This window comes from Phoenix dactylifera, chromosome 8 (assembly GCF_009389715.1).
Source record: "Phoenix dactylifera cultivar Barhee BC4 chromosome 8, palm_55x_up_171113_PBpolish2nd_filt_p, whole genome shotgun sequence".
Classification (NCBI taxonomy): domain Eukaryota; kingdom Viridiplantae; phylum Streptophyta; class Magnoliopsida; order Arecales; family Arecaceae; genus Phoenix; species Phoenix dactylifera.
In genome coordinates, this window is record NC_052399.1 from 22,730,488 (window position 1) to 22,800,448 (window position 69,961).

General features: G+C 39.8%; 6 protein-coding genes and 1 long non-coding RNA gene across 13 annotated transcripts in view; 4 read left to right on the top strand and 3 right to left on the bottom strand.

The window, feature by feature from the left end:
* The first annotated feature begins 7,096 nt into the window (after nt 1–7,096).
* Nucleotides 7,097–10,544, top strand: LOC103702071 (probable mitochondrial adenine nucleotide transporter BTL3). Its single transcript, XM_008784358.4, has 4 exons — nt 7,097–7,716; nt 8,628–8,931; nt 9,349–9,771; nt 10,254–10,544. The coding sequence occupies exons 1-4, from the start codon at nt 7,283–7,285 to the stop codon at nt 10,320–10,322; spliced, it is 1,230 nt and encodes a 409-aa protein (XP_008782580.4). The 5' UTR covers nt 7,097–7,282; the 3' UTR covers nt 10,323–10,544.
* Nucleotides 10,545–10,584: 40 nt separating this feature from the next.
* Nucleotides 10,585–13,478, bottom strand: LOC103702031 (zinc transporter 10-like). The gene is made up of 3 exons (XM_008784312.4): nt 12,890–13,478; nt 11,291–11,440; nt 10,585–11,197 (listed from the first exon to the last, which is right to left on the bottom strand). Exons 1-3 carry the CDS (start codon nt 13,442–13,444, stop codon nt 10,892–10,894), a joined length of 1,011 nt encoding a protein of 336 aa, XP_008782534.2. The 5' UTR covers nt 13,445–13,478; the 3' UTR covers nt 10,585–10,891.
* Nucleotides 13,479–14,175: 697 nt separating this feature from the next.
* On the top strand, nt 14,176–15,967 carry LOC120111790. The gene is made up of 3 exons (XR_005513190.1): nt 14,176–14,500; nt 15,051–15,103; nt 15,785–15,967. It is a non-coding gene; the product is annotated as an uncharacterized LOC120111790 (long non-coding RNA).
* A 4,126-nt stretch (nt 15,968–20,093) lies between these two features.
* LOC103702030 (zinc transporter 7-like) lies at nt 20,094–22,210 on the bottom strand. Its single transcript, XM_008784311.4, has 5 exons — nt 22,039–22,210; nt 21,872–21,929; nt 21,065–21,768; nt 20,820–20,969; nt 20,094–20,741 (listed from the first exon to the last, which is right to left on the bottom strand). The coding sequence occupies exons 1-5, from the start codon at nt 22,051–22,053 to the stop codon at nt 20,436–20,438; spliced, it is 1,233 nt and encodes a 410-aa protein (XP_008782533.2). The 5' UTR covers nt 22,054–22,210; the 3' UTR covers nt 20,094–20,435.
* A 12,150-nt stretch (nt 22,211–34,360) lies between these two features.
* Nucleotides 34,361–43,146, top strand: LOC103702029 (receptor-like serine/threonine-protein kinase ALE2). 3 transcript variants are annotated; one of them, XM_008784308.4, is made up of 15 exons: nt 34,361–35,010; nt 37,269–37,397; nt 37,491–37,628; nt 37,745–37,846; nt 37,920–38,054; nt 38,174–38,302; nt 38,378–38,599; nt 38,711–38,794; nt 38,875–38,946; nt 39,034–39,129; nt 39,280–39,651; nt 40,104–40,388; nt 41,092–41,478; nt 41,700–41,943; nt 42,026–43,146. In XM_008784308.4, the coding sequence occupies exons 1-15, from the start codon at nt 34,932–34,934 to the stop codon at nt 42,666–42,668; spliced, it is 3,117 nt and encodes a 1,038-aa protein (XP_008782530.2). In that variant the 5' UTR covers nt 34,361–34,931; the 3' UTR covers nt 42,669–43,146. The 3 variants fall into 3 exon arrangements, with proteins under 3 accessions (XP_008782530.2, XP_008782532.2, XP_026658399.2); XM_008784310.4 differs by having other exon boundaries at nt 38,378–38,530; XM_026802598.2 differs by lacking the exons at nt 34,361–35,010; nt 37,269–37,397 and having other exon boundaries at nt 37,508–37,628; nt 37,717–37,846.
* A 2,622-nt stretch (nt 43,147–45,768) lies between these two features.
* Nucleotides 45,769–56,173, bottom strand: LOC103702027 (heterogeneous nuclear ribonucleoprotein 1-like). 4 transcript variants are annotated; one of them, XM_008784306.3, is made up of 7 exons: nt 56,003–56,173; nt 55,585–55,879; nt 55,361–55,401; nt 48,542–48,705; nt 48,350–48,452; nt 48,110–48,279; nt 45,769–46,315 (listed from the first exon to the last, which is right to left on the bottom strand). In XM_008784306.3, the coding sequence occupies exons 2-7, from the start codon at nt 55,851–55,853 to the stop codon at nt 45,962–45,964; spliced, it is 1,101 nt and encodes a 366-aa protein (XP_008782528.1). In that variant the 5' UTR covers nt 55,854–55,879; nt 56,003–56,173; the 3' UTR covers nt 45,769–45,961. The 4 variants fall into 4 exon arrangements, with proteins under 4 accessions (XP_008782528.1, XP_008782527.1, XP_008782526.1 ...); XM_008784305.4 differs by having other exon boundaries at nt 55,990–56,120; XM_008784304.4 differs by having other exon boundaries at nt 55,975–56,120.
* Nucleotides 56,174–59,935: 3,762 nt separating this feature from the next.
* Nucleotides 59,936–69,961, top strand: part of LOC103702026 (calumenin) — an 11,504-nt gene continuing 1,478 nt past the window's right edge. Inside the window, exons 1-5 of one of the 2 annotated variants that reach the window (XM_017841550.3) lie at nt 59,936–60,555; nt 62,157–62,259; nt 62,340–62,405; nt 68,413–68,583; nt 68,666–68,762. In XM_017841550.3, the coding sequence (XP_017697039.1) occupies nt 59,997–60,555; nt 62,157–62,259; nt 62,340–62,405; nt 68,413–68,583; nt 68,666–68,762 (996 nt within the window). In that variant the 5' untranslated portion in view covers nt 59,936–59,996. The remainder of the gene's footprint in view (nt 60,556–62,156; nt 62,260–62,339; nt 62,406–68,412; nt 68,584–68,665; nt 68,763–69,961) is intronic. The other variant, XM_017841551.3, reaches the window with a different exon arrangement.

The following is a 69,961-nucleotide window of genomic DNA, read 5'->3' on the forward strand; positions in this document are numbered from 1 at the left end:
ATTTATAGTCTAATAATATATTATGATATGATATAATATAAAATGTAATTATGAGATTTGTAGGTAGGCATTTTGGTCATTAGAAAAATTTTATTAAAATCAAAACAGCTTTCCGACGTTGGCTAGAAAATACTTTTGGAGAGCTCCAAAATAGAGCTTTTTTTAAATAGACTTTTTCAGCTTTCAAACAGAGCTAAAACTGCTTGATATTTTATCAAGCACCACTATAAGTGCTTTCTAGCCCACTAAAAGCTTTGCTAAATGGGGTCTTATTGATCATCCATAAAAGTTGTCCTTTTGTAAGTATACCAGATAATTTTTTACTTATCGGTTCATTTCTCTTTTTTCCATCGTGAAGGCGGTAGGCCTATAAACTAATTTTATCAAAAAAATTCAACTTTGTTTCAAGAATGAGCGGTTCAAATGAAGGTTCTACTTTGTCATGTTCCTTTGCTGGGTTCTTCTAATTTATGCTTGAGGAGTTTGTCAAGGTAGAACGAATTCAATTTTCTGTTTACTCATTTGGATTATAATGAATGTTGTTCTAATTTTATCATAATTTGAGTCATTTTTGCTCAATTTAAATCAAAGATTTCCAAAGCCGGCTCTTGCTAAGCAAGTCAGTTCACAATAAGAATGTTGATAAATTGCAACAATATCATATGTTGCAATTATCAGAATGCAAGTAACCGTTGATGCATAAAAATGTCGGATCAGAAATGAGCAGCACTAGTTTGCCAATCATATAAGCCGGCAGTTTTATGTACATGTATATCCACAATGGCCTGTCCAGAACTCTTAATATTGACAGAGAAAAATCACTTTTTATGAATCCAAGTAAATTCCTTAAGCTTACCATGTATTCTTTGATAAAATTTAAAATACGATTGCATATATTTTACTTGACTGTAATGTCAGACGTTGGAATTCCAAGTTTCATTCTATTTATGCAGCTCAAGTGTACCATACATGATTGAATCTTACGGAACCTTTGTATTGCTAAAAAAACTTCACACTGTGTTGATGTTTACAACAACATTTAAGGCTGGGTCGGGTTGACTTATGATCCGACCCAACTTGATCCGTTTTGGAGGACCTATGAGGTCGGATCGAATTCTAAAATTTGAAACGTTCTATTTTCTAGGTCAGGCTTAGATTTATTGAATTCAGACTCGATCCGACTCAGTTAAAATTTAAATAATTTTGGATTTTCAATCTTATGACCCGATCCGATTTGAATCTATAAAATTAGTTATTTGTAGAAACAAAAAGGATTGCATTATTATAAAAATAATTAATAGAGCTGCTGATGACTAAACACCCGAACATAACAGAAAAATTGTAACATATATAGCACACTAATTAACAAAACAGTACCAGAAATATCAGATACTAAAGGTCCTTGTAAGCCAGCTTTTAAGGCATATGTGGCAGCCCAATGCGCCACTTGATTCTTTATGCTGGAGGTGCGAGAGGCTCGAATTGCAAAACAAGACTACGTCCAACACAAAATATCCTGCATAGAGATAATAGCCATTGAATCCCCCTCGATCCAAATCTGCGAAGCTTGGAACTTCATTATAGCACATTTAAAACCTTCTCGCAATCCCAGTAACTTTGCGTATGGAACAAAACATTGAGGGAGGGGGCGTCCAGCCACCCACATCAGCCAGCTTGAATGATCTCATAGGATAAATCTTGCTGTTGCTGTCAAACCTCTTATGGCTCCATCAAAATTCAGTTTCAAGACACCAAGGGGACTTGAAAACCAGGAGAAGGGCCAACAAGTTCTATAATATTTTTCCAGTTCGTTGACTGTGTATGAACATAAACTTGAGCACTAGGGGAATCATCATTCAGCAAGTAACACAAAATATTCCTTCCCATTATTCATATATTCGCTGATGATGAAACCTCACATGTTGGCATGTCCCCACAGTTTACGAGGATGAGTACAATAAAAGTGCTAGCCTTTGATTTTGGAATAATAATTGTTATCACTACAATAATAGCTGTCATCTAATATAAATTTTTCCGTCAAGACCCAAATCCGAACTGGACCCAAATCGGATCCGAATTTATTGGATTGGGTCCGGGTTATACATGGACCCAACTAGATCTGAATGATCCGTTGGTTCAAAAATTGTAACCATGGACCCGATCCGACCAGACCTGATCTTCTATTAGGTTGTATCTTGGTCCAATATTAGGACCTAAACAAGAAATCAGATTGGGTCAAGGTCACTCATGACCTGGTCTGACCCGACCCATTTGCGTTCCTAGCTGGATTCCATTTTGATATTATCTACATCTGGAATGAAGGTTAGTTTGATGTATCGATACTTAGTACGTCCCCCGGACCATATATTGGTTCAACCAATACAGTACATCAGTACATATTTATATGGTTTACCATATAATTTAACTAAATCTCAATCCTAAACTAATTATGATTGGCTACAAGAATGCTTTCCTCTCTTTGGAACTGTACTTTCTAAAAGATGTAGCAGCATCGAGTTTTTATTTCTAGTTCATCTTATATGATTTTTGGTCTATCTCAACTCTCTTTCTCTTATATACATATCAAATTACTCTTTTATATTGGTACATCTCTCGGGTTGTAACGTACATGTCTAAGTTATTTAAGTTATGTTTCTTTTAATTTATCTTTAATTGGTATCATCTCTACTTTTCTTTGGATGACTTCATTCCTTGTTTTATTTTTCCTTGAATAATTATTTCCATCTCAACATTTTTATTTTCGTCACACTCTTGTGTGCATATTATTTTCTAACTGCCGAACATTCCATACCATAAAGCATACTTAATCATGCCCGTCCTATAAAATTCTTCCTTCAACTTAACAGATATCCTTCAATCACATAATATCCCAGCTGTGCTTCTCTATTTTATCTGGCCTACTTTAAGTCTATAGATAACAGAGTTTTCACTCTCTCCTTTCTTATGATTATTGGGAGTTTTATGATTCTTGGATTTCACTCCACCTTCATCGTTATTTTTAATTTTACTAAAAGTACATTTAATATATTTCGTCTTGGTCATATTTAACCTACTATGTCACCTGTTGATAATATACTTATTAATAATGAACTTAAAAATATTTTTATTTAGTGAAAATGGTGAACTGCTGATCACTCTTTCACCATAACTATAATTTTCCACCTGAATATTAGGTTGGTGATCATTCCTCTCTTGTAATCTAGGTTCAATTCTTGGTTTGTATTATCCCCATTCCCCCAACGTTCACTCCAAATATGAGCAATAATTCCCTCGATTGAAAATCTAAAATAGGAGTCTCTATCTAGTCCATATATTTATATATCCGGTGAGGCTTCATCCCTAGTTTCATAGTTTTTATTGTTAGTAGTACCAGCAGCAACAGCAATACCAGTAGCAGTAGCTATCTTTCCATTCCTTGTGATTGAACTTGGATAGAATACACATAAATTATTGTTGGGATGGAAGATCTTTAACCTCCCTGCAGTGCATGTATATTCTAGCAATGCACCAGCCTTCATGCATATAGACTCGGATCAGATAAGTTGATAACAGCCATTTTCTCTATCATGATGGCATATATATAATAAATTTTAAAGCTTAAATTATATGGGGGTATTGACATTTCTTGAAACATTGATCCAATAATGTAACGCACATGCAAAGCATATAAAGGCAAATGCATTCTTATTTGATTACAACCATTTTTATTTTTTATGTAATTCATAGATATTTTACTCGGGTCTTTGGAGGTATGCTCCTTCATTCTCTTGGAGCAACAATAAAGCTATAAATAGTAGTAATTATAAAAGTAGGAAAATCTCGAATTAGATCCAAAATTGACGGGTTGGCGTGAGCTTATCCATGCGATTATGCACTCTTCAAATAGGAATCAATTTTCTGGCCTAACTTTCACAAATAGGTACAAAAGCTTCTACAATCGCACCCTCTCAGCTAATTCGCAAGGGTCAGTATGGAGGTCCCACCTCAGGGCTAGCTACATGTTATTGCAAGGCGACAATGATTCCTTTCACGAGCTTCTCGATTTGAAAGAGATACCTGATATGAGATGCTTGTTTAGTTGTGTCCACATCGCACATTTTGCTTTCTAAAACAGCCAAAACGTATATTATCACAACTACCATCTATTTAACTCCAATCCACGTTCCATGAGAACTCTCTCAATTTCTCTTCATAAGACTGCGAGAGAACGAGTCAACAATTTATGCCTAACAACTAGTTACTAATATGTAGCTGTTGCATGATGGTAGCATGCACAGTTACAATCTTAATGAGAGGCTGGATATCGGGATGTTGATGCATTACATGGACCTTAAAATGGATAGAAAAGCTTGCATGAATCACACCATCACATAAGACAAATGTGTCCAACTTTCATATTAGTCATTGCACATTTGTGAATGCTAGGCGCGTTTGTCACGCTCTGTGGTTAGATTGGCCGGCTTTTCAAACTTAGATCACTAGCCGAGCATCGGTGTCATGCTGATCCCAACGGCATGATTCATATTAGATTTCTCAAAAGTAAATTTAATAAAATTCTGAACTCCATTCAAATATTCTTTGTTGGATCTCGACTTATTTATCTAACTTTTGTCCATGCTATTAGAATACTGGTTGTAATGCAGCTTATCTAAAAAGAAACGACAAAATTAGTGACCAAGTGAAAAAGTGGAGGATAAGGAATATACAAATTCACCAAACATACTAGCCATTGATATCTCAAAGATTTAAATTTAATTATTTTTAATTATTTTTATAATATTTAACTTATATGCTTCAAGCTAAATGCAGGTAGTTGTTACATGGTTCATTCACGATAAATTCATCTATGGTAACTTTTGTTTATTGTTCTATGATTAACTATGCAGCCACTTTTGAGACACTAGGTCATGCAATTAGCAAGACATGATCACTGAACGTATGAGGATTCTTAGCTGGGTTTCGGCAATTTAGTTAAAGAAGAGTCTTCATGTCTCGTGACACAAGAAGACAATCAGCAATTCAAGCCCATATGGTGGATACCTTGGAGTACTGTGGTCTCTTGTTGTTCCTGCTGTTGTATCATTCAAGAGATGATGCCTAATCATTTAAATGGAGCCAGGTGTATATACTTGGTTTTTGAGAGCTGGATTGTCCATGGGGTCTCGGAAAATGCAATAAATACATCCCATTCCAAATGAAATCAGATACTATCTCAATGATTCAATTTGATATTAACCATTTTATTGTCAATGGATAACTCGCATGTAATCATGAGTAAAACCCTTCTCTTTTTCTTTGGCGTAAAAGATCGAAAGACCAAAGCATCGCTTGTAGACACAAAAGCTAACTTGATTTTAAGATGTTGGATGCTAGAGCCATTTTGTGCTGTCAGATTAAGGGATTTTATTCTTGGCGACAAACAAGTTTGGTACCTGAGACATGTCTGAGAACTTTGCAAGGACTAATTTATTTATTGCATTAGGGTTTTCTAAAATTCTAGGCAAAAATTTAAGTAAAGGCGAGACTCAAGCGAAGGTCTTTTGGAAACGTGTGAAACATCCACCCCCTATAGAAATTGTTTGCAAAAAATAGGACATAATAGGCAGTAAGAAAGATTGAAGATAAGACACACCACAGTTTCATAGTCTTAATTAATCATGATACTAAAAACCGCTTTCTTATTTGATTTTTACTAATTTTAGAAAAATAGAATATTAGGGCATCAAGCAATAACTCAAAAAGAAAATATTCTGGAAATAGAAAATTACTAGCGTAGAGGAAGACCGGTTGAGATCCGCAACGAAAGAGGCAGTCGATCAAAGAAGGGCGTTCGGTTGGATCTTTGAAGAACACCGCAGATTGGCGGTAAATACGGGCAATGAGAAGGAGGAGAAAGAGAAGGAAGTTAGCAAAGGAGGAGGAGGCGATGAAGAGGGGGAGGAGGAGAAGGAGATTTGCGCGAAGAGGCGGAGGCGAAGCTCGACGAGTTAGTCGATCGATTTGGGTGCTAGAGAGGAAAGGGGGCTGAAAGGAGGATGATAGGAATGCTGGGTCGGTCGGTCGATCGATTTGGAGAGATATATGGAATCCGATGACGTTTATAAGCGTCGTCTTCTTGTTAGCTTTGGACGATGCTTATTCGCATTGTCTTATTATTTGTTCCTAACGACACTTACCAAAAAGCATTGAAAAATCCTTTTTCTTCACTTTCGATGCTTTGTACCGATACTAGTAAAAAGCGTCGGCAAATTTTGACGCGGTAACTAAATTATCGATACTTCTTTCTAGCATCAGCAAATCACAGTCGCGAAATTCTATTTTTTCTATAGTGTGGGCATCAAAGCATCCACAATCACGCCCCTCTCAGCTAATTCGCAAGGGTGAGTACTAGGTCCCACTTTAGGGCTACAAGGCGACAATGATTCCTTTCACGAGCTGATGTAGTTTCATGCTTCTAATTCTTCTCGATTTGAAAGAGATACCTGATATGACATGCTTGTTTGCGTCCATTTTTTTTGGGCACAATGTTTGTGCGCATGGCACATTCTGCTTTCTGAAACAGCCGAAACGTTCCATAAGAACTCTCTCAATTTCCCCTCATAAGACTGCGAGAGAACGACTCAACAATTTCGCATCTTAATGAGAGGTTGGATATCGGGATGTTGATGCACTGCATGGACCATAAAATGGATATAAAAGCTTGCATGAATCACACCATCACGTAAGACAAATGTGTCCAACTTTCACACTAGTCGTTGCGCGCTTGTGCATGCAAGGCGCGTGCCACGCTGTGTGGTCGTTGAGCGCTTAGGTTGGCGGCTTTCCAAACTTTTGATCACTGGCCGAGCATGGGTGTCACGCCAAGGCACCAGAAAGGGCAATAGGGGTATGCCTCCATCGGCGACTACTACCTGTTTGGCCCCAGTCTTTAACATTCCGTGAGGACTCCTCTTTCCCCGCAAGAGAATTCGAGGCCATAAGCACCTCTGAACGAGGCACCATCCTCCACCACAGAACTAGGATTCCCTCATTTCTAATGCCCACCACAAAGCTATTGATTCAGTTGAGTTGCTCCTGCTGAACTCGCTTACACAAGTAGAAGAGCCAAGGACATCTCATCCCTTCTCGGGCGCGAGTCTCTGTCTTATTCAACGGACGCTTGTCTACTCTTATCCGGACGCCCCTTGCATAGGTGAAAGCTAGAGCTAGACGATTGCAGGGGAACCAATCTACTCTCCTTGTCTTCCCATTGGAGGATAGCATGCAATATTGTTTTCAATCCACAAACACTTTCCACAAATATTTTCCAGGCCTTGGCCTGGGAAAAGATGCTCCCCTCCTCATAGAACCCCCATATGATCTCTTCTTCCCAAACTTCTCCATCTCCCTCTTGGCTTCTGAGATTCTTCAGCCCGATGCTTCCAAAAGAGCCAGTTGTTTGGTAGAACTGAATTGTTTATTCCATTTTAGGACCCTTGCTAGTAGAGCATCAGTTCCCACGACTCTGCAATTGGCTTGTATCCCGAGGATTGGAAGCGTACCAAGTCACTTTGCGGATGCCAGTGAACAGAACGAAGAGGAGAAGTGCTGCAGTAAAAAATTGGCTTCTGAGGAAGGGAAAGCTAAAGGGAAGAATTCTTGGAATGATCTGCCTAAATTCCTCCTGGCAGGTGCAGTGTCCACAATCATTTCCAGGTCCATCTTCTTGTTCTTACACTATATTTTAAGGTTGTCAGTATTTGTAAGTTAATGAAACCTTATGGATGTTTGATGGATGGTGAGAAGTTTGAAATCCTTGCTGATCCATGTTAGGGTTGTGCACGGTTTAGAGTTATTTTTATAATTAAATTGATTTAAACTGCTTTCTTGACATTGAAACTGAAACCGAATCGGTCTATTAAAAAAAAAAATGTTCTAACAATCTAAAAAATTCGGTTCAGTTTATCAGATTGATGTTCAATAAGTTAGGCTATATAGATTGGGCAAGTTTAAATATAAAAATTTTAATTTATATAGAATTGATGTTCAATGAGCTAAACTAAATAAGTTGAATTAAGTCTAAGCATATATAGAAAAAATTAAAGTATATGTATACATAGTTTAAATTGGTTTTCTGAAAACTCAAATTCAAACGGAATCTCTTTTTTTTCGGCTCAAAATTTTATCAAACCAATACCAAATTAAAATTTAAAAAATCAATATAAACTGAATCAGAAAGACCGGGTTTAATTTAGGTTTACAGTTTGACCGATTTTTTACGCAGATCTATATTAAACTGCAGTTCTAAGGTGCATAGCAGAACAGGACTTTACAGAGTCAGCATTAGTATAGGTGGGGCCCCCAGGAAGACAGGATTCTTTTAGTATTATTGCGGCCGCTGCTGCCGCTGTTGTTACTCTTATCATCAATTATTATTATTATTAAGAGAAGGGCTCTTGTGGCGGGGGCCTAAAGCTCTACTCATTGGCAGAATTCAGGAAAACGATCCGAAGCACAAGATAACTTCAGAAAGATTTTCTAGTTAGAATTAATCAAACGATGTTCTTTTTATCCGACATTTTGAATTAGATCAATACTGACATCTACAAGCTCGTTGCTGCATTCAGGACATGCATTGCACCCTTGGAGAGGATAAAGCTGGAGTGCCTCGTCCATGGATCAAAGTATTCATGTGTGAAATTAATCAGATGGATCTGGGTTACTGAAGGATTCAGAGGATTTTGGAAGGGCAATGCTCTAAATCTCTTCCGCATGGTTCCCTTCAAATCAATCAACTTCATATGCTATGACATGTACCTGGCTCATCTCCTCAGCATCCCAGGAAAAGAAGGGATCAAAAATCATGATAGACTCATTGGTGGCGGTCTATCGGGTGTTCTTGCGACTGTGCTCTGCATACCCATTGACACGGTACGTATTTATTGCCATATAATTTATTCTCTGGTATTGGAGCTAGTAAAGCTTTCATTTGTTTAGACGATACCTTTTCTCTATATAGTTATTATTTGGGGTTGACTGCTTTGGTCATGAGGGTGTGCCGCTGCCATGAGACTGCTTTATAGATTGTTTCCAACTTCCAACGGTAAACTAAGGTTATATACCCTTTCGAAAAGTGCAAGTAGATCTTATTTTACGTATTGGAATTTATGGGTAACCAGTGTTTTTATGTTCAGCCGAAAACTGGATGATGGTTGGGCTGGAAAAACCTCAATGAGAGCTTTGAAGCTAATGGGTCTAGTCATGGACAGAATAACTCGAAACTGAATGGCTATTTGCTTTGCTTGCTTTTCTTGTGCATTCATCTTGAGATTATTAGGCTTTTGACAGATTCGAACAAGACTGGTCGCTCCAGGTGGCAAAGCTCTCGGAGGCGTGGCAGGGTGCTTCTGTCATATGGTACAGAAAGAGGGCTTCCTTTCCCTCTACAAGGGCCTTACTCCGGCGCTCTTAAGCATGGGTCCGGCCAGTGCTGTCTTTTATACGGTCTATGACATCCTCAAGAGTTCCTATCTCTCTCATAGGAAGAAGATGAGTGGAGATGAGACTGAATTAGGAGCTATAAGGACCTTAATTTACGGTGCCATCGCTGGGGCCTGTGCGGAGACAGTAACATACCCCTTGGAAGTCGTAAGGAGGCAGCTCCAGCTCCAACAGGCTACCAACTTGGGTCTGGCTTCAGTCTTCACTCAGCTGATGGAAAGAGATGGAGTCGGATCACTTTTTGCAGGCCTGTTTCCGAGCACGCTTCAGGTTCTGATCCTTCAGACTCTCTCATAATTCTTTTTTTTTGTTTTTGCTAGATGACTCATAATTCTCCAATGAAACATTTTGTACCGTAGTACGAAAGTTGCTTCTCATTAGCTAAATTAGATTTGCCAACCTGTTACTGTGTGCGTTCTCCTTAGATAATAAGTTACTCAATGGGCCTCTCTGCTCAAGCCCTGGGTCTGGAGGCTGAGACCCATTATACGGCCCGAATTTTTGAGTTTTTATTTATTACATGTATGAGTTTCACCTGTCCTAGAGCTTTTAGTATTACACCTTTGATATATACACACACACACACACATACATACATACATATACATGTATACACGTGTTTATACGTGTACGTATGTGTGTATACATGTATGTATGTGTAAAGATGTGTATATATATATATATATATTACTATTTGTTTGTCATCTCCATCATAATCATTTCTACTAATCAGTGGCCTTTTGTTTTAACAGGTATTGCCATCAGCAGCTTTCAGTTATTTCTTCTACGAGATGATGAAGTCAACTCTGAAAATCAACTAACTTCTTGCTCTTCTTGTGTAACATTCGTTTGTTTACCTTGTTACGCCTATTGATTGTTTGCAAAAACATTGCAGTGATTTTTTTTTCCTGATAATAAGGGAGGCCGTAAGCCACCCAAAGTTGCAGTGAAATTAGATGGTGTTAAAGATCATATTCGCCCATGCCAAGGTCAATACATGTCCTTCTCACCATCCAAAAGTATGCTTAATTATTCTCTGTCAATACATCATACTTGCAGGCGGAGTTTCCATTCCCTTTGTGCTTATATAACTGAACCCAATATTTAAAAATAAATTAACACTGTAATCATTTAGCGAAATACATATTCGATAGCGATCCATAGCTAAGCTAGCATGCCATGCATATAACAGCAGTTTTTAGTTCTCCCCTCCAAAAACCGCAGCATTTTTTTTTCTTTGATCGAACGGGAGGATCTACCACCCTGCTTTTATTACTAGAGGAAAAAAAAAAAAAGCAAATCTGTTCGACCAAATGCTGGAAGCCATGATCCGGCCCAGAAGGGAAATTTTAGGCCTGGGTCTTTCAAAAACCGCAGCATCGCGTATCCTTCATGCCCGTAAGGCCAAGAGAGACATGAGTCCGGCACCCAAGAAGAGGGCGATGTAGGAACCAACCCGGAGGGATGTGCTGCCGTTCTTGAGGCGGTCGAGGAAGTCGGCAGCGACCAAATCCACCAGCGCCATGTAGATCAGGATGCCTGCGGAGATCGAGTCCAGAAGGCCCTCCGCCGCCATGGCTGTCGGGCTGTCAGGATCGTAAAATGATGCCGCTGAGAGCCCCAGGCCGATCCCTCCAGGTGTTGTCAAGGCAAAGAAGCACGCCATCACCGCTTCCTTGAGACTGCTAAAACGAGCCTGCAGCAGATGATTACACACGAACAGAGGACCAGCTAAAACTATATATAAGTTGGTAGAGAATCTTAGCACGGTAATGACGATTAGTCTTACCTGAGAGATGTATGCTCCCAGCGCAAATCCCTCGAAGAACTGGTGGAAGGACAAGGCAGCTATTAGGGGCCTAATAGTGCATGGGTTTTGTGATACTCCCAAGGATAAGCCTATGGTCACTGAGTGCGAGACAATCCCAAGCTCCAGTATCTGAATAATATTAAAAAATCGGATTGTGAATATTAAAATGACAAATAACTTAGTTTAAGGATATGAGTTTGTCATTTATGATAATCACTGCTACGTAACATAATTCCGGCAGATTCAGGTCTTATTAGCTAGTGATGCTCAAAAGTTGAATCAGCTTCAGTCATTTTAAATTGAAATATTAGTAATTGGTTTACCTTGTTACATGTTAAACAAACAGAGCATTGATTACCTCCCACCCACCACTCCAATCCATTTTTTTTCCGGAGAAAAAAAAAAAAGAAGAAGAAATGAGCTTTGCATACTCGATGACTTCAACTTGATCTTGCCGCAATGTGTGCGTGTGCGATTTCTTCTTGCCACAGAAACAGGGTGACTCCCAACTTCATTCAGTGACTTAACATTTAAATACCACATTCGAAATAAATATTAAATTGCCCGATTCAGCTCTGGATCACTTTCATCAAATTTGTTTTTGGATCCTTTCTTAAAGGATGTAAGCATGTAACTGATTAAATTTGTATATGGTTATATTCGATCACAATGACTCAATATTCAATAATCAATTCAATAATTGTTAGCTTTCTTTTTTAAAAAAAAAAATCAATAATAATTAGGTCACCAACATGACTTTAACGCATATGCCATAGCACATGATTTTATGCATTATAAAGATGTAAAAGACATAACACTTGTACTTAAAAAAAAAAAAAGAAAAAGCGAAGAGATGATAATTTTCTAAAGAGTGAAAATGGTAATAAGTTAGGGAATGGAATTAACGTTGAATCTTCTCAACATTATAAATTTATACTACCTACCAAGCAAAGTAAAAAGTAATTACTAATTCACGGCCTATTTAGTATTGCTTTTATTTTTTGTTGTTGCCTTCAGGAAGCGAAGAAGACAAAAGAACTCGATTGAACACTAGATATGTACGGTGAAATATTTTTATTTTAAAAATCTAAAATTCTGATGAAAAGATATATTGTTTCTAAAAAAATGAAAATAAAAATTTAAAATAGCGAAAATTGTGTTCAGGTACTATTTTCAATATAATATTTTATAGATGTATAGAGAAACAAAACAGCCTGTTATTAATAGAATGTTTATCTATGCTCCGAACTTTTTATTTTCTGATGGAAAGGAGTTTAAGGCGCCATGAGCTCTTCAAGTCAAGCGATTTATTAACAGAAAAGTATATGCATCAGTATATAAGAAGGACTAAAATAACTGAGAACAAGAGTCTGAAAAAAAAAAGAAGAAGAGAGAAGTACAAGATTTGAGCATGAAAAAGACGGCAACTGCAAAAGTGAAGACAGAAGCCCCTGAACTAAAGAAGAGAAAAGATAAGCGCATGCAACATCCCATATTTGATCGGGCTGTATTAAGCCCATAAACCCTAACCCTTTGTGATACAAGTACAGCTCTGGAGTTAGTCGAGATTCACCGCACCTGAGATACGACGACGTGCCGCACGTGCGAAGATACCCCTCCGCCATCCACCTCCCCATGCGCCGCGGCGTGTGCGTGCACCCCGATGATGTGCATCGCGTCGTCGTTAAACTCGTCGCTCCCTGGTGAGGGTGACCAGACTCCAACCCTCTCCGCTTTCTGCTTCCCCTTCTCCGCCCCGTGCTTCCGCTCGTAGAACGTCGTTCCGATGAAGTCCAGCGCGAGCGTCCCGAGGGCGGCGACCATCGCCGCAAAGCCCGCGAATGGGAACTCAGTCCACGCCCGCGCTGGCATGGCGGCGTCCGCCAGCGACTCCTCCGCCTCGGGGAGCATGTGGACGAAGCCCGTCGCCAGGATCACGCCCGCTCCAAAGGCCTCGACGAAGGCGAACCCCCCACCGTCGGAGCGGAGGAACCGCTGTCGTCTCCCGGCGAGCGGAATCGCCACGCCGGCGATGCTGGCGACGAGGATCGCGGCGATCGCAACCAGTTTCAGGTGCATCGCCGCCTCTTCGTCACGGCATTCTCCATCGCCCGCCACCATGGGGACTTCCATAGCTTCTTCCTTTCTCCTTGAGATAAGAATATCGATAGATAAAACAAGGGGTAGAGGAAAGAAGTGGATGTCGTCATTTTGATCACAGAAAGGAAGGTTGAGCTCTGAGAATGTCGACACCTCCGTCGCCGCTCTCCAGAGAAGGTTGCTAAACGACGTTTTAGGCATCAAATTTTGTCTTCGTTTTTTTTTTTTAAATCCCTCCCCCGCCTCAGGTGAAAATGGTGGCCATTTTTAAACTTCACGGAATGCTGAGGGTAAGTTCTTCCCCTTGGACCCGTCGGTTAGATTTTTTTGGTTAAATAATGATTAAAAGTTTTTATACTTTAAAATATATATATATATATATATATATATATATATATATATATTAAAATGAGAGTTTGGCTTAGTTGGTGTGCGCGATGCCCTCTTTTCCTAGAGACACGACCTCTCTTCGCGACACGCTTTCTTCCTAGGGACACGATCTCCTTTTTGCGACCGACCTCACATCTGCTGGCTCTACTAATGTTTTTTCAAACTTTCTTATCAATTTTGACCATTGGATTGATTTTTAGTCACGTCTATCCCGAAAAAGCCTATAAATAGATCTCTACGAATTAGACAGAGAAGAATCGAAAGCAGAGAACTTTTATTCTTCCTTTCTACTCTTTTTCTTTCAATCAACGGGCTTGCTGCATACTGATTCTGGGTTCGAAGGCTTCATCCGTGCAAATCATTGAGGCAGAATGTGAGACCCTGGAACTGAGCTGGTCCAGTGGACCGGCAGCCCCAAGGTTTTGGCCTCACGTGCGTCGCACGTGAGGGGGCGTGAAGAAGGGGAGATCCGAAGAAGCCGGCATCTGGTTGTTTTTAGGGCTTCTCCTCCTCTCGTTGAAGCCATTGGAAGAGGAGCCGCAAACCCAAGTCCCTTCCTGGTTGGGGGTTCTTCTTCCTTGGGCTGCCGGCCGAGAGAGAGGGAGAGAGAGAAAGAGAGAGCCGAGCCATAGCACGGACGACCCTTTCCTCCTCTATTTGCCGCCAGAAAGAAGCCGTCGGACCATCGTCGGGGCCGAGGTAAGGACTCCCAATTTTCCTCCCTTCCTTTCGTGATGTTTAGCCATGATTTATTGTGGTTTTTGAGCCGATCAATCGCCGGAAATTGGGTTCAAAATGGGAGCTCTATTGGCCCGAGAACACTCGCCGCCGGCCGTGTTCGCTGCTGCTAGCCGCCGGGGGTGGTCGGTTTTGCTCCGCCACCTCCTGCCGCCGTCAAGGCCGGCCACCGTGGCCGCCTTTGGGATCGATCGAGGAGGGAAGAAGACGAAGAAGGGGGGTCACGGGCCCCTGTTTGGTCAAAGAAGAAAAGAAGAGACAAGTCGGGAGAAGAGGGAAAGAGAAGAAGAAAAAGAAAAGAAAAGAAAAGAAAAGAAAGAAAATGAAAAGAAAGAAAAAAAAGAAAAAAAAAAAGAGAAAGGGGGGTGGTTTACGGGTATGAACCCGAACCCAAACCCAAACTCAGGGTGCTAGGCACTTCTGCAGGGTCGGCCATGGGAAAATATTAAATTTAAGTTTTTATATACATTGTGATGAATTTTAAAAGAAAAATATGATTTTTGGATATTAGGTTCTGCGAGGAATTTGTGAGATTAATTGGATTTATTGGGAATTGCGTTTAATGTAAGTTATGAACTGCCTTCTCTAGACTCTTCATTTATATAATATTATTTTTGTATCAAATAAATTGTTAATGAATTTATATGTGATTTATGAATTTTACGAGATGATGATTTGAATGAAAATGGATATGTGAATTGGAATAACATTTTTTGGATATAATTACTGTTCTTGCATCGTATATGTATATTTAGATCGGATTATGATATATCTATTTGCTACAAAAGAATTTTGATGTTCATCAGATTTAGAACTCTCAGCCTGACTATGTTCTGGACCCTGCCAATTGGGGGTTATGCATTGGCAATTCTGGCCCCACCACAGGGTATAAGTGTGGTATTCTGGCCCACTCCGCAGGGTATAAGTGCGGTATTCTGTCCCATTCCGCAGGGTATAAGTGCGGTTCTGTTTCTGGCCTAGCCACAGGGTATAAGTGTGGTCGTAGTTAAAGGCTGATGAGATGAATGTGATTTGTTTCGAATCAGATTTATGATTATGTATATGGATATTTGAAAGATACATATTTCAATGAATTTGTGTTTGAAAATGAATTGATTATGTTATTATGTTGATTCATCGTAATTTGTGTTCATATTTTATGTTAGTATATGAATTGACTAGTTAAGGTGTTTATTACTTACTCGGCTGTCTAGTTCATTATACAATTTCTTGTTATTTTTGCAGATTCCGAGAACTAACCTATCAGGGATTTAAAATCGGAGAGCGACTAGAAGAACTGAAGCACAAGTTATCCTAGATTAGGCTTTATTTAAATTGATGTTTTATCTTTATTGTTCCGCTGCGTATTTAAAACTGTGAGACTATATAATTTGGATCAGTCAATGGAGTAAGATTGCATTTATTTCAGTTGAATTATTTTAGATATATATATATATATATATATATATATATATATATATATAATTGAGATGTTTGGTTAAGATGCTTTGCATGCTCGTGGAGAGAATTTCCTACTGGTGTGCGGCGGTTGGCGTGGACCCCCGGCTCGCAATCTCGGGCCGGGGGCGTGACACAGAAGAAACTTTGCGAGAGGCTGTTGTATCTTAGGAGTAGAACGCTATCCAAGCCTAATTTAATATAAGGCGACGAAATCTACTTCAAGGAAAGTGACCAACATACCACGTCTCAGCATCTCGGGTTCCATTTTTCCACTTTCTCTATTTATTTTCTTTAAGCCTATTACTACCTATTATTTGTTGAAGTAGAATATTTTAGATTTTAATTTTCCTGAGGCAGAATTCCCAACACCGCCATGGCGCCATCTTAATGAAGGCTGAATTAGATTCCAGATTTAACAAGTCGGATTCTATATTTTTGTAACTGCAACTAAGATGGTTTCTAACAGGCCATTGAATTCTAAGAAAATAGCAGCTGGCCAGAGAATTCTTGAAAAAAAGAAAAATCATCATCAAATTTAACGGCTATATCCGAGAACTCAGAGATACTATTCCTCTGTTTCGATGAGCTATCGACCATGCGCCAGTAGCCCATGGGTTATCGCTCCCTGGCTGTACCTTGCCGTGGTTGCGCAGCTCGCACACTCGTATAACGTGCAAATAGACTTCCCTGTTTCCGTAATCAAAGAGATTTCGGAGTAGGGATGAAAAGCAGGGGAATCGCCAATCCTATTTCATTGTTTGAGACTGCCAATGAGATGGGGAAAAAAGAAAAAAAAATTCTCTATTCTAATTTTTAATTTAGCTGCTCATATATTAGAATACACCATCTAATATTATTTTATTTTTAATTGATATTTTTATTTTTACTTTTTTTGGTTATTATGACTAATAATTTTCTTACGCTGTTTGTTTTTAGTTTTGTCTCTTTATTAATTGATGTTTTGCTTTTCTTTGTAATTAGTATTGTATTTTATTTATTTAATTGTATTTCTTATTGTTAATTGGCATATATTATATTTTGATGTATATAATATTTAGTTAGATACACTCTACTCTTTATTTTTTTATTTTTATTTTATTTAATTTATTTATTATTTTAGTTGTTTTTCTTATATTTATGAAATATATATTTATTTTGATATTCAACACTATTATTTAATAATTTATATTTATTTTTTTTCATCAATTGCTTCGTTTAACATACATTATTGAATGCTCATTTATCAATATCTTACATAGTAAATCTTTAAATTATAATTGATATAATATTATAATATATATATATATATATATATATAACTTGATTTTTTATGCTTTTAGTAGAATACTAGTTTCATTTGAATATTAATTATATTATTTACCTTTTATTTTATACCACAGTTGTTGATAATTAACTAACATTAGATTATATTATTTGTTGCTTTTTTATATAATAAATATGACTAATTGATTCACTTTTAGAAATATTATTCATTTTCATTCTCATGAAAATAACCATTTTCCATTTAAGAGCAGGATCACCATCTTTATAATTGGAGAAGTAGTGCCTTCGAAGGTAATTTGATTCCTAAATATATTGTCATATCAAACATCTGTATTTGTTAAAGCTGGAATTTCTACCCCATTCTGGGAGGTACTTTCCACTCCATTCCATGAAACACCTATTCCAATGCACCAAATGCAGTCCCTTGATAATTTATGGATAAATCAAGGCATAGTTTTCGTAGGTCCTTGGCATCACAGATTCTTAGTCCACTCCAAAACTTTAAGTTATTGGAAGGAACACTAGCCTAGACTAATAAACCCATATAGCATCTCTTTTATTAGTTAATATGGGACCATGACAATCTCCTCCATATAATTTTGTAGTGCTTTTGTCACGATTGATACCTGCTTTAAAGAGTGAGGCCATCCGAGGCCCTAATCTTACCTGACCCTACCAAGTCTTCCTCAACCATGGTATCCTTTAGCGAGAAGTCCGTATGGTTAATAAAGATTGTGACGCATAATAGATTTGGCTCTAACACCTCTTATCACAGGCTCAAAGCTCAAAAATTTAGGCCGGCATTTCTTTCATTATTCAATATGGGATTATGACACTGGGCAGTCCTGCTGGCTCTGCCAGCCCCAAAGCTTACCAAGCTCTCCTTGGGCCAGTTATCTGCCAGGCCTGCGAATGAGGTATGAGCCCTTCTATGTTGGTTCAGTGCCCCTAGGTACATGCGTTCAGCTATCTATCGAAGACCCTTTGCAATGTTAGATGCTTGATGAGAACGGATCATGCGTGAAAGGCAAAACCACGAATACGTTCTATGCATCATCTATTTTAGTAACAAACTCAAAACACCAGAGTAGTACTTTGACCCGTAACTTTGCATGGTGTGCGCGTTTATCTTTACACTGATACAACTACTTTCTCTCAGACTACAGCACGGGTGTTTCTAATTAGTATCTCTTATTTGTATTTCATATCCCAAAATTTAATATATGCAAATGAATAAACCTGAGAGTTGAGTCCGAAAGCATATACAAGTGGATTAGCTAATAGCTAGGAAAGGAACTAGGGAATCGGATCATTAAAGCAACCTAGACAGCTCACCTTAGAGATAAAGAAAAAGTAGAGATGTGACAGCCTGAACGACCCCCACGAGAAGCGACACCAAAAATAATTGAATTTTGTTCAGCCGATGACCCTCCAAAAATTTAAATCAGGCAAAACTAATGTGGAACAACAGGAGGTTTAAAAATAGTGAAAACAAGAGTGTCCGCATGAGCGAGAGAACACAACAGAAATCAATAATATAGACGAGGGCCGGTATTCGTTGCAGAAGGAGGCAGATGTGTGCTTTAACTACTCGATAAGTAATAACCGTATGCACATAATATATGTTGCAGAGTTTAAATCATGCAAGTCGTGCAGTAATTGCTAGATCGCGCCGTGCCTTATAAGCATGTAGGATCATAGCTATTTTTTAAATAGGATTTAATCATCCCAAATATGCTTGAATTTGGATACACGTGACTTATTGCCACTGGTGGCAGCTTGGTCGATTGCTCGGATTGGTAGATTGGTATGAGTCGGCAAATCCATGCCGCATTAAGGGATTTGTTTATCTTATAAAATTTCTTTTTGGATAGAAGGATAGATCCGCTTCGAAGGCTAGCCTGGTTAAGTCACCGTGAAAAGATAATATCATGTTCCTTATATCCTAAGAAGATCAAGGGATTATGCGAAGTCGAAGCTTACCTTTACTTAAACAGGATCCAGTTCAAGTTAGTTTCGAATATCCCAAGGAGATGTGCTAAGTTCTTAGATCTTTATGCTTAGAAGTCTGCCATCACAGCAACACTTGGTACCACCAGAGACTTGAAATCACGACCATCTAAGGCAACTGTGAAGTGAAGGCGTTCACAGCTTACACTCCCTTTTTCGATTTTTCTTTTTCCCTTTGCTGGTTTTCTCGGTCATAGCTGATGCCGCACTTGAAAATTCCAACCCAATAAAGTCGTAAATTAAGGTCTTTGACATCCCTAACCACATGAGCGTTTGCACTCCGAGCCAATAAAGTTGTCCGTTAAGGTGTTTGCCATCCCCAACCACATGTATGTTTGTACTCCGAGCATGCATCTCCCATCTTGGAACAGAATCTAACATGGGGACAGGGGAGCAAAAGGGCTTTTCTAAGATTAGAAGTTTACCAGGGTGCTGCAGATACTGAACCAGTTTTTATAGGAAGCAGAAAGCTCATGGCACAGAACTACGGCTACGCCGTCGTTCCAAGTGCATTTTTAATTTAATATAATTAAATCTTTAAAATTTTAAATTCGGACCTGACTATGAATACGATCTGGCTACCATAACGAAATTGTCATAGGATTGCACGAGGCATCATCATTTTTCACGATATAAGCAATCATGCAACGTAACAATTCCGTCCTAGGACGAAATTCATCGTCAGAATTTAAATCGAACGGTTCAATTTAAAAGTTCAACGATCTACTAAATTAAAGTTCGGAAAAAGGAAAAAAAATCTGTTGGCCAGAGAGCTCTGCTCCAGAAAAAGTTCCGCTTGCAAACTCATGAAATGCTCGACACACTGCAATTTATCTTTGCTCTCAATGCAATCCACATGCAGCCATTATAATGACTCACAACTACAGCTCCGTGGGATCGGGGCCATTGGGATTGTATAGTCTGTTTCTTCCCACAAAACAACTAAAATTTAAGAACAATCGTTAATTGAAAGCGAGCTCTAAAATATACATCATCCATTTCCGCTTTGAAGAGCAGAGGCTTTGTCCAGACGACCAGAGCCTTCTTCCAAAACCAAAAGCAGATAACGACATTTGTACGAGACCTGGCCGTCCCAGCTTTGTGAGTCAGTGAGCTAGCCTTCAGCCACCAGCATTACGAGTCACGCCCAGATTGCGAGGGCCGACATGGAGCCAGCGCCAAGAAAAAGCGCCATGTAAGACGCCACCTGAAGCCTAAGATTGCAGCTCATCCTCCTGCTCAGAAAATCCGCTGCAATTAGATCAACCAATGCCATGTAGATGAGAATGCCGGCCGAGATCGAGTCCAGTATCCCCTCCACCACCAGCGCCCTCGGGCTATTCGCATTGTAGAACGATGCAGCACCCGCTCCAACGCCGATGCCGGTCGGCGTCGTGATCGCAAAGAAGCACGCCATCAGCGCCGCCGACAAGTTCCTGAATTGTGCCTGAAACAATACCAACAGCACCAAATGAGACCCATGCTTAGAAGAGCAAGACTAATTAACTACGTAGCAATTACCAACCTGGGAGATGCATCCTCCCAGTGCGAAGCCTTCGAAGAATTGGTGGAAGGATAGAGCAGCAATGAGAGGCCTTATGGTGCAGGGACTCTGCGATACCCCGAGTGACAACCCAATGATCACTGAGTGGGACACGATTCCGAGTTCCAGTATCTGACCACATCCAAGAATCAAATAAGCACACCCCTCCTTCCCAAAAGTTTAAGATTTAGATGAAGGAAGGGATCAAAGATTGGAGTCCATCGAACCTGGGAGACGACCACGTGGCGCACGTGAGAAGAGACCTCGCCCTCGTCCTCGTGGGCGTGGCCAGGGCCGCCCTCCCGCCGCGCTGGGCCATCGCACGCCCCGTGCTCGTGCGGGTGGCTGTGCCGATGCGCCGCCGCGTGGGCGTGCATCCCGACAATGTGCATCGGGCTCTTGACGTTGTCGGCCGCCGCCGCCTCCGGCTCCGGCGCGATGGAGATGACGGTGATACCTTCCTCGGCCGCTGCCGCCGCCGCCGCAGCAGCAGCAGCCGCAGCGGCTGACTTGACCCCCATGGCCTCCTCCCGGTGCTTCCGCTCGTAGAACTGGGTGCCGACAAAGTCGACCACAAGGGTCCCGAGGGCCGCCGTCATCGCCACGAAGCCGGAGAACGGGAACCGCCGCCACGGCGACTCCGGGAGGCAGGGGTCCGTCAGCGCCGACTGGGCATCGTGGAGCATATGGACGAACCCCGTCGCTAGGATGACGCCGGCCGCGAAGGCCTTGGCGAAGACGAAGAGGCTGCCGTCGGTTCGCAGGAATCGCCGCTTGCGCCCCACCAGGGGGATCGCCACGCCGGTAATCCCCGCCACCAGGATCGCCACCATCGCCACCATCTTCAGCCGCAGCGCCGCCTCGTCGTCCCGGCACTCGTTCGCCGCGCGGTCGGTGCAGCTCGCCGTCGCCATCGATGCTAACATCGTTCCTTCCACACGACAAAAGATCGAACCAGATCAATACTTAGAAATACAAAATCATACATTCCCCCAACCCAGAAAAAAGGAGAAAAAAAAGTCGAGAATCTTTACTAGAGAAACCGTTCAGTTGGTCGCGGAAGCGAGTAACGTAGAACCAGGGCTCAAGATCCTGACAATAAAACAATAGGTGATTGTTAAAAATTCGAAAAGCTTCGATCTTGTATTCGAATTAGGGATGCTACGAGCTTCCATTTTCGCCGGAAATTTTGGCATCCTACCTCGAAGAAAGACATCTCGATTTCTCTAGAAATCGTCGGAATTTCGAAAGCTCTCCGTTTTACCCTATTTCTTTCTCCCGGATGTCAGAGCGTGGCGCGATGCCGGGCCGCAGATGGAAGACAGAGACGGGGGCCGCAGGACCATGCCGCGTTCGAAATGAATGTCGTCATCGGGTCTCCAACCACGGGAGGAAGGATATCGCCTCTGTCACGTGCGGATCACGGGATAAATATCTGAACGCTTCCGTTATTGGATCGGACGGCTCCAAGCGAACCACAAAAGCATCTTAACTATAATTTCTCCATATGGGTCGGTTTCAGCCACTAAACATGCTCTCCTCAGCTTACGTCAGAGAGGGGTTGGATCCACTACGACCCACAACTTACGGGCCCACTAGTAGCGGGCCCGGAATTGGGCATCAGAAGGGTTTGGATCGTCGGATCGTGGTGAGGCGGTGGGCGGTGTCGTCAGGATGTCGACATAATGGTTGCGGACTAGTTCATGCCGGCTCGGTCTCCGCCTCTCCGGTGGACCCTATCCCTAGAGTGCACTCGCGCATGCCGCCTCCTCCTCCTCTTCTTCTTTATTTATTTTTTTATTTTATTTTCTTATTTTTTAAATCACCATATCTGCCACAGGGCTGAGCAGGGACAGCTTGCGCTGGCATGAGTTATGCTCAGTAGGCGCTGCAGGCTAGAACTATACTGCTCGAGGGCAATTCGGTAATAGTTATTGATTGAATGCAGTAGAGTGCGGGTGGAGTAGGTAGGTGATATCATCCGCTGCTTAGGAACATCCGAACTATGGCCAGTCGTGAAATGGACTTGTAGGTGAAGTATATATATAGACAGATCAATGGGGCAGCAGATTGGATGGTATGTGGTAAATCACTCTCGAAATACTATTTGGGTGAAAAAGAGAAAGTTACTTGGTGCGCTCCAAGGCCTATTATTTTTAAATTTTTTTTATTGTATCCATACCCATGATACATGATCCATCCATTTTTGCAAAAAAAAAATCATCATATTAAATAAATAAATTAATTACAGGTGCGGTATTAGATTTTTTTTTAAAAAAAAAAAGAAAAACAATCTTCCTCCATGTGGGACGGTTCTGGGAGTCTGGAATCTGGATGTAACATTCGTGCCATTTGTTTGAGGATCCATGGGTCTTCACACCAAAATGAACCTGAACACGTCTCAAAGACGGTGGAGCACGACTTTCAACGATTTCTGCTAGGCTTATGGGCCTGTTTTATATTCAAAAGAAACGCAAGCCGTCTTGTTTAATTTCAAAGTCAAATCCAAGCTATTCACAAACACTTTGGTTAAAAGGTCGAGTGAGAAATGAGATCATGCAAGACTTTCATTTATATAATTTAAAGTAATAATTTTGATTATATTTTAATTCTATAATTGAAATAATAATATTTAAATAATCTATATTTTAATTCCTGATAAATAATTATGAAATAATTATATTCCTAACTCTAGCTCAGCTAGATTCTTAACCGAGTTTGCCGAACTAGAGTCAACTCCAAACAACTTGCTTGTTTGCCGAACGTACACGCATCACAAATAAAATCCATGAGAATACGAATATATATTTTTAAAATAAATATTTTTGTTTTCTAGTTCAAATATTCTAAATACAACTGTCATGATCGGTTAAAAGAAAATAATAAAGCAGCCGAGAAGATAGTGGAGATAGAAAGCAATAGAATGGATGGCGACAATGGTATCGGCATTGATGGTGGTGGGGATCGGGATATTGATAGTTGTGGCAAAAGGCAACGATGATAACGATTATGGTGGGGTGATAATGGTGGTGTGGAGAAGATCATTGCGGGAATCTGTGCGGATGTGTGTACGTTTGGTCTTACTCTTACATCGCCTATAAATTTTGGATACTTATATGAAAATAAAAAATTTATGTAATATGTTCTAATTATTATTTTTTGGATGAATTCTTAAGTTGTGATGAATGATATTAGAGTGAATTCGGCCCATCGTCTATGCGGATTAAAGAACACTACAACACAAGTTCATGGGTGCTGATCACGAGCCGATCATGATGTTTGTGATTAGATTTGGACATATTTATATTCTTAGTCTGACAAAGACGCCATGGCTTAAACAAGATGCATATATTTAGTCCTAGATTGGCTATGCATTGAGTAGATATTGGGTATTTATACAAGACCAAAGAAATCCAAATAACACCTTCTGACTTGTCTTTTTGGATAAGATCCTGAGTTGCAGCAATAGTGGTAATGGCATGATTGTGCGGGGGAAGGGGGGAGGCAATGGTGGTGAAGATGACAATGATGGTAGTGGTGGATGTACCAATGATGTGGCGAAGATGGCTATATTGATGGCAATGGTGGTAGTGTGGCACAAGCATTGATTGTGGTACAGGTGGTGGTATAAAAAAAATATCGAATTAGGGCCGCACACATACTATTGAAAAATAAAGAGTAAAATGGCCAAAACCAAGGGCTGATTTAACTAGACTATGGTTTCTTGATTTGTTTTAGAGCCTCTCTTTGATTAACTAAAGTGGATCCCACTCTTTGGCACGACCACCATACGGCATATTATAATAATGAGAGCCGATTTGCTTAAAGGATCGATGAAAACATACTCTCAGTGATCGTTTTGTGATTATATTATATTACTCAGAAAAGGATCTTATCTTAGCCATCCATGCAACAACACATGCACCGAAACATGTCTAATAATGACAAAAAGCGAAACTATGATATAAATTTTCAAGCATTACAAATGTTATCGAGAATTTGCTGTTGTCAATTATGGACGAGCTTTTCATGACATTATGATTTAATTTGTCAAGGTGGCATGCGCAAACAGTATCCTACTCTCTAATCAAGCACATAAATATATTTAAGAAATTAATTCAGTCATCCTTTTCTCTTCGTCAACCATTATTGTCTACTCACTTGCTGTAAGGAAATATTGAAATGACATGTATTCTTTTACATCTTTTTATATGGTGTATGTTTTTTTTTCTGGGAAAAGACAAGGATATTTAGCAATGCACGATTTAAATTTCGAATCTAGGACCTTTCATCACCAAAGCATAAGGATGTGATGATTGGGAGAAGCTCTAATTCACTTTTTGCATCAATGCTTGCAAAATAGAACTTACATTTATTAGACAGTTAAAAACACTAGACAATATTATATTCCACACTATTTACTTATGAAATCAAACTTATGTATAAATTATAATATCTCTAGTCGATTAAGAGCACTGCATGTTCTGTATGATGAGAAAACAAAGCGAGTTATTATATAGGTTACGGCTGCAATCTGCAACAATTACACTCGCGACAACAGTAGCAACAGTAATAATAAGAACATATAGTTATTGCTGTTAAGTGTCTCAACGTCACTATCATAATGCACAACATTAATTCTGAACACATTTCTGAAAACACGTAAAGGTAGATGGTAACACAAATTATATATTCAATGCGTTACAGGTTCACTGTTATCTCGTACACACAATCCTTTGCGAAAACATGTGCTGAACCAATAACTCTCCCATTTGGTTTACGGAAAAAAAAATTTCTTGTTGAAATATGTTTCATGAGAAGATGATTACTGAAAATATAATATCTGAAAAAATAATTTTAGCATATTTAGTTAATTATGTAAAGAAGACACATCGCAGAGTGGCTTATATTTGATTGAGCATCTAATTTTTTAAAAGAGTTGTATTAAATATCTATTATATTCTTAATAAAAGAAAAAAGTTTACTCAGGCTTAAAGATATTTTTTTTAAAAAAAACTCAATTCACAACATGTGAAAAAATAGTTTTTTCATATTTTTTATAGAATATTTTTTTCATGAAATATGAAAATTTTATTTTATAGAAATACTATTTTTTTATTTTTCTTTTTTAAAAATTTAAACCAAATAAGAGATTTTTTTTTTTTTTTTTTTTTGTTGGCCACGCTTTTTCTCCGCCTCCTTTCGTGAACTAAATAAATCCTCGAAGAGAGAAGGGTATGTGAGGGTGCCGAGGAAGGGGGGATTGCCGGATTGCATTGCTTGCAAATATTTATTATTGCAATAGCAAACTATGGAACTAATTGCACTCCAGACGTCATTCAAATAACTCATCAAAAAGAAAGTCGTTTCAAGTCTAACCATCAGGGCGATGCTGGGACACCGAGGGCGAAGCCTGTGCAACCTAGGTACGCCGTTTGTATCCAAGCAGCAGGAAGGATTGAGTGTTCCAAATTTGCAGAATTTATTTGGGCTCCCTGTGCAAGTGGTACAGGAGATTGTCTAATAATAAATCTCAGGATGCCACCAAGGTGGTAGCTCAGTAGAACTGGACGTAGTCTTCTAACTGCAGGGTTCCAAGTTTGAATCGCCCTGCGCGTCGATTAAAATGTGGTGACACTGCTTGAACTTGGTGTCTAGGAGCGCTTATTAGTCCACTGGTGTCTACCCGTATCAAACATTCTTCTGGTGGGGCGGAGGCCCAGTGGGGGCTGCTACACGGGGGTGGGCTTGTTCCTTCCTCCCCCATACCCCTTTTGATGTACCAAAAAAAAAAAAATGAACCTCAGGACCTATGGTAGGAACTTGTTTGGTGCTTCTGTTATAATTGAAGACTGCCTCTATGTGATAAGTTTCCTTCCTCCCTCAACCTCTCATGTTTGGAAAGGAGCCTATAAAGGTTGCACTACCATCAACATGTCTATCGACAGTGTCAAGCTCAAAGCTGTATGGAAGGGCATCACGCATATGAGGCATGTGTTGGGTGCGGATCACATTCTCCTCGAGAGGGATTCGGCTACGGTGATCGAGTAGGTTCAGGGTCGGAGATGCACTGCTGGCAGAAGGCTGCTGCTCCACGACATTCGCAGACTTCTGAAAAAGTGTTGGTCTTATCGAGCCATACATACCTACAAAAAAACGAATGGTATTGCTGACTGGATTATTTTATTTGTGGTGCAGTACTTCGGAGGCTTCATCTGAGAGAACTATGCGTTTGTGCCTCAGCCCTTGTGTGGTTTTTTTTTTTTTTTTTTTTGATTTTGTTGGCCATACTTACATTTCTCCGATGTGAGCTACCGTTGTACCCAAAAAAAAAAAAAAAAATTGCACTGCCATTTTTTGTTAGCTCCAATTTCATTGGAGTTCACCTTGGTCTCTGGACTTTAATCACATTAAATCTAACCCGTGACTTGGTGTGGCCTATTCAAAGTGACATGATCACTCAGCAATTTTATACTCAGAATCCGGCGTTATACCTTATCTGAAAAGGACGGCGGAATTGCTCAATTGAATGGAAAGAAAAAAAATAGAAAAAGGTGGCTTGAGTTTGTGTGTGGGGATTGCTTATTTAAGATGAGTTAAATGATACCACCGTATGGAATGAATTTTTCCTCTTTAAGGTACCTTATAGTAATTTATAACAAAATACTTATTAAAAGTATTAAATTATTTGTAACAAAATTATTAAATGATCATATCCTAAATATTTTTATTCATATCGCTGATGGGGGAGGGCTTGATCCAAGCTTGGCCACCATCCACGCTTTAATGAAGGCTTCTTTCAGAAAAATATAACAAAATGATTGTAGACCTGAGATGGAGGTCTTTTTTTTTGTTTAAGAAAAAAAAGAAAAACTCACCGAGGGAAAATTTTCCCTGGTTGCCAAGCATGTCTCGTGGCACGAGGGGATTGGTACATTACAGCACCAACCTTCGTGTGAATGACTGACACGGCTCGTTTGGTTCGCGAGAAAAGAAGGGGGGAAAGTGTGGTCAACGGAAAAGTAATGAGATGCCTCTTGTTTGGTTGGAGTTTTCAAAGGAGAGAGAAGGGAAAGTTATATTTTCATGGGAATGTGATTCCCACATTTCATGGGAAAGTCTTTCCCATGAGAAACATGGGAAAGTTACTTTCCCATGAGGCGGGAATCACTCCATTTTTACTTTTTTCCAAAAAGCCCTTTCAGCATTAAAGAAGCATTAAAGAGGCATTAAAAACCTAATTTTTATTAAGGGCATAATAGGAATTATATATAACTTTCCTAGGAAAGTGGATGGCCAACCAAACATAAGCACCTTAGAAATTTGTCACTTTCCCATGATCAACCAAACGAACTAAAAGTACTTTCCTAGGCATCCTCTTCCTAGAAATTTGTTTCCCAGGAATCATATTCCTAAGAAGGAAAATGTTTCCCGCGAACCAAACGAGCCCTAAGAGTAATCTCATGCCGCACAGCATGCCAGAAGTGAATTTTGGATATGGGCTGGGCCTTATCATTCTTGCAATTCGCCCAGTTCGAGTTCATAGTTAGAGATTCATATGTGGGCCTGACTGCAAAGTCTCTGCGATGTTGAAACTTAGTAGCGGAGAGCACCGCAAGCCCAATGGTCTATCGTGGCCTTGGACTTAGAAAAGGCACTTCGCTTGTTAAACATTGGGCTTCTTGTCTCATGAATGATCGCTAATTGAAAAGTATGGTCATATACGGATTCATAATTGGAAGTCTCCGTGGAGTGAATGGAGTTTAAGTATATGAGACATCTTCGTCAAGCTAAGAGAATATGTGCTGCAGTGTCTTCTAGTCTATATAGATTATGGGCCAGAGTTCGTTTTGATATCATTTGTAATAATTCAGGACCTCACCCAAAAAGATTAGTCGAAAAAAAATTATTTAGGTTCCTTGATATCATGTATAAGTATCCAAGATATACCCAACGAATAACCGATGTGGGACTAAACACACGCCCGCATAGATTCTCACAAAAAAAAAGCTTGGGTTCTCAGGCTAATCCCACTTCGTTCCTCATCTTGCTCGGTTCATCCATCTTGGTCTATGTTCTTTTACTCTTTTAACTTTTTATCCCATGCTCTCTTCTCTATGATTAGAGGGTCCCCCGCCACCCAAACAAAAAGTTCTTAAAAATTGTTCTCTTTGGATTGCCCTTTATTAAAGAACGAAACACCCTCTTTGGTCCCCTATTGTGGAGCGATTATTAGGTAAGTGTTGCTCTCGTACTACCATTTATGCTTCAGAAAGCTCCCTTGAAAGGTAGAATTAGAAGGCTATTGCAGTAGTCATGAGAGTCGAATATCCATTAGAGGGCATCTGCATGTCCTCTTTTGGTCTTCGACGGAGCGAGCAAAAGCACAGAACAAATTACTTTGGGCTTACAGAATGACTGAGGAGGTGCGCTTGCACATGGCTGCCAGGTTGCAAAGAAGTTCCCTTTAGTTGGTCCACTTTCCTTTTATCCGAGAGTTGCATCCACCTTATTAGTTAAAAGCACCTCATTTGTGGGCGATAGTCACCTGCTGCTAAGAGATATTCGAGCTATGATATGTGGAGAGATGGCCGTTCAGACTAAGCATGTGTACTGTAAGGCCAATGGGACAGCAAATTGGATAGCCTTTTGTGTGGCTAACCATTCTGACGAGACTCTTTAGCTGGAGGAGGAGGACTTATCCAGAGCGCTCCGAAAATTATTATTTTTTAATTTTTTTGAATGTATTCGTACCTGCCATGTATGTTACAGCCGTTTTAGCGGAAAAAAAAAAAAGGGCACCTCATTGGTAGATTGCAGGCTGCTAAGCTACACAAAATAGAGAAGTAGAAAGTTGAGTGGAAGACAGCAACATTGCAAGAAAGATGGGCCACATGAAATAATACGCCTTTTGATTTTTATGCAGTGGTACATCAGGGGACTATGGGGGCAGTTGGCTTCAGACAAAAGCTCACCTAAAGCTCGGAGTCTAGCGATCATGGAGCTGGCCCATGTTACTCTCTTTTCGTAAATCACGAGTTGCCTAGCTGTCAACTTCCCCATCCAAATGACTCCATTCCCAGGGACGCATGAAGGAGCTAGGACGGTTTTGGACCTCTTGTGAAGGAAGTTATCCGAGAGATGTCGGGGAAAGCTTAGAGTTCCACATGAGACTGACCTAAACTATACATCCTGCAGCATTACAATAACTTTGGTCCGAAAAACAAGATGGCAATGTGCAAGTCTTATTACCCAATAGCACTCTCTCATTTGCTTAGAATCGAGCGAAGGCTCGTGTATTACTTGCATATGAATGCCATAAGTTGACTAAATTATTCTATATTTTCTCAATCACCTCTTTAAGTAATAGCGAAGCATCTAATATTTTGCGAACATGAGTAATGAAGATCCAAGAAGTGAGCTCTGAAGATGTCCAAAGGGCCAGGAATATGAAGCATAATAACATGAATTGAAAATGTGATGATAATATTAATATGGCCGTTAACAGCAACAGAGCACCAAGAATGGGGCTCTGAACTAACTGGAAAATGCTATCACTTTTTTTTGAAAGGTCTGATTGCAAAATAGCAGCAATAATTTGTATCCATGACTGGTATGATTGAGATCGAGAAAAGCCGTTTTATCTTTCAGACGAATTTATCATTAAATCATCCACCGTACTCTTTGAATTCATCATACTCATCATTCATCCGCTTGCATAAATCTCGATGCGACCAACAGACGGTTTAATAGTGATTCACGCCAAAAATACAATCCGTACTACCCAATATGGGAGAGGACCTCTCGACATGTAACTATTTTTTACCTCTGCATCATTTTATTATTTAAATTTTTTTGGCTGTGCTAATACTAGATTTTTATAAGCAGCATTGTAAAGTAAAAAAAAAAAAAAACAATCCGTAGGGTGATGGAGACTTTTCCACCGCAGGCCAACGTACGGATCCATGCGTCGGTAGCGGTGCACGTCACGTAAATTTTGTACATCCCTAGTCCTCGATCCAGCCGAAGTGGGGCCGACGACCGCGGTGCGCACCGCTCGGAAGGCTCCCCGCGCCTTTACCGCCCGACCTTCTGGGACCCACGCCTTTGATCTCACCGAATCCTTAATCTTCGGATGCTAAATTCACCAGTATTACAGCAGCAGTTAAAAATTTCTTAACCGCACATAGTTGTTGAATTGTCCGACGTTGATTTCTCCTCTAACAACTGTTTTAATTGACTCCAATCTGTCTTGCCAAACTTACTGAAATAAAGAATTTTAAGTACCTCTTAAATAAGTCTTGGATCAGAGAAAACACTGTGTACGAATGCTCGAATCTTAATTACGGTATCTAATTGATGGGTCCGACAAGATCTGGTTGCTATCTTGCCTGGGCTCACTAGACGGTGAACAGTAGTACAGTGTGACCGTGACTCTAGTGAATATCGACGGTAGGACGTAAGAGCACTGGAGAAGAAACCATGGGACGGAAAGCTCAGAAATTGAAGGGCCAGGATATGAACTCAGAAGACATGGATGATCCAGATTGTCTGATTCTTCAGGGATCACCTAGAAACAGTCCCTTCGCAACTGTTTGGCGCCCCCCACTGAAGGCAGTAGGTAGGCTACAGACCAAGAATTTTCCAACCCAGCAAAACACCTTCCTTTCCAGCCCTTCGTGAGGATATTGCAGCATCTCATAATTCAAACAATAAAGAAAAAAATTTTATCTCTTGCCGCCCTCGAGTTTTATCCAAGTTCCACTTATCTCCCCTCCTGTTTAAAAGTTTTAATCAGATCCTTTAAGTTCATTAACTGATCGAATATAATTTCAAACCCCACCTGCCATCCAACATTGTGAAGATACCACCAAAAGTAACAAAATTACTGTTGCCGTCATTTTGATTTCTAATCATGACAGGCTCTAGTGCAATCGCATGGCTCCGAGGCCCCAACCTCTGAGCTTTGTATAGCATCGATGCCTCAAGGGTGCCGATGATTTCGTAAGTGATGTTTCTGGCCTCGCCATCCGATTTCCTGATGTAAATCCTAGGGAAGTTCTTAGTGGTGGTGATGCTTACTCTCTTTGTTGCTCAATCCATCAATAATGTCTTCCTCCATGGAGAATAGCAGCCACATCAACAATTCACTAGTGGTGGTGAGAAGGAGCTTCTCCCTTCTCTAGTGATCTTCTTTCATTTACCAGCAATAACAGCTGGGTAGTCGGTGCCACCGAGGGTCTTTGGCTCCTTGCTCTTCCATGGCCAGCTTACATAGTAGTTGCTGTTGGGCCAGGTGTAAATGTTGCTCCCCTTAAGAATGCCATTGGCCATTGTAGCGATTGCTGTTGACCTAGAAGAGAATCCTGCAGAGCCCGAGAGATATGGAGGAGGTCACCGGTCCTACTACCCGACTCGATAGTCTCTGTGCAGGATATGATTCAGATGCTGAGAGCTTCCATGCAGAGTCCCCAATCTACAAAGGCAGGGATTTTGATGGCATACCTGTCCTACCACATTTGGTTGGACAGGAATGCCGGCCTATTTGAGAGGAGCAGGTTGTCCCCGAGGAGGGTGGTGGATAGAGCTGCGCTATATGCGAGGGAGGTTATAGCGGCTATCGTTCGATTCTCTTCTGGGATAGTCAGGGACACCTGGGGTACTCTCCACGCTGCTTCAGCGCCCCGGTTTGCCCTTGTTTCTTGGGTACCCCCACCCCTTGACTATCTCAAAGTAAATTTCGACGGCAGTCGGTCAGTGGATGGTGCAGCTGGAGGGGTTGGATTTGTGATTAGGGACCACCTTGGCAGGTTGATAGCAGCAGGAGGGAGGCGCACGCCAGGACTCACAGTGGTTGGGGCAGAGCTGCAGGCAGCCTGGGAGGGTATATCCTATGCGTGGCAGGTACTTGGTGTGGAGCAGGTCTGCCTTGAGGGAGATTCATCTGTGGTTATCGACTGGCTCCGAGGGGCGGACCGGCTTGGGGATGGTCACCCCCTCATCCGAGAGATCCGTAGGGTGGTGCTGCTGTTGGGCGAGGTTCAGATAGGACATGTGTTCAGGAAGGCGAACAGGGCTGCAGACTGGGTCGCCTCTTATGTTGCTCGGCATTCCGGAGATTTTACTTGGACGTCTGTTTCTGACGTTCACCCTTTTTTGCATCTTTTACTTTCCCGCGATTTAGCAGGTTGTACTCACGTTAGAGCTATATGAAATGAGTAACCGCTTTTACCAAAAAAAAAAAAAGAGAATCCTGCAACGAAAGATGTGCACCCATTTTTCCACTTCTCGATGTGCACTCTTTTTTTTGTAGGAGTCCCTTTCATTTGGTGAACATCCTGAAACCCTCAGCAGGCACTCTGGAGACTTTGTCCACGATCGCTGATATTCTTATTTTTTTGTATCTTTTTTTTTTTGACTTAGCTGGCTGTACTCATTTAAGAGTTATATGAAACGCCGGATTTACCAAGAAAAAAAAACCCTTCCCAAAAGCAAGCATTCGCTTCCTTAGACAAGGAGTGGTTGATGGCGGTCTTACGCCGGATATATACACCCATTCGCCTACAAGTACTTCCCCTACTCAGCAAGTTCCCAACAAAATTCCCATCCATAGCACCACCTCTCCCACGACTCCGCCTTGACACCCACCACCTCCTATGATGGTGGTGGTGTGCTATAAAATATTTATTTCATGCAACAACTAAGTAAGTATCTAGGCCGTTCATAATAATTTCATAATTATTCTCTCTTTTTGACTAACTAGAAATTCTCTCACCATATCTCGATTGTCACTGCAGCCACTTACCTTCCTATTCCTCCTCCTCCTCCAATGTTTCGTATTGCCCTCGAATTTCTCTAGATCTCTATTCGAAACCTCTTTTACCTCCCAAAAAAGAGAGAGAAAGAAACGAAACCAAACTATAGGGAGGAACGGGACTACTTCGATTTCTAAATCTTAACTATATAAAAAATTATTTTATTAGCAGTTTATAATTTTTTTTGGCACATCGGCTGCTTACATTGCTCTCGCATGAGCACAGCCAGCTACATCACTATGAAGAACACTACATAATCTAGAAGGAACATATAACTGATGGGTCCACAAAAAATTCTCAGAATGATGAGTAACAAATAAGGCGATCAATCCGCAGCTTGGTTTGCTTCTCAAAAGACGTGTCTGGTCTGGGCAACACAGCACTCTCGCAGTATATGCCGTATGTCCCTCTTCCGACCTAGGCAACACAACACTCCCGCCGTTTACATTTTCATAGTTAAGAAATGCTACTAACCGGAGGATATGTTGGTTTTAAAACTGTCACGAGACAAGATCAAGCAAACAAAGATAAACAGTGGACCCTATTGGATTACTTAATGAATCTAAAAATTTAATTGAAAATTTTTAAACAAAACGAGGAGCTAATCGTAGGTCGATGAAATGTGAGGGGTCAAACCGTCAAAAGGGTATTTTATCCAGCAAAAGGCCAAACCCCGCGGGTCACGCCTCCTCCCGCTAAACAAACCCCAAATCCTTGCATAAATCAATGCTCCTTTCCTTCAGAATCTTTTCCTCCTACGGATCTGGTTTCTTGCCCTTACACTTCCCCTCTCTCTCTCACTCTCTCCGCACTGTGCCTCGGAGAGGAGGGACGAGCATTCTCCCTCTCTCTCACTCTCTCAGCACTGTGTCTCAGAGAAGAGAGGATGAGCATTCTCATTCAGGAGTTCTCTTTGAATAGTTTTAATTACAATGACCGGGGGAGCTATCCCTCTTGATTATAGTATTGCTCGCAAGCTGATTTCCTTCTCAAATAGCAGAAGGTCCCGTTCGCCGTTCTCCTGAAAACCCCTCTTTGAATTTTCCCCAAATCCAAGCATCCATTTTTCCAACATGGGGTTTGGTTAAGTTTGTCTCTTGTGGCACCGCCCAACTCTGATTCCCAATGGGCACGTCTTTTGTGTTGTTTTCTGGGTTCCTTTGTTCTTCTGAGGTGTGTTTGGGGATGAAAGGTTTGCTGTGTAACGAAAGATGCTAGCGCTTTGTGGGCTGTTCGATTTGGGGTTGGAAATCGGAATTTATGAAAGGAAAGCAGTAGGATGGGTCGGCGAGTCACGACTCTCCATCGGTGGATTCTCGGAACTGTGATTTTTTTTACAGCAATCTGGGGATCAAGAGGTAACAAATTTCAGTATTTAGGTGTTTATTTCTTCGTATGAAATAAAGCCTGCGCTTTTGATGTTTACTGAAATAATGGATCTTTTTCATATCTGGCTGTCCAATTTTTGGTTCGCAAAGTTGCAGCTCGTGTTGTTGGTTTTGATATGGCAAGAAATGTCTCATGGAAAGAAGAAAGAAGAAGAAAAGTAGAACTTTTTTTCACTGCAGATGGATCCAAAGATCTTGCGCACGATTCAATTTATTTTAACTTTTATTGACTTCATTTGATACATATTTGCTTTTTATGTGAATTCATGGAGTCTAATGGAAATGTTTAGTTGAACTCATTCTGGGAGAAATGTTTTACCGGCCCAAGGTTGAAAAATGTGACTTCTTTCAGGAATGCTCTTTTTGCCAAACCCTGTATCTTGCGCTGAGGCTTCCAACTTGTAAAAGTGGCGCATCATCCCCTTGACATATTTCCTATTTTGTGTTCAAGTGCTCTGGCTTGCTTAGGGAGCAGCATGCATTGGAGAATTAGGAAGCCCGCCCAATTATCAAGAGATGCAAGCTTTATTTCCTTTCAGAATCAAACTTGAGATTGCTGTGTCATCTTCAATTTACCTTAAAATTGGTGTAACCACTTTGCCTCAATTTGTTTAGGACTATGCGTTTGCTACAGTCTCTTCCCTGCGGCCTTAAATTCTTTGAGATGCCTTTTGTATATTCGTGCATGGGGTTATATTCTATCCTTTTTTTTTGAAGACTGGTTCATAGTTCATAATGTCTCCCATGAAAATGATAACTTGTCAAATAATTAAGGATGGCAATTATTTGGTGAAAACAGCGCTTACCTAGAGGTCCTTGTAGCCTTGGTCACAATCTTGCAGTCAATTGATGTTCATGAACTTGATCTAAAATGTGGATCTTGAATTGTTTAAATATGGCAGTGGTGACCAACAAAATATCTTCTTGTTATACCTCTCCTTGCTTAGCCATGTTTAGAGACAAAGAAACATACAGAAAAAGGCAAATATTCTTCCACAAGTGCAAAGAATATTGAGTTGCACATTAAAATTCCACCAAACATCCAATCCATTTCAATTGCATCTTTGGAGGATACCACCTTATTAGCACTAAATAACATAAGTGAATGGTATATGTATCTTGAAGATCAAAAACAAAAAAAAAATGACACCTTCGCAACAACAATGGAGGTTTCTCCAAAGTCAATAGTATGCTATTAGGCAGAGCCACAATCCACCAATCAAGCTCAATGATGCTCTTTCCAACCAAGCAAGGGAAATAGAGGAAGTTTTGTGATTATATTATTCACCAGTTACTCTCGTAGAACTCTTTAAAACTGTTCTATTTATTATCTCTGATGAATTGTCATTCCCTCAGACTATGCACTCATTCTGTTCATGGTGCCCGTAGTATTTGTTGGATTGCTTTTTCTAGATTGTAAAATTTCATGGTGAACAGTGAATTTGTTTGTTCTTAGTAGCTTTCCTGGAATTTCATTAATTTAGCCATGCTAGCATTTGCAAGTTTTGTGTGAAAATTTTATTAAGCACAAGTGATCAAGGTAGGAACGGCAAAAGAAGCTAGTCTCACCCCACTCCCTCCTTTGAAAAAGTTGATTTTGATAGCATCATCAGCTTTGCAAAAACAATTAGTCTTCCATTATTTAATATATGTTGTTGAAACCATATGATTAGTCCACCCAGATGAGAGGGCTGTCGAAGTCTTAAGTAGGGAGGAAGAAGGCGCTGAACTATGTCTAAACTCTAAAGCATGAGAATCTTCTAATATATTTTTTGTTCGCTTGAGATACTCTAAACTTTCAAAGAGTCAAGGAATTATGGCGCACAAGAAAAAAGGATATACCAATATTGACTTAGAGTTCCTGTCAGATTCTGCGGTGATTCTGTTGGATGAGTTCTTGGGAATGCTTGACCCAATATGCAGATGTATTTGGCACGAGGAAAACTGACTTTTTTAATTCTCATATTTGCACAATTGAATACACCTTTTTTCATAGTTTTTTTGAAGCTCACATTTATGAATTGATAATGTTCATGTAAGATCATCTGTTTAAAGGAATATTTTCAAAATATTATGCAGGATCATTCACTTAAATAGCACTATTAATGGTAATATCTGAATCAGCAAGCAACGCAATAAGCATGAACTTCAACCCTCAAGAGCTGTAGTCCCATCTATCCTTCAATGGATAACTTTGTGAATTTGTTGATAGTACTCTTTTCTTGCAGGGCTTGTTGTAGCTTTGTCTCCAGCCATACATGCTGATCCTCCACATATAAAAGAGAGAGCATACAGTCCTGTGTATCTTACCAAGTCACCAAGCACATATGCACCTAGTCCAGTAATTCTCCCAAAAGGTAATGTTGATGCTATCATGAAGAATTGGTATTTCAACTTTTAAAACTCTTGTTCGTGGTAAAATGGAGTTTACGTTTTAGGATCTCTTTCAGATCCTCCTGCTGTATTGCCACCTACAATCAAGGTCGTGCCCCCTGCCATCCATGCGGAACCATCTCCGCAGCCTCCTCCTCTGTCTCATCATGTCAGCATGGAGCATAGATCTCCTAGAACAGTACCTCCTTCTATAGGTAATCAACCAGATGGTCCCATTGGATCAGCTACATCTCATTTTTGCGCACAACTCCAACAAACTTTTTGTTATGTTACTGATATCAGGATCCTTCCCTCCCCACTCATTTAACAGCCCATGACCTTTCTCCTTCCTATACATTTGCTCCACCCAAAGGTGGTGCTCATGGAAGAGCGCCTAACAGTAATTCTCCAGTCATATTGCCACATGCTCCAGGTATGTTGTCAATTAACAGCAGCTAGATGGGTGGATGTATGGTGGCGTTTCTAATTTTATGTTGTTACACCAGCTTCAGCTTCGCCAATACATATTCCAAACAATACCGCCAACAAACCACCAAGTATTGCAAGAATGGCTCCACCACCAATTGTTGCAAGAATAGCTCCATCAGCAGCACTTCCTCCTCCGAATAGAGATTTTTATCGTAAGCATAATAACATTACTTTTCATCTTGTAGGATCTCCTGTGGAATATATTATTTACTTTGTTTTATTTTCTGATCATGTTATCGATCTTGCTTGATCTTGGTTGTATAATGCGTAGGACCTGCAATTCGTCCAACTTTGAATATCTCCCCTGTCAGCCATGGGAAGAGGTATGGCATGCCAGTTGCTGCACCACCGCAAGATATACACAACCATATATCTCCTGTAACTAACAAACACTTCAAAGGTAAGTTGGTACGGCTTTTGAAGTCTTCTAGGCAGAATGTTAAGTGATGCATGCCATGACTAATCTTGCCTTCAGGTTCTTCTCCTGTGATCAGCCCTATGCCACATGAAGTTAAGGGGCCATCAAATACAACACAAGCTCCTATGATTTCACACCCCCGACCTCCTGCAGCACGAGTACCTCATGGCCCTGCATTTGCACCTGCAATTCCAAGTCGCCAGCAACAAGGTAGGAAAAGAGTAGGAAACCCTGCAACTGCTCCATTTTCCCTGTTTCCTCCACCATCATCCCAACCAGGTTGGATATTATAACTGGTCTTTTATAATTTTGATCAGTTGTCCACTTTTAACTGGACATCTGCTTGTAAGCTTTCAATAATCAAGCACTTTGGCTCATTTTGTGTTTTAGTTGAAAGCCCTGTGGTCTCTCCAGCTCCAACAGTGTTCCCAAAGAATAGGCGAAGGCATCATGCTCCTCTGCCCTATTTTCAAGGTCTCACATGTTAAATGTAAATTACTGGAAGGAAAAATTGGTAGTATTGTTTTAGCTTTTGACTCTCTTCTACTTTTCAGCCCCTTCTCGTCCTCCATTTCAAGCTCCAGCTCCTTCACCATCATCGCTAATTCCTTCGGGCCCAAATGAATGTATTGCTAGTCATTCTCCTTTTTTTTCAATCTTTTTTTCTTTTCTTCTGGTTTGAAATTTGAATGTGATTATGTTCATGTTTTCAGGGCCCAGCCCGTCTCCTTCTGTGTCTGTTTCTAAGGAGCCAAGGACACCATCGCCACAACCTGTGTGGTCTTTACCACCACCACCTCCTAATCTGGGTATGGACATACCCAGCGCATATGCCAGTCATTCAGTTGTCATCTTCTCTTCTAACTCGATCAGCAATTTTTAAGGAGAAGTCGATGGCTTATAAGATTTCCACTTTAGATATGCATGACCAATGACAACTTACTATTGTTTGCTTGCAGATTGTAGTTCTTTGACATGTACAGAGCCTTTAACAAATCCTGTTCCAAGATCGCCATGTTTCTGCGTTTTGCCAATTAAAGTTGGACTTCGTCTGAGTGTTGCATTATACACATTCTTTCCCTTGGTTTCTGAGTTTTCCCAAGAAGTTGCCTCTGGAATTTTTATGAAACAAAGCCAGGTCCGCATTATGGGAGCAAATGCAGCAAGTGAACAACTTGAGAAGACAGATATCCTTGTCGATCTGGTGCCATATGGAGACAAATTTGACAACACTACAGCACTTTTAACTTATAAGAAATTCTGGCTAAAGCAGGTTGTCATAAAAACATCACTTTTTGGGGATTATGATGTTTTATATGTTCTCTATCCAGGTTAGCATTTTTTTGTTCAATAATCATTTTTTGGATGGTCGGTACTTTGTTCTCAATAACACATGGCAAGAGGCCACCTGGCAGGTCCTTAAATGGAGGCTTAGGAACTTTTATTTTGCAATATATGCAAAATTGAAGATCTTCTCTCTACTTTCCCCCCCAATTTTGGACATTGCTGAAACATTCCATAAAGAAAGGATCTGATATAGGATGGCCATAAAAACCCTAGGGATTGAGATGCCACTTTTCACTAACAGGTTGCTGTCCATCCTTTTTGCAGTAACAGAAGTGGGAAAACCAAACCTATAGTCATTTGTATTGGAAACACAAATCACTTATTGCTTACACAGGATCCAGGAATAATGCATATCCCTATCAGTTGTGTGGTGGTTGAAATATCACTTAGTTGTTCTGGTGAATGTTATTCTTTTTGAATCTGCTGATTTATGCAGGGCTTCCTCCATCTCCACCAGCATCACCCGCAAACAATAATGTTGGCTATGGGACAATGGGCAGCAGTAATGCAAGGACAATAAAACCTCTAGGAGTTGATGTGAGAAAGCAAAACAAAAAACTTAGTGGCAGAATAGTTGCTGTTATAGTGCTATCATCTTTCATAGCTTTGATTTTATGTGTTGGAGCTGCGTGGCTTCTGTTGGTGAAACGAAGAGATCATACTTGTCTACCTGCAGCAAGAGTTCCACATACTTTGCTACCATATTTTGGAAAGCAATCAGGTATAGTAATTGCTTAATGTTTAGAGTGCTCATTTAAAAAGTCATTTGATGTATGAGGAAGAACCGTTAAGACTAAATTTTCTCTTGATAATGGAACATGGCCCTTTTTTCTCTTCTATTGTGGTAAATCCTTAATTTCTTCTGCAAGTCAGGTTGCTTTCAACCTTCATCTGTTAGCTGGAAAGGAAGCATTACTACAAATATTCCCCATCTCATCGAACTATCTATTTATTAGTTCATTAACAGGGTTGTTAAAGCATGCTCATATATTTCCTAATTCTTTTGAGTCCGTTGTCTGTATGGCCTTACCATTTAAATTGTACCGCTATGGCAACTTCTGAGGATAGTAGTTATGTAATTTAAAAGAGTAGATTGGAAATCAATTTGACTGTCAGTGGAATGTTCCAAGTCCGAGGACATGGATTTCTCCGTAGATATTTGTAGATAGGTAAAAGATTAAAGATTTTCAAGGATCCTATTATAGTATAATAAATATGTTTATCTTTTTGAGCAAAAAATGCAGACTGTCTTCTTTAGTAACAGAAAGCATTACTATTGCTAATATAAACACCCTGGGGGTTAAGGGTGGGTTATGAATGGCAGCTATGTTCTGTTTCTTAATGTCCTGTTGCCTTTGTTGATTTATAGTTCTTGTAATTTTCTTCTAAAATAAATGCTGCCTCCACCAACAAAAAAATTGCAGGAACTGGACATGTGATTCTTGGAAGCAGGTCTAGTTCAGCATCAGCTTCCTTCAATTCCAGCATCACATATAAAGGATCAGCACAAACATTCAGTATCGCTGAGATTGAAAGAGCTACAAACAGATTTGATAGTTCTAGAATAATTGGAGAAGGTGGTTTTGGGCGTGTATATCGGGGTGTGCTCGAGGATGGAACCAAGGTGGCTGTAAAGGTTCTCAAGAGAGATGACTTGCAAGGTGGAAGGGAATTTTTGGCAGAGGTTGAGATGCTTAGCCGTTTGCATCATAGGAACTTGGTCAAGTTGATAGGTATATGCACGGAGGAGCACATCCGTTGCCTGGTCTATGAACTTATTTCTAATGGCAGTCTGGAATCTCACTTGCATGGTAACTAAAAACAGACTTGATGTTGTTTGTCAGTAACCATTTTTTCAAATGCCTTTTTTTTGTTTGGCTTCTATTTGGACTGTGGCCTATTTATGCAGCAACTTGTTGACCTGCGAGCTTAGAGATTACTGCCCTTGCTACTATTTGTACTCTTCAATTATGCAATTTCTGATGTTTTCATCCTCTTCCAGAATTGACTTCGATTTTCTGTTGGCTCCCAGGTGTAGACAAGGAAACTGCTCTCCTTGATTGGAACACCCGTTTGAAGATTGCACTTGGTGCAGCTCGAGGCCTAGCCTATCTTCATGAAGATTCAAGCCCTCCGGTAATACATCGGGATTTCAAGTCTAGCAACATTTTATTGGGGCATGATTATATGCCAAAAGTGTCTGATTTTGGCCTGGCCAGAACGGCTATGAAGGAGGGGAATGAGCATATCTCCACACGTGTTATGGGTACATTTGGGTAAGGACCTCGCAATCATTATTCTCTTTTTGTTTCGTAAAAACTGGATATCATCTTTAAAATGATCTCTTTCTATCTTTAGTTATGTGGCCCCTGAATATGCAATGACTGGGCATCTTCTTGTTAAGAGCGATGTCTATAGCTATGGTGTCGTTCTTCTTGAGCTCCTTACTGGAAGGAAGCCAGTGGACATGTCAAAACCCCCTGGGCAAGAAAACCTAGTTGCATGGGCTCGTCCACTTCTTACAAGCGTGGATGGTTTAGCGGCGATTATTGATCCAGCTCTTGGCACTAATATACCATTAGACACTCTGGCAAAAGTAGCAGCCATTGCATCAATGTGCGTTCAACCGGAAGTCTCTCACCGTCCATTTATGGGAGAGGTAGTTCAGGCCTTAAAATTAGTCTGCAACGAGTGCAATGAATATAGAGGACCTGAAAGCTGCAGCCAGGGGTCGTCGACTCAAGAGAAAGCAATCAAGGTCAGTAGGGGGTGGAGTCTGGAAGCAGAGAGAATTCTATTAGCATCTGACATATCCAGTATGCCAACAAGGTTAACCAGTGACGAGTCTGGTTCCTTTCAGGGGCACTCTAGTTCCGGTCCTTTGAAGACAAGCAGGAGAAGACAATTTTGGCAGAGACTAAGAAGTTTGTCAACAGGAAGCATGAGGGGCCATGGGGTTGCACTCAGGTATGAGACAGGTTCGGACAGAGGGTGCCCTTAGAGAATTGATCCCTGTTCATCTTTAGAGATGTATTTGGAAATCTGGCATGGCAACTCCAAGGCAAGTGAGACATGAAAGGTCCAAGGAGTTGGCTATGAACAACTTTTTCATCAACAATAGCAAAGTCTGCAAACTGTTGGGGAAATAAAAAGAGAAGCTTGGTGTGGGAATGCGGAATAAGATGGTGAACTACTGTTTTGAGCTTATTGAAGAGTGTTGCTTAAGCTCGTGGCTTGCTTGTGGGGCCTTAACAGAGAGCTGCAAGATTTGAAAAGGCTGCGTTTCTTATTCTGAACTCAAGAGTCATGTTCATGGAGCTCGTAATCAATTGTCAGTTTCCTCTAATCACCTTTTTTCAATAAAATTTGATACACAGGAGATCGTTCTTATCCCAGCAAATTTAGTTCGTGAGACTGTTGGATCTCTATTGTCTGATCAGTTTAGTCTATTGGCCAAATATTTCTATTTTTTCTTTTAAGATTAAGATCAAAAGCCTTGCAATTCATATATATTTTTTGATTTACCTCGCACATGAGGGATTGACAGATCTATTTAGTAGAGATGGGCATCCGGCCCGGCCTGGCCCAGGCCCACCAGGTCATAGACCAAATGGGCCATGCCTGGCCCGGCCTGTTACTAAACGGCACGGTCCGCTTAATCTAAAGGCTAAGCCCGGCACGGCCCTAGGCCCGTGGGGTGGCGGGCCATGCCGGGCCCGACACGGGCCGTGCCAGGCACGAGTCCAAAAAAAATAGCCGTTGCCCATAACGGCCACTTTTTTTTGTCCATAACGGCTATTTGTGGCTTTTTACTCATTTTGCCCTTCTCAACAGCCATAAAATGGCTAATTTGAGGGGTATTTTGGGGAAAAAATTGGAGTCATATAAATACCTCTTTCCTCCCTCATTCTCATCATACCAAACCAACTCTTCTTTCCTTTTCTACTACTACTATTTCTCTCTTCTAGCAATATTTAGCAAGTGCTCTATTTGTCTCTTCTTTGCTGGCCCGCGGGCCGTCCGTGCTTGGCCCACGAATCGTGCCAGCTCAGGCCCTTATGGGTCGTGCCGGGTTCGGCCCGCGGGCCAGAAATTCTTAATCCAGCTCGGTCTCCTTTTATGAGCCGTGCCTAGCACGGCCCGTTACTGTAGCAAGCGGGTAGTGCCTGACACGGCCCACAGCTCGGCCCAATGCCTACCTTTACTATTTAGTCTATTAGCCAACGGAACTTTTTTCTTTTTTCTTTTTGCTTTTAAGGTCATAGGCATCGCAATGCATATATATTATTCGATTATGGGCTTTGATATAACAATCTGCCCTCTTTGCAACCCTTATCTTTTTCTAGCACTTCGCAATAATTTTTCTGGCACTATTTTCTTATTTGAATCAAGCAATCCGAATTTATTTATTAGTTTTATTGGAATAACCTACTTTATTCTGTGTAACAGATAATATATAGGCAGGCTGCTATGGTTTGAATTTCAATCATTCCCTATGGTAATCCATGATCCACTTAGATTTGTTAAGTCTTCATTTCTCAGTTATGAGAATATTTTCTTGGCTAATCAATCAACTGTATTATGTGGTCATGTTGTGACGATGTAATTATCAAGCATTTGTTGGGTTATCATTATCTAGGGCTCAAACAAGGAAGGGTAAAACATGCAAGCAATTCACCTTATGTGCCAACACAACCAGAAATGAGTCTGAAGGCATTGAAGCTTGAAATTCTCCGTAGTTACAAATTTTGTTCCCCCTTTGTGGCCTTTTTCATCACTAATCTGTTTAGAATCTTCAAAATTACCCCTTTGTTGTTAGGTTTAAACTATTTAAGCTTCCCCCCCTCCCCCATGCTCATCAAATTGTTACTTCCAATTGTATGTTGTTTTGTCCTGGACTATGTCTTTCCTCAGTCCTGAATCAATCCCGCAGGATTTTTTGTTCCCCCTCCTTCCCAAAGGTGAGAACTAAGTTTTACTTAGGGCTCGTTTGGTTCGCGGAAAGCATTTTCCCTTTTAGGAATATGATTCTTGAGAAGAAGATTTCTAGGAAAAGAATACCTGAAAATGTACTTTTGGCATGTTTGGTTAAATATAGAAAAGTAACAGATTTTCCGAATGTTTATGTTTGGTTGACCATCCACTTTTCTAGAAAAGTTATGTATAATTCCTATTATACTCTTAATAAAAATTAGGTCTTTAATGCCTCTTTAATATTGAAGGGTTTTTTTGAGAAAAAATAAGATGGAGTGATTTCCGCCTCATGAAAAAATAACTTTTTCAAGTTTTTCATAAAAAAGTGGAAATCATATTTTCATAAGAATACAACTTTTCCGTTTCTCTCTTTTGAAAACTTCAACCAAACAAGAGGCATCTCATTTTCTCTCATTTTTTTCCCGCGAACCAAACGAGCCCTTGATGAACACAAACTGTATGATTTTTTGATGATATTCATTATCTACAACTGCTAAAACGCGACTTTGAGACATACGAAGCATAGAGCGCAGTATACCCCCCCTCCCCCTGCAAAAGAAAAAGTTGACAACGCTGATCCCGAAGCGAGGATCTCCAAAGCTATGCTGGGTTGATTTTTCCCAAACTACAAGATGGGATTGCAAAGGCCGCGCGTGGCACGGCACGTATTGCAGATACCAGATTAGTGGATCAAGAACTAAAACAATTTTACCAAGAGAAGATCCCCTCTTTTTTTTTTTCCGAAAAAGATCTGGCTACTTAAAAATTGTTGATGAAAACCACCTTTTTCTTGACACTTGTTTTAAAGCAAACAAACTGAACAATAGCGATTGCCAGTATCTCAGCAGGCATGAATCTTATGCAACATTAATAATAGACCTCAAAGAATCACAATTATCAAACAGTTAGCTCTTCAGCTCGATAACAATTGGCACCAAATCCCGAGCATCCATCAGAACACCAAAAAGTCATGATTCCCAACGCTCCTGTACATCATGACTGGTTTGAAGGAAATATGCAAGTCCAGCAAGCGATCATAACTCATAATGCTAAGCCTGCATTATAACTTAATCACAGAGTACGGTATGTAGCCCTAAAAATGTTGGATCGAAGTACTACGGAGCAAGTAAAACACAGTAAAGAGCAGCTGAGAGAGAATTACATTTTCCGAATGCACCAAAATGTTATAGGCAACGTCATTCTACAGCGACAAGTTAATATGAGATGAAAAATAGTACCAGTTGATTTCAGCAAGTCGGGTGTGAATTGCACAGTAAACTGATTATAGTAAAACTTGGTTAACATGATTGTATCAAGATGTTATTTTCCATAGGGGTGGTATCTTCTCCCGTATCCCCGGCCACCATAACCACCGTATACCCCGTTGAAACCAGCTGGGCCACCATATGCAGTACCACTACCATATCGACCGCTTCCATACAAGCGTCCGCCGTAGCTAGAGCTGAAGCCTGCACCATAGCTACCAACCCCACCATAACCATAGTCATAATTTCCACCATAAAAGATGCCACCAGATCGATAACCACCTCCATATCCATAAGTGCCACCCCGATAGAAACCAGGTACAATGCCAACACCAGTGCCATGACCAACCCTCCCATTGTTTCCGGGATCTCCACCAGCTTTCTTCGGTTCAGCCCTCTTAATTTCAACCTGCAGCAGTCAGGAAGGCACTGTTACAAACAAGCCTCCACAAATCCAGGGCAATATCAGGAAATGGTTATTGTTCATCCCACAGGGGAGAAGCTGGGTGATGTGCTGTGGGTTGAGGAGGGAGAAGAGAGGTCCTGAGGCTCAATCACCATGGGAAAAAGGAGGACCTCTCTGCCTCTCCCTCAATGCTCTCTTTGGCCTATCCTGTCAGATTTTCCCTAACACTCTGACTGAAACAATGGAAATCAAATAAAACGACCAACACAAGGAACTGAGAAAGCCCAGGATGACATGGTGCATCCTGCGTGCAAGGTTGCGGAACACCCAAACGATGTCTCATGAAGCTTTACTCATTGTACATTTTATTGACAAAGACATGCACATGTTTTCTTTAGCATTGTGCTCAGTATGGAGGGCATTTGGTTTAGGGTGATAATTCAAAATCAAGAGTGATATGAATGGAGGTGATGAGAATACTGTATTTAGTTACACCATAGTGATCCCACATGGCAGTAATTCCAAATCACTCCCACTCAAATCACCGCCCAACCCGGTGATAAGAAACTCGTTCTTGAGGATGGATATCCAGGATCATCTCGGAACAGTGATCTCAGACTGAAATTTTGGGACAAAAATATCCATCAATTTAGTAGAAAAAATTAGTATATCAATATACTATTAATATATTATATCAATATTATATATTATATTATATCAATATTATATATTATATTATATTGATACTACATATATAGTATTTATGATATATTATATCATAATATATTATTAATCATATTATTGTCATATTATTATTCAATTATATTTTTAAATTATAATAGAAATATATTATTGCATTTTATATTTACAATAAGAAATTATTTAATATATTACTTTTATTCGCCTTATTTTCCTAAGCAAACTAAATATTAGTATTAAATTAATAATATATTAAAGATAGAAATGAAAATATTAATTCTATAATAGCAATTAATATATTTTTATAAGATTAATAATTTATAGGATCAATAAATATATATTTAGAATATAATAAATTAATATATTAATAATTTATTATAATATATATTTATATATGATTAGTCAATATATTTTTATGGAATATAGTTTTGGCATTATATGGTCAGTGATCTTGGATTTCTATAGAATACTAAATAGGTTACTTGTGGATACCCGACGATTTTTATCACTGGAAGATAGCATATCAAATGCAATGATCTTAGATCATCGGGGTCAAATTACCCCAAGATACGAATCTCCGGTGATCTAAGATCACCTTAGTGATCTTATTTGAGTCACGAAACGCCACCTATATTCTAATTCAAAAACAGCCGATAGGGCAAAATTAAGATAAAAAGTTATTAATTCGGATCTAGACTAATCTTACAATATTTCTAGTTTGCTAATTTGTTATCCATAAATGTTCAATCAATGTTTAAGTGTCGTACCATATCAAACATATAGCCAACATTCAAGCCCAAGCCCAAAGAGTTTGGTTCTTGCTCTCACTACAGGAATGAGGCGGTCACATCTAAAAATCTCAGTTGATTTTCTTTAAAGCTATTAACAATTATCCATTTTCTCAGCATTATCTCTATTCCAGAATTCATGATACGAGTATTTATTTATATTGTCTAGAGCTTTCTATATTTTCTCAATTGTTGGATATTGTTCTATACAAATAAACAGAACAAAGTCATGGAACATCAATGAAAACCTCAAAGCATGTGATCAAGAAAAAAGATCTGCAAGCATGGTCAAGCAAAAATTTTAATTCACCTGCTTCCCTCCGAGATTATGCATTCTGCCTTCTGAAATGATCTTTTTAACTGCTTCCTCATTTTCAAAGGTAACAAAACCAAAGCCTCGTGAACGCCCAGTACTATGGTCGAGCATTATCTGGTGCTCAATTACTTTACCATACGAGGCAAAGTGCTCCTTCAACTCATCTGAGAGATTTAAATTATAAAATTGCTTACCCAAGTGAGCAGATCATAAGTCTAAAAGTGCAGTTGCTACCTTCAGTTAAAGATAGAGGTATTCCACCCACAAAGATCTTCTTTGTCTTAAGCCCTGCTTTGGAAGGCAGATCTCCTCTTGGGACTGTCCTTTTGACTTCTACCTGAGTTCAGCAGCATCATAAGATTCCAACATTTCATTGAGGTCCTATAAAATGTATATAGCAAGCTGTACGACAAAAGCTAATCCTACCATCCTCCCATCAATAACATGCTCATCCTCCAAGACATTGTCAACAACAGAAGGGTCAGCAAATGTTACGAACCCAAATCCTCGAGGCATATGAGTATGCTTATCCTTCATTATCACAGAGTCTGTAATTTCCCCATACTTCTCAAAATGCTTGGAGAATGTCTCTGCAACACAAAAAACAAGCAGCATGGCGAACGAGCGGCCACTAAATATAACATATGGGCAAAAAAAAAGAACTTATAGGACAGCAATCTAGATAGAGAATGTAAGAAGACACAATTCCACTAATTTTATCACAAGAATTGTAACCTAACATTTATAGATCTATGTAACAATGCAGAGTTTGAAATGGGAAAACAATAGAATCAATGATGCTACCAAAATCAAAACTAGCCCCACCAATATATGTCTGAAAGCCACTGTAAGGATAACATCAATAAAATAAGAAATCCAATTTTCATTAATTGGGCATTCTTTTTTAAAATAATCATGTTTTCATGTATGTTTCAAACAGGTAACTAATTCAAACAAGTAGTTTCTGGCAAATTTTGTTGTTAAAACCAAACAGACCACCTAAAAGTTGGTTCATGCAGCAACCAGCATCTGACAACATTGCCAGCATGCTCCAGTTGAGACCTACTGCACACAATACACACTACTTCGCCAACCAGCATGTGTTCCTTGTCATCCATCCACTACTGAAGGGACTTGTAACCAAATCCCTCCATAGGGAGATGGGTGTGCTACGACTGAATAGCAACGCATGAACACACGACAAAGGATTCTAGCACCGGCGCCAGTGGGCATTCCAGCCATTGACTAGCATGTCACATGCTGTACCAGCACAGATGCTACATCATTCCCACCCCCAAAGAAAATATATATACACAGACACACACTTATTTAAAACTAAATATATATAAAAACATGCCATACCAACCCATGCCAGGTGACCGTATTTGCCCAGTACAGTACATGACTGCCGGCACATTACATGCTGGCCAGTGAAGGCCAGCATGTGAAACGTTGACAGGCATGCACATACCGACACGCATGGTGACCGTAGCCACTAGACAAATAAGGAGGTTTGAAAATATTCAAAACTCATACAAAGGACTCGCACCTCTCTAAGGTTGGCATCACCCCTGCTTAGAAAACAAAGAATAAACTAACTTGGACAAACTTTCTGTTTAAATAAAACCATCTAATAAAAAGTACTAGACCATTATATAGAAGAGGATGAACCTTGGTGCAATGATAAGATTGCTCCATTATGACCTGAAGGTCACGGGTTCAAAACATGAAAACAGCCTCTCCACATGAGAAGGTAAGGTTGCGACATCAGTTGGTTTTAACAAGCCACATTACCTAGAACTTCCAGTGAATATCCCCCTTCTGCTGTGACTAAGAAAATCACAACATGGTACCTTTATAGATAAAATTATTTCCAAAGTTCATCCGTATATCTTGCATTAATTTAACAACCATCAAACATTAAAAAAAAAGAACATTACATAAAAAACAAAATCAGCATCATAGTCACAAACAACAAGCCTCCTCCTAGATTAGTCCTATTTTTATCGAAATGAACATCATCCACCTAGTAATTTATTGCAGCTTTAATTGTTACTTGTATGCTCAATTTCAAGATACCATTGCTGAAATGTCAATTTCTCCATGATTTGTAGTTCTTTAAATACCAAAGGAAACAAAAGCATTCTTGATGGCTGACACAAATAGACAAGCATTTGACCATTGTTGATACACTAAGAGTAACAAACTCAAGATTGATTGCACTATGGCTTGAGAGACATGCCACTTTCCACTTTGTCATCTGGAGGCACATTAAAAAGTTATTGGCTATTTTTAAAAAGAAAAGTATACTGAGATATTTAACATGATCTCTGCATTAAACAACAGTGCACTATAAGACCAAATCCACCTGTAAATTCTTAGAACAGATGCATCTGTTTTCTAATGAGAAAGTCTGCAAACCACAATTGCACTTGAACCAAACCTTCTCAGCACATGCCCCCTGGAGTACATCTTCTAATACCAAACACCCATTGAAACAGGGAAATTGTCTTTCAGCAACATTTTAAACTTCATGTAGGCAGGCCAGTATTTTATAGAGGGACATAAAAAACATTTTTTTAATCCATTCATTCAACATAGTCTCCTCGACAACATCATTTGTTAAACAAGTCAGCTATTCCATCATTTACATAATTTAATTGGTAACCATCCAGCCCCAGTGTCTTTTTCACTGGCAAAGTGTATTATACTAATCAAATTAGTGCAACTGATATACCACCATCATCTCTATGTATCAATTTACATATTACACCATCTGCACTCCCCAAAAACAACTTCTAGAAGTAAATACCCAAATAACCATTCACTCGCTGCTGTTGATATATTCTTTACCATCCTTAATCCTCAAGCATCCATTCTGATCTAAAGCCTCACTTTTTCTCTCACCGTTCTGACTATAGTCGGTTAGACCTGAAGTTAGGTTAGGCCTGATGTTAGAATAATGCTGTCTGAATCTGATAAATGTATTTTTCTTAGCAATTTATACCATTCAGTATGCTATACTGAATTGAAAAAAAAATGCACAGCAATCTTATGCAAAAATAGCTTGGTCACACAATCAGAATGATTAGGGAAAATGTTTCAAACAAGAAGAAGGCAGTCAGTAAACTTGATGCCAGAGGAATTATCCAAACTAGTTGATCTCACAAATATTCTGCTACTATGGAATATTCTCGAGTTGACTTCTTCATCTCACAAATGTTCCGCTATTAGGGAATATTCTCAAGTTGACTTCTCTCTCATGTCTGCAATTTGTTGTTCTCTATTGCCATTTTTCTCGGGTATCTGCTCTATATCAATCCAATCTTTCAAATGTGATGTTTCCAGTTTCCAGCTTGACTTTTCTGCCCACATCGCACCAAACACATAAGCTCAAAATGGCTCCATTTATAATACATAGATGTCTACTGAAATGAGATATCTTCTCACACATGGATTTTGATCTGACATATTTATTCTCAAAATCTAAATGAGGAAATCATAGATAGGCTTAGGCATATAAACTATTACTACAAAATCAGCTCCCTACTATGCAGTAAAGTAGTTCTGAATATAGAATTAGAACAGCATCCCATCCTCTTCAAGTACAATCTATCAATTTTCGCTGAAATTAATATACAATACAGAAGCATTCCAAAAGCAGATGAAAAAGTAAATACAATAAAACAGTGCTACAGAGGTGAACAGTATCATGGATGTCTGCTCTATTGGTCATTTCCTCACACAGAATGTTTGTCTTGGTGTTCAACCATGAGTGTTGTATTGTGACATTAACATGGCATTTCAATCAGCTTTACAGATTCTGATTTGCCACTCATTACAGTCAAAATTGAAAACTCTTCCTATATTCTTAAGAAAAATAAAATGCGCTCACAATCCACACATTATTCAGATTTACTGAGTACCTTCCCTCCTCTTTTTGAAACCTTCAACACAAGCCCAACCTCCCTCCTTATTGTTTGGGACTTTGTTGTGCCTCGGTACACCATCTGAATCAGTTCTCAAACTTCGAGGTTGCGCCTGCTTCAGAGATATCATGGATTACAGGGTAGAATAGCCCCTTAATTATGCTCAACAACCATTAGCAACCAAGTTAAACCCAATTTAAGCCAGAAACAAATAGGGCATTACACAGAATACTTGAACATCCTTGTAGTGTAACCATCTAAAATAAGATAATCACTCTGCCAGAAAGGTAAAGGAGGTCTATTGTACTTTACCCAGAATTATGCTATAAAATCATTCTTGTTAACCCAGTTAACTAGTTTATTCATTCTGCATAATTCTTCAGTTCCCATAGTATCAATATTGCTAGAGTCATTCTAAGTTTCCTCATTCTGCCCAAATCCACCATAGCATAGGAAGCCTCATATCTTTATGATCATCTTGAACATTATATAGAGGTTTTCTGGTTCATCCACAGAAAAATTATTTATGATCACAACCGCCAACACGCAAATGTCAGTGGGAGAATTTCAGCAACGTGACATTGAGAACTGAATAAATTCAGACAAAACAAACAATTTTGTCATGAAAAAGGTAATCAGCTAGTAAGTTGAGCCCGTAAAATCATAAGAAAAAATAGCTTAGCAATAAAGGGCAATAGACAGGAAAGCATATTGTGGCTGCTTATCTTGGGTCCAACTAAAGGAAAGCACATAACTAAGCAGATGCTTGTATAAAAAAAATTAAGAAACCGCATTTAAAATAGGTTGAAGAAAACCTAAAACCTATCCACTAGATATGCTAAGATCTGAAGACTGCAACGAAGAATGTATGGTTATGTTGAACATATAGTATTATTATTCATAGGATTTTACACCAATAGCCAAGAGAACTGAGCAAGCAACAAATTCAAGAACCCTCTGGAAACAAATATGTAGCTGAAAACTCTACAGCACTTGCATCCGTTTACAACAAGGTGAATAGCAAATCAACATATGCAGCAATGAAATTGTACCATATGTGAAATGGCAGGATGCTTTGTCAATCAGATAGATCTTTAAATGAATTCTAACTCATTACCGACTGGTGGTATATTCTCTATGCATGTATAGAATACACTGGTTAACTACAACATAGCATGTTTAACAAATTGAACAAGGGTAACCATATGAATTCATGTTGATGACATGGCATACATGCTGGCTTTGGCAAGATGTATGGCCCCACACAACGAGACTTATGTCTGAAATGAAAGCTATTAATTAAGACAGAGGTCGTGAATAAAATATAACTAACAAGCCTCGCCATTTTTATTTTTGGTTTGTAATGCAGATCCTACTTTGCATTGGTTAGCACATCAGAACATTTCCTAAAATGAAGAAGCTTATAAAAGATTGGAACATTATCTCTATGCATCCTTCAGCATACCCCAACAAGACATGTTATTCCAACTAGATATTTGCTGGCGTCTGACCGTCCAAAAGGCAGTTCTCTCCCTTAATAACCTCTTTTGCAGCCCCCTCTTCAAAGGCAAAGGAAGATAGAACAAGATACTCCTGCACCCTTACGCTCTCAAACATGAAACTAAAATTACTCCTAATTTTCAACTTAACTGAAAATCTACCCCTAATTTTTGGCCCCCTAAATTTCTTGACCATCAAGTCAAGCGCCTATCTCTATATGATTGTTAAAGTTCTAGATTGCATATATTACATGTTTGCAGTTTAAACTCACCTAGCCACTGCAGTAGATCCATAACAAAAAATCATATTCTAAGACCAAATAATCTGACTAGAGTAAAGCTACTTATTCAAAAGCGACACATAAAATCAAGTTGATATTATCAAATGCCAAACACAGGTGCATTATGGAAATTCAGAGAAGCCTTTAGCCACACTTTTATGTTAAACAAGATCCAGGAATAACAGCCTTTCCTTACTATTTGTTTTGCACAATGAAACTAATGCTAGCACGACTTATTTTTCTAATGATTTTGCAAAACTCATTTTGTAACATTTATAGTCCCACCTTTTCTGGAGGAAGGTTAGTGCATCTTGTTATTGTGATGTTCATCTTATCAAGCACACAGCCATGCATTGAAGCAACAAATCTCCATGTGACATAAGAGCAAGTAAGAAAAAAATATGCAGGCATTGCTTGTACTATATCTTGCTTCTTGGAAACATTCAAAGCTCTTTGGGGCAGCATTTGTTTGGTGTTTATCCTGCCGAGTCAAGACTTGGGAAGTCAAGCCCTAATTTTTTTCAGGACATTCAGATAATACTGTAATTTAAGTGTTGATGATAATTTATGTGATAAAATTTGTTAATACTAGTCGATCTTCTTCACTTATTAACAATATGAAACACAAGATTTTTTCTGCCACACTTTTTATATAAGAAAAAGAAAATTTATGTGGTATGTGAAAGTTTCCCATAAATCTACAGCTCAACTTAAAAAATAAATCACAGGGGCACATATAGTACAACTTCATAACTATGTCCTGAGATACATCATCTTTGCATTGCATATAAAGTGCTAATTGCTTAGAGATAAACATGTGGCAATGTTTTCATAGTCCATTTAAATCAAAGCCATGTGACCTCAAGCTGGAGCATACATAGAGTTGGCTACAGTTCAAACTTCAAACTAACCAACCCAATAACAAAACCGAGTTCAAATTACAATGCATATATGGAGTTAACTAAAGTTAACATATAAAATCGGCATCTATAACGCATGATCAGGATTACTCTAGCTCCAACATAAAGAATCATTCATGAAAATGATTGTCGAGCCTCTGAGTTCATAAAATGCCAAACAGATTGCAGTCTGGAAACTTGGGCACTCCTTTGAGACTCATCATGTGCTTCCTTCATGCACTATGGAGTGATCTAATGTACTGCTGAAAAGACTGTTAAATTTCATGACATAGCAATTACACAAAAATATTTAGAGTATAGAAAATACGCAATAAGCAAACATCAAGAAGTTTAAGCTGACTGACTCTATGCCCAACTGCCCATTAAACAAGAAGCTCAGCTCCGCAGAATATATTCTCATCAGATAATTTATGGTGCCTCATGTATTAGCATCAGACAACAAGCCACATATGCACAAATCTTAGCAAGCATGAATTATTCAATCACAAAACGGAGCTTGTGAAGATACATAAAAAAAAGAAACAAAAAAATGCAGGAACATAGTGAATCTCTGTTCTTAACAAAAAAAAAAAACGCAGAAGGGGAACACGAATTTAAATAGAGAAATGGCACATACCCTCAGTTGTGTCCCACGCGACTCCTCCAACGAAGATTTTTCTATCACACAAGAAAAAATTAGGGTTATCTTCTGTTTCCCCGAATCACCCCAGCGGCATTTGATTGGGCCAACATGCGAGCCCGACCAACCGCTAACCCTAGATCCAGGAATATCAAAATCTAACACAAGCTCAAACATTCAATCCAAAAAATCTACAAGAAACCTATGACCTCACTACTAACCCTGACGAAAAGGAACTGCTATCCGGCTGTATCTCCTCGCCAACACTATCTACCATTTCTATCCCCCTTCCCAGAGGCTCTCCTCCTCCTTGTTCTCCTTCCTCTCCCCCTCCTTCCTTTGTTTTTCCTTCTCCACCACCACGTCCCTCTTCTTCTTCTTCCTCCTCCTCCTCCTCGACCTCTACCTCCTCCTCAACCTCTTCTTCTACCTCCTCCTCTACCTCATCCACGCCGCTAATGGCGTTCGGCATGTCCTCCGCGACCTCCATGGGCCTCTTTCCTCTACCTACCAGACCTGCAAAGGAGCAAAGGTTATTCCGCTAAACCCTAGCGGCGATCTAAGCCTCAGGAAATCAAAACCCTAGAGAAATTGATGCCCGATCGAAATACCTTCCTCTTATCTACCTAAGGTTTATACCACGATTTGGAGATGGATCGATTTGGAGGTGGGATCTCGATTCCTTTTCCTCGGAGAGAATTCTTGGCGTGATGGAAGACAAAGCCAAAACGATGACATGCTGCGGCCTGCGGGCGGAGGCCCCTGCTTTAAAATGCGGTGGGGTGTGTGACGTGTCACGGTGTGAGAGAAGGAGGTTAATCTGTACCGCGTCACCGTTTTAACTTACACGAGCCTTCACCGACTTAGCTAAGGATTTCGCCCCAGCTCATCAATCTTGGCCGTCGGCGCTCGTAGGCTGCTAAAGCCGGGGAAGATATTTTATTATGTTCCGAACCTCCAAGGTGGCCTCGATAATACCATCGCGCGGAACACACACACACACACACACACAAACACGGAAGAAGGACAAGAAAAAGCAAAAAAAAAAAAAGAAAAAAGAGAGAGAAAACATTAATCAGTGTAACTGAGAAAGTTATAACACCCCTTACGTTATGCACTATCACCTTTCAAAACAGAGACACACTTCCATCTGCCCTCTTTAGCATGTATACTTGCAAATCAACCATAATACATTGAAAAACTTAGTTACAAAAAGAATTAATTATTAAAGATCCTCAATTTATTATTGTTTTTGACATTGTTTTTTTTGTCCTTTCACAACTTCATCTTATATTAGAGAATTCAATTTAGGTAACTAGGGAGGGAGAGTCGCCTCTTACAAGCAACTTTGCTCGCAAAGTTGAGATATTCATTTAAGCTACATTGTTCATATAATCTACTCTATGCGAGACAAGGATTAGATTTGATTGTTAGTTTTTCCATTCAAGGTTTGCATGCATAGAGGCACCTATCAAGTTATCTAGATCATTGAATCCCTACTAACCATATGGAAAACCGAAGGATATTTTGCTTTCTTCCAAGCCTACTAGGAATAGAGTGAAAATGCCTTCTTGTTACCATCTATTCAAAGTATATTCTCAATCGGTGAAGTCTCAATGCATTGAAAGCGGGTACTTCTATCCAGTGAAGCTTAGGTTCGAAAACTTTCGGGATATTAGGGGATGGGATGGTTTCCCCTCCCCCGAACCCCCTCCGCTTCCTTTGGTTATGGAACTTTTCCCTCCCAAAGCCCCTCTCGGGAGGATTAGGTTTTAGGTTAACAACCGGATTCGAAAGGCAGAGTCAGGGGGCTCCACCCCTCGAACCTCCGGTGTTCTCAAACGGCGAAGACTTAAACTTTTTGCCTTGCTGAAGATAAGGACGTCATCAATGTAGGCAATTGCAAAATAGGCTAGGGGCTTTATTATTTCATCCATGGCTCTCTGGAACTCAAAGAGATGGTATCCTGTGCAATATAAGGAAGTTAAGGATTAAATACCCCCACCCAGAAAGACGTGTTTTCCATTTTTTAAATAAGGCATGTCAGCCTCTTTGTCCCTCCCAGTTCGGCAGCATAAGCATTATCAGTTGCGCAGGTCCCGTACTTTTTTGATTAATCGCCTGCTCACTTCGAATATCGGGGAATCTCTATGACGCTTGTTAAACGGCTGAAGAGCTGCTACGGTGGGGGAATCGGACTTATCCATGGTTAGTCAACATAATTGCATAGGCCCAGAAGCCCAGGTAGCTCGGCATGGGAGGAAAGGAAGATCTCGGAACTATTGGTCGGTCGCTTACTCTATAATGCTAAGTTAAGCCCTAATGTTATGTATTTATGGCATTTGCATTTACACATCCTGAAGAGGCAGAATGATTATGCAATGCCTCGTTTATTGTCACCAATCTCATTAACAAATTATGTAATCTCTAATAATAATTTAAAAAGATCACCAAACTCAATATGGATTATTTTGGCTATTATAAAAAGCAGTAAACAAGATGTAGGAGTGAGCTCCATCACATAGAGAGGTTAGAATAAAAGATCTAGGAGCGTGCCAAATTTTCAGAGGCTTAACTTGGCCGTATGATGATTCATTGAGATGATATTATTTTTTTTAAAAAAAGATAACTTTTTGAGCTCTGCAATGTGATGGGGAGCACTGAGTTAATAGGGATAAATTCTGTCGTTTGCATGTCGACATAAGCTAATCAACCAAAATTTGCTTTTTCAGGAAAGATTTTGACCGAATTTATCTTTTAATCTGAGAAGAATTGAATAGAGTGACTAAAAGATAAAGTCAATATAGAAGTCGAGATTTACCTCCTATATATTTTTTACTTTTTTTCGTATATATTCCCATTGCTCATATCCATTTTAGAAAAGTCATGTCCTTTTTGAACTAAAATGAATTCAACCTAAAATATGCAAGAGCAAATACTGCTAGTATAAATAGAGGTCATGCATCTCAATTTGTAATTCATCAATTAAAAAAAAGAAAGACCAAGACCATACTTTGCCTAACTTTTTGCTATTTTTAAATTTAATTGAAAAATTTGAGTTGACAGATTGAGAGTTTTACTTTTTTTTTTTTTCTAATCAAATCAAATGTCAAATAAAAGTTACTACATCTCTATTTGCCTTATATTTTTCAATTCATGCCCTTCTTTCTTCTTGGTCAAGTAGTGCATGGGTGTAAGCGAGAGAGAGAGAGAGAGAGAGAAGGAAGGGAGGGGAGATGAGAAAGTTTTTCACCCATGTAACACCGATTGTCCTTGTCGGAGCCCTTCTTTCCATACTCTCAAGTTATATGTCAAGTATATTGCTTTTCACAATTGACAATGAGGGTTGGCGATAAGAATCATGAACTCTACTGTAGAAAGGAAAGAGAAACTTAAAAACTTGTTCATTTATTTGACACCAATTGATTATCAATCTTTACATTGTTAGTCGTTTTGTTCAATCTTTTGCATGGTAAAAGTATTTGTTATAATCATGTAAATCCTATTTTACATGGCCATGTCTTACATATACATTATGGACCAAATATAGAAAAGCGATCAAATAAAGTCGATTCACGCACTCACATATGGAAAAAAAAAATATAATCAACATCAATTAAACTTATAAAGACTTTTATGTTGCCTCACCGAGCTTCTCTTTTTATCATTTTTTATCCATCTCATGGCCACCACTTGGTTTCCTAACAACCGCCTCTGCATCCTGGTTGTCATCATTTTCATCCTCTTCCTCACCTATTCTTCACATCCAAAAAGTTGCACCTCTTCTATTTTTTGTTGTGAATGCCAAAGAGGAAAGAACTCAACCTTAAGAGCATCTAAAAAAAAAAAGAAACACAAACATACCTATTCCCCTTGTGATGATGTACAGTTTGAAAAATGGTTAGTGGTGTTGAAGGAGAGGAGCTCTTTTTTTTTTTTTTTTTTTTTTTTACTCTGTTGGTTGCACTCAAGTTAGATTGATGTGAGCAAGTATTTTATCAAAAAAAATTATCGAGTAATTAATAAGGAAAGGAAGGAGATGCAAACTTGATGAAGAGGATAAAATTGATAGCCATAAGGTAAATTAGGTTTTAAGAAAAAAATTGATACGGTGTTGGTAGTCGCCATCAGTCAAAAAATTCAAAAAGGACGGATGCGGTTCCCCGTGCCTCGTATTTAGAAGCGTGTGGTACTAGAATGGATCGAAGAACAATAGATCGTGGACTGAAATCCACGTGAAAGAGGACTGTTCTTTAATTTGCGTCACGTCAAGGATCGGTAGGTAAATTTCTCTGCAGTTTCTTTATCTTTTCCGTTAGGATACGGCGCTGGCTTTCCGTCTCTCGTCCCGTTAGTTGACGGGGTAAGCCAGCTTGACGCCCACGTTACACGTGCCGTCTCCACGTGCGCCGCGAGTGGATATAAATTCTCAAGTGACTCGAACACGACCGTTGGATCTCCTGTTGCGTGCATCGCAATCTACCTGCGTTTCGCAGACGCCAGCTAAGGAAAACCGCGTACCATCCACCGCCTATCGTTTTTTTTTTGTTTTAAATAATTCAAGTCCACATCCTTCCTTGTTCCGTCTCCCTACCAAAATTAAAAGAAGGGCGAGAGGTGGAGGCAAGGAGCGATGGGAAAGTCCTCCGTCCCCGTAGCTCTGATCTACGTCACCGTAGCTATCCTCCTCCTCGTCCTCCTTTCTCTGGCCCCTAGCCGCCCTCACCGCCCTCACCGCCGCCTCAAGCTTCGGTCCTCGTTCTCCTTCTCCGCCCCGCCCGCTGCCCACGACCGCCGGATCCCCTTCGACCCCATCATCGTGGGCATCGAGCGCCGCCGGGAGGACCGCGAGTGGGAGCGGGCCTACTTGTCCCCCCACAGCGGTGGCGGCGATTCCGCCCCGGCCATGGAGGCCCAACCGGAGTGGGAGGACTTCGTCGACGCCGAGGACTACATCGACGAGGACCGTTTCAACATCACACATCGCATCATCGATCTCTTCCCCAAGATTGACGTTGGCCCCGCCGACGGCTTCGTGAGCTCCGACGAGCTCACCCAGTGGAACCTCAAGCAGGCGGAGAGGGAGGTGATGCACCGGACGGAGCGGGACATGGAGCTCCATGACAAGAACCGCGATGGATTCATCTCGTTCCATGAGTACGAGCCCCCCAGCTGGGCCCACCGGTTCCATGGTCAGTAAGAATCGATCCCTAAATACGGTTGTTTCCTGAATTGAAAAGTATCCGCATTCCAAGTTGTTCATTTTTCCCTAAATACTGCAGTTTCTTGAATTGAAAAGTCATCGCATTCCAAGTTATTTATTTTTCCTCAACTCCTTTTTTTCCCTTTGTTGTTGTTGTGCCTGCCGCTGCTCGCAAGTCATGGTTTGTAGAACTCTAAGTGTTTTTTCTTGAAAAAACATTTCTTCTTGATTTAGTTTCCGAGTTACCAAAGCAAACCCAAATTTTGCCTTTTCTTTTTATTTTTCATTTCTTGATTTAATTGAATATTTTAGAGCGCTAAGGTCATGTTGGTACTTGGGATCGCAGCACAGGGACAACTGGGGCTAGTGGCAAATCTACCTGCATTAATTGTCACTGTTGTTGTTGGCGTACTTTAAAAATTTCAGCCTGAGTAATAGGTTCAAAGGTTTTTAAGCTTCTTGGACAAGAAATGGGATTAACTTTAAAAAATATTTTTTGAGGTCGGAAAAGATGGAAGAGAAAGATTCAGAAACATGACGATGATAATACAAGGGTCCTGTTAATGGATGCCCTAGGCATTTATTATGAACAATGTCATGCTTATCCTAGTAATCTGTCGGAATCTGATTGGAGTTCAAAATGTGCTTAACGGATTATACTTCTTAAGCTGTATATGAACCCTTTATTTCCTACTTCCTGCTTCAAGAAACAGATTTCAGCCACTTGTACGGTGATAAAAGAGGAATGAGTGTGATTTAAAGTAGTGATTAGTGGAAAAATTATGGTGGTTTTGTAGGGAAAATCATTAGAAAATATCTGACGCCCAAGGATTTAGTTAACCATAGCTAGATGCCCAAATGAAAACAAAACATATTACTACTTAAAACCAAAAAATACAGGTAATTATCCATTGGCATTTCTCTAAATGTGAGAAATTGGCGATACTGTACATGAGATGCCAAAACTTTTGAAACATAAGTTGCATTTATTCTTGATATTATAACTACTTAATGTCCTTTAATTTGATAACCAATGCCTTGATAAAGCATTGATGAAAATGCTCACATTATTTTTTGTATAAAGAATAAAACTTATTGGCTAAATATCTAAACAACAATGGATGCTTCCTTTCTCCCTCTCTAAACCTTCTAACATTTTTTCATGTAAATTGTTGCTTCTAATTCATGCTAAAAATCATATTCAAGTTGTTGGCCCTTCTACCCCTCTCTTGGGGTTTCCTTATTTACTTTTTTTAATTAAAAAAAAAAATCCATGCAAAGTACTCACAGCAGTCTCCTCCAAAATTATCCGCACTTTTATTTTAATATTGATTTTACCTCTAGGCAAGGCTTTTATTGTTATTTTTGACCCAATCCTATTATTATCTTTAAATGAAGAAAATGCATGTGGCCCTTGTTACATGAAAATGTTGGGGTTGGGACAACATTTATGCATTCGAGGTTCTATATCCAAACCTACGTACAATTTATAGGAACCTCCAGGAACTCTTATGCAGATAGGACACGTATGTAATTGGTTCCACTTTAGACAACCTTATTTATGTGCCATCATTTCCAATTTCTTGCCAGATAGCAATTCGACTGATGATAAAGTGGGTTGGTGGAAAGAGGACCACTTCAATGCTTCAGATGTAGATGAAAATGGTCTTCTAAATCTAACTGAGTTCAATGAGTATGTTCTCTGCTTATGTTTATCTGTGATTTCCGCCTCTTAGCTTTTGCACTGATATTTCTGGATTCTGTTCCTTTTAGCTTCCTACATCCAGCGGACAGTAGCAACCCAAAGCTGATGCACTGGTTGTGTACAGAAGAAATAAGGTGCAATTTAATGCCTAATCTCAACATATTTTGGGATGTGGGATGAAATTATGTATTACTGACAAATGGTACTTCAAGCTCGATCTTGCATGCTTGTTTATATATGCTTGGAGATATAGTTATTTTTATATATTTAACCTCAGTAAAACTTATGCATATGTACATCTTATTATCTCTCTATATACAAATGTGAGCATTATTTATAGATAACTTACGAATAAATTTAGTATTTGAAAATTTGATGACCATGTTTGTCGAGTATGTTTATCCAATTTGTTCTTGATTATCAATGAATTTGTTTAGCTTTTCATATTTGAGTTTATAATGCATGCCTACATATTCGCAACTAAGGCAATAGAATATATGCATAGATCTGCTAGATAGTCTTTTTGTACACTCATCTCACTCAAACGTAGATTTAAGAAATTGTGGGGTTAGGTGAGGTTCAGGCTGGGTCATAGATCAACATCAAGCTAGATCTTCAGCTAGCTCAATCTGACTTTAGGCCTGAAATTTAAAGGCTAACGTTGGCCTAAGATTAGACCATAAGGCTCGAGCCCCACTTAACTTGACTTGACCATGCTCTTTCCTCCTTCATGCCACCATCTCTAGCCTCCCCATTTCTTCCTCGATTCTTGTTTCTTACTCCCTTTATGGGCCAACTTCCAATACCATGCAAAACCAAAAGCCCGGTCAACCCTAGTCTTTCCAATAGCCTCCACTAGAATAAACAGCTTGTCTAATGAACATCTTTGTCAGTATTCGTAAATACTTAACCCTGGTCCATCTTGCAATTGAAAGGGAAAGGAGAGATGGAAAAATAATGAGATGGAGGATTTAGGGTTGGTGGGTCAGTGCCTTGATGCCTTTGCAAGTAGGGGACTTCATGATGCTCGGCGATTATCAAGAGGACAAAGGTGGGGAAGGGGAAACGAGATTAGATAACAGAGGCTTCAAAGTAGGAACAGAATCACGGATGAACCATCAAAGATAAAAATATTGTCTAATACATTTCATCAAATCATCAAACTAGGTTAGGTTGGGCTTATTTTTATTAGACTTGGATATGCTTAAAAGTTGATCACATCTAGAAATCTGGGTTTGGTGTGGCCTTTTTGGCTTGGAATGCCTACCCAAGCTTGCCGGAATTTGGCCAGATAGGTTGGGTTGAGCTAGACATGCTTAGGTCTTAGCAAGTTTAGCTAACTTATCTTTAGACTTAGTCTAATTCACGTAAACCCACAATGCAATTCTTTGTTTTGGATGAAAGAGCTAAGTGTTCTGTAGAGATCTAGATCTAGAATGTCTAGGGTGTTGCATTGTTTGGTGCATGGTCTGCCGTACCGGTCCGGCCTGGGACCGGTACCAGATCAGCGTGGAATCCGGTACCGATAGTTTACTGTTGAAGAACCGGTTCGGGACCGGTACGGGACCGGTTCGGACCGGTACGCCACCGGTACGGACCGGTACGCCACCGGTTTCATACCGATCCGGGCTGCCACTGGTACGCCGACCGGTACCGGTACGGCGGACCTTGGTTTGGTGTAGCTTCAATGGTTGTTTGGGTGGGGGAGTGGTTACTTTCAAGGATTGCTTTAGTAGGCGGAGCTATAAAATTAAAAAGTTTTAGGAGGGTAGGCAGAAATTAAGAAGATAAAGATGTTTTGTCTAAGGATATAACAAAGTCGCAGAACTTGTTTTATTCTAGTTTTAAAATGGGTCAAGCTCAACACAGATGTATTTTCTCAAACATTGGAATTGCATTAACCTACAACATTGAAGAATCGATTGATCATTAACTGATTTATTTTTTAATTATCCCTAACACCATCATTAGAGGTCGAGAAAGCCATTAGGTCAGTTTTGAAATGACCGCTTGCTTATGCATAGAAGGCTACACGATAACAAAAACACTTGATTTGGTTCAAATCTAGAATAATCCAAATGAAGTCTCTACTTTTTGACATTCAAATTTGAATTTAAAGAGGTTTGCTTATGCTATAGTAGAGATCAAGATCCGCAGTATCGAAATCGACATGCATGCCGGTAGGCCGGCGGTACGGTATGGTACGATATTGTGTTGTGCCGTCCCCGTTTGTATCGATGAAGGAAAATTGGAAAGGAAGGGAGAGAGGGAGAAGGAGAGGGAGGAAAAGAGAGAGAGGGGGGGGGGGAGGAGAAGGGAGGGAGGGGGAGAGCGATGCTGAGAGAGGGAGATAGAGGGGGCTTGGAAGCCCTCCTCTCCTCGTTTGCTCGAGCAGCTTGGTGGTGCCCCTGTTTCGAACAATATAGAGGCTCGAGGTGAAGAGAGAGAGAGGGAGGAGAGAAAGGGAGAATCAGGGGAGTGTGAGGGATGCCAGGAGAGGGTGAGAGAGGGGTCGAAAGCCCTCCTCTCCTTGGGCGCTGGGAACAGGGGCTTTGCCCCAATTTTCAATTTATTTTTATTTCTTTGAGTGAAGTCAGCACAGAGCTTGCCAACTTCACTGAAAGAACAGGGAAAAAAATTTCGACGTCATTTAATGGCAAACCCTATGCTGACTTCATTTAAAGAAGTGAAACAAATTTAAATTGGGGTCGAGTCCCTGTAGCAAAACAGGGGCTCCACCCATCGCCCCTTGCGGACGAGCAGAAGAGGAGAGGAGGGCTTCTGAGCCCCCCCCTCACTCTCTCCTAGTTTCTCTCTTGCTCCCCTTCTCTCTCCCTCCCTCCCCCTTTTTCTTTCCTTCCTTCTCCCTCTCTCCTTCCCTCGTCAATTTCTCAAATCGAGGGTCGGAACTGTGCCAATCAGCCCTCGGTACGGCTCGGTACGCGCCGGACCGGATAGTTTGGGGTGGTACGTTGGTCCTTGGCAAAGATGATTTAGAGTAGTGCAAGAATTTAAATATAAAAGAATAGCAAATTGTAAAGAAGAAAAATAGGAGAAATAGATGGGAGAGAGGAAGAGGAGAAAGTTAGGAGGGTTGCGGCCTTCCTATAACCAATGTCCACAAAACTGCTATCAGAAAGTGTATCGATACATTACTGGTATGGTATGGTTGATACAAATGATACACACAGACATTGAGATAGGCTCTCAACACTTTTTTTCTCATTCCTAGCTATGATACCATTAAAAGCCAGGCAATATGGGTAAAAATGAGCAGTATGGGATGGTTCTGCCTCGTTCAAATAGGGACAAGCTGCTTCAACTCACATAATAGGTATTGTACCGTTATGGTATGATATAGTACATAGTAGCACAAGTCAGTATGTCAGACCTTAGTCAAAACCTTTCAAAAAATAAGACTTCTCTAATGGAGTTAACTAGCTAACAACACTATATGGACTGACTAGACGCCATGTTGACTGACAATGGGACTCTAAAAACTCTACAAATTAATCTTAAAAAAATGACGAGAAAACTATCACAAAAATAGAAAAAAAATACCTAAAAAAAACTTTTGTATCATCCTTAAATTTTTGAGTGCATCAACATGGAACTTCAAACAAAGGGTTGGTTATAGAGCAATACTCAAAACTAAGAAAGCTCTATTAGAAATGGAGCAGATATTTGAGTAGTTTTTATTCCTAGCCTAAATCCTAAAGAATGGAAAACTGGCAATAGAGGGGCCTTGAATGAAGCTCATATGGCTAGTTGCCTTTGGCAGGGAACAAGATCTATTCCCTTGGTCGCAATTTAAGCTCATGTAATCAAGATAAAAGTTTCCATGGTTCCCCTAAACTTGCAAAAAGTGTAGATGAAAGAGAGGGGGGGGGGGTGTTGTAACATGTAAGAGGTAAAAGAAACACAATCCCAATAAGTATCTCCAAAACAACTTGAAACTTTTCAAAAATGCATGAAAAGCAGATGGAATGCCTTTTGGATAATAAAATTTCCATGGTTCAATGATATGATCACGTAGAAACCAACTGGATTGACCAAATGTTCATACCCTTGAGACCATTACCTGCTCTATCTTATGTACTGTTATATCGTTGTGCATGTCCATTAAATTGCTTAGGTTGCTACTAGATGTTGATGACCTTAGTTTGAGCACTTTTTTGGATTCAAGGTTTCAAAACGTGGCCCCTGCATTTTTATTGGACAGCACTGCATAGTTCTTACATGGTATGGTAGTTGCTTCTATTTTTTATTTAAAATATTAAAAAAATTCATCCAGACTAGACATAAGAATAGAAACATAGAAATAGCCAAATAAAAAATAGAAAAATGAGAAAAAATAGAAGAGTCAAAGAGTTGCATATTTAGGGCTTGGGCTGATGTAGTTCACTTGAGCACCTAAATACGGCCTGTCCACATAGAGTGGCAGGCAGCCTAGGCACTATGAGAGGCAGTTAAAGGGCCATATTTGAATGTGCATTTGCATAGACCACTTTTTGAACACTTCCCCTCGAATAAGGATCTTCCTAATATGTTGCAGATAGCTAGGTATTTGTGAAGTGAAGGTTAGCGATGGTTGTATCTCCGTAACTTCTACTCAATCCTCACTCATGTTAATGAATCCCACGTGGTAAATATTGTACTCGCTTGTTTAAGTCCTATACGATCAAGAAAATTTCCTTTTGGTACCTTCATTTCAATGAGGCATGCTTAGTGCAAAATAGCTGATGAGGTAAATGTCAAAAAGCTTTATGTCTTCTCTGACTTTTCAGGGGTCTTAATCATTAATGAGGAAGGCTCATATAAGTCGAGTGGGGTTCCTCATTGATGTTCTTAAACACATCTATGAACTGCTAACACATTATATCTTCATCCTTCTGGAAGTAATCTGAAGTTTTTCTTCTCCTCTGTGGATTGCTTCTTAAGAATGGAACCAAAGTCACTCCATGTAGGATGAGATGCCTTGATGCTGGACCAAATAAGTGCAGTTTATTCATATGCCGTCACCATTGGTTTGTACTTCTTTCCACGAGAATCACACAATAATGCAATGACCTAGATTCTGATACTATCTAAACCTAGTGTAGGTTTAGTGGGGAATTAGATTGCAAAGATGATGAAAATACAAGGCATTGGAGGGAAGGTATAAGATACTATGTATAAAAAGAGTTGTCAAAAGGATTTATTCATTAAATCCAGCACACATAGAAACAAACCTCTTTATGAAAAAAATCCCTGAAAATAATTGTCAATGCTACATTTTTATGTTGCTTTTGCATAACATTATAAAAGTACAACCATAAAATCTTTTTTTTTTAATCCTCAAGAACTTGTAGTTTAACTATGATTCTTTGTGTATAATTCAACTGAAATTATGTTCCAATTTTTTGAACTTTGCTATTATTAAGAACTTTACTAGAATAACAACCTTTGAATGGTATCCTAGTCAGACTAAAGTATGATGACTTAGTTCACTCGACTACTCTAGTCAACAGACTTTGTTCCATGTTTTTGAAACCAGAAAGACACTATCTGCTAAAAGCTGTGAACATCTTCAGAGCTATAATCTTGCTTCAACATAGGCCTGAAACAAATTTACGCATGAATTTGTGACTTTATAGAGGTAACTGGCTCATTTATTACTTTTCTGATTTTCTATGAGCGGGCAATGCGAATAGGTCAATTTCTCCATCATTCACTAATTCCATCCACAATGATCATTGGTTCTCCACATCTAGTCTATCCACAGGATACTAATGCTTCCACAAGCCTCTAGCATCTATTAGGCAAAGCCTTCATGTTCCAGGACAAGTTTATGAAGAAATAGGAAGTTTTACAGACTAGGAATCATGTATGATTTTATTGCATATAAATTTTTATGGTTGTTCTTATGTTCTAGGTTATTTTACAAATGCTGTATATGCAAGCATGGCCTATTTGTCATGTAGCCTTTGGCCATTGGTCCCATTAGTGGATTTATAATGCGTGAAAAACTTCTAGATCATTGCCCTCAAGTTGCTTTTTCATAGTATTGTAACTTGAGATTCTGTAGAAGACAGTAGTTAAGCATACAGTAAGAGCATCATTTATGATGGGTTTGCTAACTGGGCTTGCTTTTCTTTTCAGGGAAAGAGATAAAGACAGAGATGGAAAACTAAATTTTCAAGAATATTTTAAGGGGTTATTTGACTCACTTCGAAATTATGATGAAGTTTACATTCCTACAGATCAGTCTGATACTTCAGTGGAGGCACCGGCTAAGAAATTATTCTCAAAGCTTGACCAAGACAATGATGGGTATGCTTCAAGAGACCTGTATTTGCTATCTTAAATAGGGTGTCGAGCTTATTTGGCATATTCAAGCTTGATTTCTTTTCAGATTATTGTCGGAAGATGAACTACTACCTGTAATTGGCAATCTTCACCCATCAGAACATTACTATGCAAAACAACAAGCTGATTATGTTCTGATGCAGGTAATGGTTAACTATGTATGTATATTTTTTAATTGTTATATTTTGCTCTCTGCTTACAAATAGCAAACGAAATACTGGTGATCGTCTTCATTAGCATGTATATCATCTCCTAGGAACAAACGAGTAATTTTTTTTTTCAATTAGCAAAAAAAAAAGGTCAAAAGTGTTCTCTTTGCCATAGCAATGCTCTCTCTAGTGCTAGAGATCAACTACCACTATTGTAGTGAAACAAATGTCGAAATTTGTTTATAGTTCATTCAATTCTATCACATGTTTGCCCAAGTCCAAGGCCTGTGATGCTAATAGTGTGACAATACAACGTCAGTTGTTTGGATTATTCTGTCATTATATGCTGCTATATTTGAGAGTTTATAATAACTTTCAGATATATGGCTACTCTTTTTTGTTTTTTCTTTCTCCACTCAATTGCCCGAGCTTCAGATCTGAAGAACTAGAATATGTGTTAGCTTTTCAAAATTTGTGTTCCTTATCTTCCTCAACTTCTTTGCATGGTATATATTTCTAGTTTTGTTTGTTATAATTCTACAAGTATACCTGATTGAGAGTGTGATTTTAGAGGACTTACTGGGGCGAGTGTGTACTTCCCAAGGCTAGGCAGTGGGCAATAACTAAGTGGTTAAATTTCAGAAGTACCATTATGGTTCTGGGTGTCAGCTTAGTCATACATCTCTATGTCAAAGCATCATGTAGTCATTAGAAGTATAACACTATGTTTGGTTCATAGAATGAGGGCCGGAATCAGAATCCCAGCTTTGGCCCCATTGTAATGTTTGCTTAATGCAACAAGTAATGAATCACGATTTCTTCAAATAGAGGAACTGGAATTTGATTTCACTGTTAAATGGGCGGAACTGTCTCTTGATTGGATTTCGTCCCATGAACAATTTGTAGATATTCTGATCAAGTGCTCGTCTTCACAACATTATTGGCTTCTCAAACCAAATTGTTTGGTAATAATTAGGTCTATTCAGCCAGAGAGCACTAGAAGGAAAAAGAAACAAGTTGTCTTGTCCTTGCTCAGCATCCTTCAAGACTTGATTTGCAAGCGTTGCATGCATGGTCTGCCGTACCGGTCGGTACGGGCCGGTACCGGACGGAACCGGTACAGTACAACTATATTTTTCGGTTCCGACTATTTGCAACCCGTACCGGTGGGTACCGGCCGGTACCGACCGGCT

Coding starts and splice junctions, on each gene's coding strand:
- LOC103702027 (XM_008784306.3), bottom strand. CDS start 55,853: ATGGAGGTCGCGGAGGACATGCCGAACGCCATTAGCGGCGTGGATGAG. Junction 55,402..55,584: donor AGCAGTTCCTTTTCGTCAGG/GTTAGTAGTGAG, acceptor CTTGTGTGATAG/AAAAATCTTCGTTGGAGGAG. Junction 48,280..48,349: donor ACCTCTATCTTTAACTGAAG/GTAGCAACTGCA, acceptor TAAATCTCTCAG/ATGAGTTGAAGGAGCACTTT.
- LOC103702029 (XM_008784308.4), top strand. CDS start 34,932: ATGGGTCGGCGAGTCACGACTCTCCATCGGTGGATTCTCGGAACTGTG. Junction 37,629..37,744: donor AACAGTACCTCCTTCTATAG/GTAATCAACCAG, acceptor CTCATTTAACAG/CCCATGACCTTTCTCCTTCC. Junction 38,055..38,173: donor TCCGAATAGAGATTTTTATC/GTAAGCATAATA, acceptor TATAATGCGTAG/GACCTGCAATTCGTCCAACT.
- LOC103702031 (XM_008784312.4), bottom strand. CDS start 13,444: ATGGAAGTCCCCATGGTGGCGGGCGATGGAGAATGCCGTGACGAAGAG. Junction 11,441..12,889: donor GGCACGTCGTCGTATCTCAG/GTGCGGTGAATC, acceptor AATATTATTCAG/ATACTGGAGCTTGGGATTGT. Junction 11,198..11,290: donor TGGGAGCATACATCTCTCAG/GTAAGACTAATC, acceptor CATCTGCTGCAG/GCTCGTTTTAGCAGTCTCAA.
- LOC103702071 (XM_008784358.4), top strand. CDS start 7,283: ATGCAATATTGTTTTCAATCCACAAACACTTTCCACAAATATTTTCCA. Junction 7,717..8,627: donor GTGTCCACAATCATTTCCAG/GTCCATCTTCTT, acceptor TGCTGCATTCAG/GACATGCATTGCACCCTTGG. Junction 9,772..10,253: donor TGTTTCCGAGCACGCTTCAG/GTTCTGATCCTT, acceptor TTGTTTTAACAG/GTATTGCCATCAGCAGCTTT.
- LOC103702030 (XM_008784311.4), bottom strand. Junction 21,769..21,871: donor CCAACTGAACGGTTTCTCTA/GTAAAGATTCTC, acceptor GTCGTGTGGAAG/GAACGATGTTAGCATCGATG. Junction 20,970..21,064: donor GCCACGTGGTCGTCTCCCAG/GTTCGATGGACT, acceptor GGATGTGGTCAG/ATACTGGAACTCGGAATCGT.